The following is a 72,089-nucleotide window of genomic DNA, read 5'->3' as shown; positions in this document are numbered from 1 at the left end:
TGGTCCTTAGGCACCGTGTGCGCAAAGGACGGGAGGATTACCTCCTCCCCTTTAGGAGCTTCCAAAATGAAGGCTGGGGGCCAATCTGCCTCCGCTAGGAGGATATCATAGGTGGTGGTCAGATTATCCCAAAAAATCCCTTTTATAGTACGTTGTATGTCACCCTCAATTAATAAGACTATTTCATAAAGTCTGTCAGGGGGAGCCACTCTGGTGTCAGCTGTTTCAACAGTAACCAATATATCAGTTGCTGTCACCGCCAGAAATGGACGCAGAGCTTGACGGACTATGGTAATTTCCGCCGCGCTGTCCAGTAGCGTCAGCGCCCATGTCCGGTTCCGAAGCTGTGTCCGCACTATCTGAGGCATACCTTGCCGTCAGAGCCGCCACTTTTTTCTTCTGAAACGGGGTCTTTGTCGAGCAAATTCGTCCTGCTTGCCTTTACCCTCAGTCTGTCGGGGTTGGTCACGCTGTTGTGGAGCACCCCGACCTTTGCCACCGCCTCCGCCAACGGACTGTGTAGCCGATGTTTCCTGTGAAGAACGAGGAGAACGCTGTTCAGAAACCTGAAATCTATCAGGAGACTTAATAGTAGCACGATCTCGCAGATCATAAGTGCGTTCACTACCTGACTGTACGGGAGAGGCAGGCCGAGAGCCCTGTTTCTGCTGCTGCTTTCCCTGTTGTTTAGACCGTCAATTTTGTTTCGGAAAATTTGGCCGGTCATCCTTACCAGAAGTTTCTGTCTTACCCTGCTGCTTAAAATCGGGATTTTTGATCACAGGCTTAACTCCTAAAGAGCTACGACCTAAATCTCGGTATGCACCAGAGATTATTTTCGCAAATTCCTGCGGCTTGTCCTCTTCAGCAACTTTCTTCAGTTCATTACGAACCTGAAAGTGCAACGCATCACCCTTAAGGTTTCCCATTATCATGGTAGCCACCAGGCCAAAATCTCCGAGGAGCCGCATCCCTAACTCTATCGCAGACTCCGCTCCATGGTTCTCTTGAACACGTTTAATAACGGAGGGCAGCTGTAACATAGACGGAGTGCCAAAGCACTGCGCGTACGTTGCAGCAAAAACCTTACCCCAGGAAACACAATCATCCATATGGGGAACTAAGTCTTTAGGCAAACTAATGGTGAGGATCCTGTGTTTCTCCACAGGAGTTGTATGCGGATAAACCGCCTCTATTTGGTCAAATTTTTCAGCAAGCCAAAAGGGATAATCATCCCTCGTGAGGGGGCGCTTGCCCATAACAGAATTAACCATAACAGGGCTAATGACCACCGCGTGACGATCATTAGGTTGTCCCGCACTAACAGGCGCCCCCGCCTGTACAGTGCGCGACACATACTGCACTAACGCCCTATATACTGTTATAAGGGCAGTGTGTAGTACACGCAATTCAGCCACCGTCACCGTGAGGTAACGGGGATGAGGCGTAAATCCGGCTAGTACCGGCCAAGTGGCCCCCGCAATTGATAAAGGGCCCATTCTCGGCGGTATAACCACATGGGGGAGGGCGCCATTAAACCAAATCTGATGTTGCCAAGCAGATATTGGTATTTCCTGTGTCCTATACGGCGCATAGTTAGCAGGCACGGCAGTGGCAGTGTAAGAATGAAAGGTATCGTCGTCCCCACTGACTGCCGGAATCGTCACCCAAGAGTAGAATAACTCAAAAGGATGAGCCGCATCGGCTCCCACCACAAAGATGACGTCCATGCCCGCGTCCGGCACCCCATACTGCGTCAAATGACGTTTCAGTGCCGCACGGCTATGCGCCGCAATATCCACCGACATTAGGACAAGCTACACTTCAAGTATTCAGTAGCACAAGGGTTCAATAACCTTTTTTATGATCAAGCTTGAAGGAACCTATATCAATAGAACTAGGTAGGTTTAAATCCGTCAGACTTGTTATCCGGAAACAAGAATGAGGGTGCTGTGGACTAAATGTAAGCACTACTAAGGCGTTTCAACTCATAGACCAAACGTTAGGTGCGCCATGTTGCAGGGATTCTGCTTATACACAGAACTATGCGTAGAACCCCGGGACCTCAGTGAATTGTGGTGTACCAGAAACTCACCTCAGAACCCAGAACCCAGTATCCGGCTAGCATAAGTGTCCCATTCGTTATCCGAGATTTAGCTCGGCGATCCCAATGAAAAGACAACCCAGAACAAGCGACTCAGTATATTCTCAGGAATGGTGGGAATCGGAAATACCTGTTCGTATATTATTCTCACATCAGTCCACAACAATAATCAACAGAGACACGGTGTAAATAAAAAGAGTTTATTTTTATAGACCACGTGTCCTAAGATGCAGTACTTTGGCTAATACAAGCAGACAAATGATTAAAATCAAAACCATCAACATAGTTACAATACCATAGAATATAAAAGGGGTGATCATATTATAATGACAGTGGATACTACCACCTTCCCTTTACTAAGAAGCTAATATTAATATTATGCTAATAGAAGGTCTCTTAGGCTTGAATAGGCGACCCCATACCTCAAAGATCAGCTTAGTGAAATCACATCACAGGAGCATCAGGAGTCTTCTCGCAGGAAGGCTTGTCTTCGGTCTGAATAATAAACATGATGTCTGTGATATTAAAAGCACCAACTTTCAGGTATTTGCAGCTGCGCGTGTGTTATGGCTAAATAGTGGGTCAATCAACCTAGAGTGGAAAACATGCATTGTGTAATAATCCAGACTGTTTGTCACACCATGTACAGACCAAGGTCGCTGCGCAGAGCTTGGGATGGTAACAACAGATTGCTCTCGTGTGAAGCAAGTCTCGAGTCAGCAGTTTGTTTAAGAAATAACATGTAAACGCAGTGTCGTGTGCAAAAGCAGAAAGATGGCTTTCTAACCTCTAACGTGGTTATGCTAACTTAACAATGTATGTACGTATTCAGAGAGAACTCACTACACCTTCATCCGGAACAAAATCCTCACCAACTCCAGCAACTCAAAAGAATGCTTCAACATCATCCAGCAATTCACCAAACCCTCCAGCGAAGCCACGAATGTCACTCTCTCCCAGGACCTCTGCAACAAACTCGGCTCCTACTTCCACCTGAAAATCAAGGTCCTCTCCGACAACTTTAGCGAACAGGCTCCAGAAACCACGCTTCACTCCAGCGGCGACAGCCAGCCCACCATCACCGCCTGAACCCCAGTCACCACCGAAGATACCACTACGACCATGAATAGCACTAACTCAGGAGCCCCCATGGACCTCTGCCCGCCGCACATCTTCCACAGAGCTGCTACCCCCATAGCGCCTGAGCTACAACACACCATTAACGCCTCCTTTGAATCCGGCACTTTCCCCAACGACTGGAAACGTGCAGAAGTTAAGCCCCTCCTCAAGAAACCCTCAGCAGACCTGAGGGACCTGAAGGCCGACCCATCTCTCTCCTTCCCTACGCAGCCAAAGTCACTGAGAAGAATGTCAATGCCCAGCTGACAAACTTCATTGAGGAGAATGCCATCCTCCACCCTTCCCAATCCGGATTACGCAGCAACCACAGCAGCGAGACCGCCCTCTTCACTGCCAGACTACATCCGCACGCTCCTCGACCACGGCCAAACCGCAGCCCTCATCCTACTCGACCTCTCCGCAGCCTTCAACACTGTCTTCCATCGCACGCTCGCAGCCAGACTCCACAGCCCCGGAGTACAGGGAACCGCCCTCTACTGGCTGCGCTCCTTCCTCGCCGGCAGAACCAGAAGGATCAGACTCCCACCTTTCCTCTCCGAACCCACAGAGATCAACTGCGGAGTATCCCAAGGATCTTCGCTCAGTCCCATGCTCTTCAACATGTACATGGCCCCCCTCACCGCCATCGTCAGACAGCATGGACTCAGCATTGTATCCTACGCCCACGACACTCAGCTCATCTTCTCTCTCAAGAAGGACCCCAAAACCACCAGACTCAGCTTCCAAGACGGTATGAAAGACGTCACAGCCTGGGTGAACAGCAGCTGTCTGAAACTCAACTCGGAGAAGAAGGAAGTCCTCGCCCTCGGACCCACCCCATCAGCTTTGAACAACTCCTGGTGGCCCTCTGCAGCTCCCCCACCCCCACAGACCATGCCTGGAACCTCAGCATCATACTAGATTACTCGCTCACCATGACCAGACAGATCAACGCCGCCAGCTCCACCTGCTTCAACACCCTCTGCAAGACCTTCAAGTAGATCCCTCCCTGAAGCCTGAAAGACTGTCACCCACGCACTCATAACAGACTGGACTACGCAAACGCCCTCTACACTGGAATCAACAAATCCTTGCTACGCAGACTCAAGACCATCCAGAACTCTGCGGCCAGACTTGTCCTCGGCATCCCACGACATGAGCACATCACCCAACACCTGCGAGACCTCGACTGGCTCCCCATCAATAAGAGAGTAACCTTCAAGATACTCACCCATGCCTACAAATCTCTCCACATCACCGGACCCAAATACCTCAATGAGAGAATCTCCTTCCACAAACCCAAAAGGAACCCCCGCTCTGCTGACATCACCCTAGCAGAAACCCTGCGCATCCGCAGAACAAGAGCGGGTGAAAGAGCCTTCTCCTACATCGCAGCCAAAGCCTGGAACGAGCTCCCAGTCAACATCAGACGTTCCCCATCTCTGCATACCTTCAGGAAGAGCCTCAAGACCTGGCTTTTTGGCTGAATCGGAGCTGCACCCCCCCGCCCCCAGCCCCTTGAGACCCTCACGGGTGTGTTGCGTGCTTTAAACTTCCTGGTTGATTGATTGTGTTGGGCTTCCGGTTTTAGACCTGTGAGTCGCAACCAAGAGGGGCACCTAGCGCAGATGCCATGCGAGTACCCATGAGCCGCCAGATCTGATGCATCGGCTGCTGCACTTATGACCTGGTTCGCTGCCAGTACTCCTTCCTGTAGGATCTCCTGCCGATCTTCTTTTGGCAGTTTTTCTCTGAATCATGAGAGTAAGTCCCATAGTGATCGGTCACTTCTTTCCAGGAGTGCAGAGGCGCTAGCGACCTACATTTAGGAGGCCGAGGTGCTACACATCCTCTTCCCAAGAGAGTCCATTAACTTGCTATCTTTGTCGGGTGGGACTGTGGAGGAGGACGCCCCTGTGTGCGCTTTTCTTGCTGCCGCCACTTTGACTGATTGCCGTGGAGGCTCGGACCTCAGAAAAAGTAGATCCTGGTCTGGGGCTCTGTAGCACAAGTTACTTACTTGTGTAACGATATGTCTGTAAGAGACAATACTTAGTGATGTATTCCTCACCTTAGAATATCCCCAGGCGTCAGACTCAATCTGGAAGCCCTCGTCAGCAGTACCCCTGCGCGTCAGAAGGCGGCGTCGGAAGGCTTCACATCCGGCGCCGTTGGTGCCGAGATGACGCCACGGAGACCACCCAGGTGCCACCAATGTGCTTTGACGTCAGTTCTGTACACGACTTTACGCACCAGGAATGCAGAGCCATGCAAGAAACTGGCCACTGGTGCCATGAAACTAGTGCCCTGAAAGGGATGACCTTAACCCTAGAAATCAGTTCGTAGAATGGAGAGGATGGGTGGGGAGGTAAGGAATCTATCACTAACTAATGTCTCTTACAGATATATCGTTACAGAAGTAAGTAACTTGTGCATCTAAAAGAGACACGTTAGTGATAGCTTCCTTACCTTAGAATAGATACCCCAGCAATACCAACCCCGGTGGTGGGTCTGCGAACAAGATCACACCAGAAAGTCACGGAGAACAGAACGGCCAAAGAAGCCATCTCTTCAGACTTGACTGTCAAGGCAATAATGCTTGGTAAACGTGTGCAGCGAGGTCCACGTAGCTGCCTGACAGATGTCCTGCAAGGGAACACCGCTTCCCAAAGCAGTATTGGCTGCCGTTGGTAGAATGGGCATGCAGCCGCACAGGAGGCTCCTTCTTACCCAACGAGTAAAATGCTTTGACGCACAGAGCGACCCACCGAGAGATGGTTTGTTTGTGCACGGGCCGACCTTTTTTGGCGCCCACGTAGGCAACAAAAATTGGTCATCCACCCGGAACTGGTGTGTGCGCTCCAGGTAGAACGAGAGCGCATGTTTTGGGTTAAGACGGTGGAGCCTCTCTTTCTCTTTTGAAGGATGCGGAGGCGGAAAGAAGGTGGGCAAAGTGATGGTCTGCCCGATGTGGAAGGGCGTGCCAACCTTTGGCAAGATAGAAGGACGAGTCCTTAAAACCACTTTGTCCGGATGAACAGAGAGAAAAGGAGGTTTAGAAGAAAGAGACTGGAGCTCACTCACTCTTCTGGCAGAGGTGATAGCTACCAGGAAAGCCGTCTTTAGAGTGAGAAGACGTAAGGAACATTTATGAAGTGGCTCAAAGGGAGCACACATCAGATAGGTCAAGAGAAGATTTAAGTCCCATTGAGGCTTTATGAAAGGCATGGGAGGAAACGTGTATGTAATGCCTTTCAGGAAGCAATTAACAACCGGGGACTTAATAGGAGAAGGCTGATCTGGAAGTCGTAGAAAGGCGGGAATGGCCGAGAGATAACCCTTGATAGTGCCCAGAGCAGAGCCCTGCAAAGAGAGAAGGAACAGAAGGACCTCAAAAAAGAGGTGCAGAAAGGGGATCCACAGCCTTTATTGTGCACCAAACCACAAATTTGTTCCACCTGCAGGCATATGCCGTCTTAGTGGAGGGACGCCTGGCTGCCAGAATAATATCACAGACTTCGGAAGGAAGGTCGAAAGCTGTCAACTGCCACCGCTCAATCTCCATGCATGGAGGTGGAGGCTGGGCAGATTCGGGTAGAGGACTGTCCCCTGCTGCTGCAAAAGAAGATCCTCCCATAGAGAAAAAAAGATCGGGGGATCGATCGCCATGCTGAGTAGCTCGGAAAACCAGTATCTTCGTTCCTAATCCGGAGCCACAAGGAGGACTTAGGCCCGGTCGCGCCAAATCTTCTTCAGCACTCTGGGCAGAAGTGGTATAGGCAGAAAGGCATACAACAGACCGCAGCTCCACTCGTAACGAAAGGCATCGCCGAGAAAGTGCCGCCTTGGAAATTCCAACGCGCAGAACTGATGACATTGCGCGTTCTCTTCGGTGGCGAATAGATCTAACCAAGGCTCTCCCCACTGCAGAAAGAGACCTTGCGCCACGTCCGAGTTCAGACATCATTCGCGATCCATCATGCACCGGCTCAGAGAACCTGCCAGGTGTTGAACCACCAAGGTAATGCCTTGATGTTCCAGCCATGTCCAGAGGCGGAGAACCTCCTGACATAGGGTCCACGACTCCACCCCGCCCTGTTTGTTGCAGTACCACATGGCGGTAGTGTTGTCCGTGAACACCTGCACTACACTGCCCCGGACACAGGAGAGGAATGCTTTCAGTGCAAGTCGGATCACCCGAAACTTCAAAAGGTTCATACGGAGCCAGGACTCCGCCGGAGACCAGAGGGCTATGATCTCCGTCTCTCCCATGTGGCCGCCCAATCCCAGGAGGGACACAGATGTCACCACTGTGTGCTCAGGTTGGGGAAGGGAGAGGGATCTGCCATTGACCCAATCGTGATTCATGAGCCACCACTGTAGTTGTCGTGCAGTGCCCTCCGAGATCTGGACGTGATCAGACAGGTTGCCCTGATGCTGTGCCTACTGGAACTTCAGGTCCCATTGCAGAGCCCGCATATGCCATCTGGCATGTTTCACTAGCAGAATGCAGGAGGCCATTAGGCCCAGGAGCCGGAGGGTCATCCTGACTGAAACCTGGGATAGAGGCTGAAAGATTGGAATCATAGCCTGAATATCCCGGGCTCGCTGCTCGGGAGGATAAACCCAAAACTGCGTCAAATCCAGAACCACTCCGATGAAGGGGAGTGTCTGAGAGTGACTCAGGTGCGACTTCGACATGTTGATGGAGAACCCCAGCAAATGCAGGAGGTTGGCCATAGTCTGGAGGTGGGAGACGACTGCCTGGGGCGAGCCTGCCTTCCACAACCAGTCATCGAGATAGGGAAAGACTGGAACCCCTGATCTGCGCAGATGAGCTGCGACCACCCCCATCACTTTGGTGAACACCCGAGGGGCGCTGGTAAGGCCGAAGGGGAGCACAGCAAACTGAAAGTGCTCTAGGCCTACCGTGAACCACAGGTCACGCCGGTGGGCCGGCAGGATGGGGATGGGGATGGGTAATTGTTCTTTCTACGTCGACCGTGGTAAAGGTCTTCCTGTCAATCGTTTGGGCACAAACGGAGAGCATAGAGTTATGTTCAATGCTGATCTACTCTCTGTTGATGGCGAAGCAGACTGTTGTCTTCTTTTTTCACCTTTTTTTCTATGCTCAGACCGCACTTAAGAGAGCTGTTCAAAAGGCTGTTTGCTACCTTCCAGGCCACATGTAGATACTTTTCCTCTCTCCTACATGGCATGCAGTTTTATACTTTCCCTGTCCCAAAGAGTCCTTCTGGAAACCTGCTGGCAGTAATGACATTTGTCTGGTTTGTGTGAGGATGGCAAACCCACAATGCAGTGTGGGTCAGATTTAGCCATTTTCTTCCCACACGAAGGACACTTGTTAAACAGGACTGGCATATCTGGCTAAAAAAATATCAGGTAAGTCATAAAAACTTTAAAGTATTAATTAATGACAAAGTCAGTAACTGACAAGCTCAATCCTCCAGGATCCTCACAGAAGGACCCGGAAAAAAAGAACTGATCCAACTGTCACCTGTGAGGTATGATGGGAGCCTGGAGGTGTTGGCGGCCTTTAAGGCACGGCACCAGTTTTAATCTGTTGTGATCCTATAAGCATCCTCTGGGCTAACTGCCTGCTATTATCTTGCCCTTTTCCTTCAAAATAAAGGTTATGTTGAAACAAGTATAGAGTACATGTTTCTATGTCACTGAAATGTTGAATAGATATGTATAATTTTAAATGAAAAATACAATGCAATTTTGGAATTTTTAGTCTATTTGGTGGTTTAGGCTGCATATGTGTGTGTGCATATACATATATGTATAAATACATATATATTGATATGTTTCAGAGGACTATGTTTCAGATTCGTTAAACATATATACATATATATATATATATATACACACATACACACACATACACACATATATGTGTGTATGTATATATCTATATATATATATATATATATATTCACTGAAAAAAACATAGGTTTCAGGGCGTTATAGTTAGCTGGACATTTCCCTCGTACAAAACACTAGAAATTCCCCCGTTATTTTTAGTGCATCTAACTATAACTCGCGCCCCCGCAATGCACTGCTGATGACGTCATATATTACATCACTCATGACATGGCCAGTGACATCACTGATGACATCTCAAATGACATCACTGATGACGTCATCCAGTGACCGTGAGTTTCTGTAAAGTTTAAATATGTTTTATATATTTATAGTGAAAGGCCTGTGGAAGAATGAGTGGGTGTATAAGTGTGTGAATGGATGATTTTCTAGGTTCATAACTGACTCTATAAGTGAGTCATTAAATGTATCTTACTGCAGACTAGTGACTAAACTGTGTGAATGTCTGTATGTGTCTGTGTGTTGGTGTACAAGTAGCTGCATGGTTTTGTGAATAGCAATATGAGTGTCTATATGGGTTATTGATTGGTTGTCTGAGTATCTGTATGGGTGCCTGAGTGTTTGTGTGGGTAGGGTATGTGTGACTCTGTGCATAGTTTTGTGAGTGGGTGATGCTATGGGTGCATGGTTTTAAGAGTGCAACTGTGATGGACTGTATGGTTGGGTGACTGTATGTAAGGGTGTGTTAGTGATTGAATGTATATCTCAGTTGTACATGTGTCAGTAACTACATATGTGAAATGCAGTGTATATGTGTGTAAGAGTATATAACTATCCATATGTGAGAGTGTGTGATTGCGGGAGTGGCTGTATGGATGAGTGTGTGCTTGTATCAGTAATTGTATAAGAGCGTCAGAATTTGTTAGTATTTTTATGAGTAAGTGAACTTGAGTGTGTTTAACTGTATAGGTGAGTAAATTGGACTGTGATTAATTATTTGCATGACTGACTAGGTGTGCCAGTACCTCAATGGATGATTGGCGGTGTGTGAGTGTCTATATAGGTGTATAAATGCATTTGATAGTCCTTTACGGAGTGACTGTAAGTATGAGTGACTGTACAGGTGAGTGAGTGGAGATGTATGTAGACCTAAGAGTCAATGAGTGGGTATGTAGTTATTGGTATTGTCCAGCTAACTATAACGCCTCTGAAACCTATGGTTTTTTCAGTGAATTTCTAAGGTTTTTTAAATGCCAATTCCTAACTATAACGCCCCTGAAACCTTTGTTTTTTTCAGTGAATTTCAAAGGTTTTTTAAATGCCAATTCCTAACTATAACGTGCATGAAACCTATGTTTTTTTCAGTGAATTTCAACGGTTTTCTTAAATGCTAATTCCTCTCTTTAACTTATCTCTGAAGATATCATGTTTAATGATTTTGATTGGATTTCTATATTTTTCAAATTCAGTGTGTCAATTTCATTAATTTTTCTTTTTTTAAAATACTTTTTTATCACCATTTTTTAAACTTATTTTTTCAATTAATTCTTTTAAAAATTAAAAAATATTATTTGAATTTAATGGGTTTTTCAAACATATTTTTTTCAAAATATTTTTTGGACTATGGTGCCGATTCCGATCCGGGTAAAAAAAATTGCGTACGACTCGTATCCGTATATTTTCACGTACGAATCGTACAAGTACCGTACAAACAGCGAAGTATGATTTGTACGTGAAAAATACATACGAATTGCGTCGGGAAAATGGTCCGAGAGGGAGCTGTAAATTTTTACGTCTGAATAGCGTCGGGAATAGTGTCCGATAGGGAGCCGGACATTTTTACGCGCAAATCGTAAAACAGAAGTCTGAGCGCGCAAGTACGATCCGTACCGCCCGTCCGAATACACAACCGCATGTAAAAGGCCCTGTACGGAGCGAACGCTGTAGCCTACATGTACACGGGTAAACTTGTGCCCGGATACGAGTCGTACAGCCCCCCTCACCCCGCACATGTCAGCACCGTACCCCCCCTCCGCACCGTACCCCAACACCGTAGCACAGCCCCGCACCTGTACGGGCCGCACCCCAGGCCCATCTCCCAGCCCCGCACCTGTACGCCCCGTACCACAGGACCGTACCCCAGACCCCCACCTGTACGCGCCGCACCCCAGGCCCGTCTCCCAGCCCCGTACCTGTACGCACCATACCCCAACACCGTAGCCCAGCCCCATACCTGTACGCACCGTACCCCAACCCCGTAGCCCAGCCTCGTACCTGTACGCACCATACCACAACACCGCAGCACAGCCCCGCACCTGTACGCACCATACCCCAACACCCTAGCACATCCCCGCACCTGTACGCACCGTACCCCAACACCGTATCACAGCCCGTACCTGAACGCGCCGCACCCCAGTCCCGTCTCCCAGCCCCGCACCTGTACGCCCCGTACCCCAGGACCATACCCCAGCCCCCCACCTGTACGCGCCGCACCCCAGGCCCGTCTCCCAGCCCCGTACCTGTACGCACCGTACCCCAACAATGTAGCCCAGCCCCGTACCTGTACGCACCGTACCCCAACACCGTTGCACAGCCCCGCACCTGTACGCACCGTACCCCAACACCGTAGCCCAGCCCCGTACCTGTACGCACCGTACCCCAACACTGTAGCCCAGCCCCGTACCTGTACGTACCGTACCCCAACACCATAGCCCAGCCCTGTACCTGTATGCACCGTACCCCAACACCGTAGCCCAGCCCCGTACCTGTACGCACCGTACCCCAACACCGTAGCACAGGCCCGCACCTGTACGCACCGTACCCCAACACCGTAGCACAGCCCCCCACCTGTACGCAATGCACCCCAGGCTCGTACCACAGCCCCGTACCTGTACGCACCATACCCCAACACCGTACCCCAGCACCCTCACATGTACGGACCTTACCTACGCGAAAAAGACTCGTACAGAACCAGGACACTGTAAAACAGCACAAGGAGGGTCAATTCGACTCGCACAACACCACAAAACACGTCAAGATGACAAAATACATCTCTATGACTGACCTGGCACATCCAAACAGGCAAACAGAGGCCCTAAATCACAACCACCTCTTATAACACACCCACCACAAATTCAAACCCAGTCACACCCACAAATGGACCAATAAAAAGGGCCCACACACACAACCCATGAGCCTTTGCAACAGACCCACTGCTGACAGACACCACAGACAAACAACTGCACCTTACTTACACCTTAACTACACCTCAACTTACACACCTTCACACAACCTCCTTCACAAACACCCCCTCTTCACCTTCACACACACACCGTCACATTCACACCCACACACCCACAACCATCCACACCCACACCCCACACCATGCCCACAGACAAGAATCCAAAGTTCACAACGGCGGAGCTGGAGCTCCTTGTCAACAAAGTCATCAGAGTCGAGCCACAGCTGTTTGGAACATTGGTCAGACAGACCAGCATAGCCCAAAAAACCAGCCTGTGGCAGAGGATCGTTGATAAGGTGAATGCAGTTGCGCCCATCCGAAGGACCAGGCATGAATGCCAAGCCAGGTGGTACGATCTGCGCAGGGCAGTCAAGAGGAAAATGAACGAGGAATACGCCCAGAGTAACATCACTGGAGGTGGGCTGCCCCGCAGACCAGTATATTATCATCCCTGGGAGGAGAAGGTGATGGCCACGCTTCAGCCGGTGGGAGTACACGGAGTCGAAGGAGTCGCAGAGCCTGGTGAGTACACAAACAACTCACGTAACATGGGGGGGAATGGCAAATACACCAAATGCACGCAACTTCCCCCAAGCCCTCACCGCACACAACCACACCCAAAAACCACGCTCATGCCACTAACATCTCCATGCCCCATTCACAAATAAAGGCAATGCCATGTCCCAGGCCACACCAACCACAAACCCAAGACTGGATGTCTGGGATGCTGGGAGGGTGGGGCTCACACAACACATTGTGCAACTCAGATGCAGACACCAATGCCCACAGCCCATATGGCCTAGGTACATACCCTTGCACCATGCCCAACGTACAGGGACTGGCAAAGTACTGACAAGGTAGCTGACACTTGGCCCTGCTGTAGGCAGCACAAGGCCCTCCTGTGACCACTGTACACTCAGACAATAACTCCACAAGCTCACATACCTAGCACAGGAACTCACACACACTGTCATTCCAGCATGCACTATGAGGGGAAAGACACTTCACCTGGGAGACCCAATGACAAATCACACCACACCCAACAGCAGGCCCTGTCACACACCCCCCCCTCACACAAGCACACACCCCCGGGGCAGGCAACGGATTTACCCACTCTCACAATGACATGTGACACAACAAGACCAATCCATAGCCAAATAAGCATCCCAGCCAAAAATCTACTGGTCAAACACTCAAGAGCACATACCAATCTGTCCCCCGCAACATACCCATCCCCAAGTGTACATTGAGAGGAATGCTAGGCACATCCAACCACCTGGAAGAACTGTGACTACTTGAATATGTATGAAACATGGATGTGGCATGAAACAGCATTAACATTGTCTCTCTCTCACACACAGGGCAACGTCATCGACCTCCCCCCAACAATGGGGAGGAACAATCACAGTCCCAGGCTCAGCGTGAAGATGATCCCACCGGCAGCGGCAACTCCCACCACTCCATGGATGACCCCGACCAACCTGGCCCCTCTGGTGTCCAAGCCCCTGCAGCACCTGCGTCAGGTACATCTGTGCCAACCACCACCCCCATTCCTGCCACATCCCAGGAGACACCCAGGAGCCCTGCTTGAACTGAACAACACAGCCAGTCTGACCAGGAGGGACAAGGTTCTCCGGGCACCCAGGAGGAGGCAGACCGCCACGCTAATGCCATCCCTCAGGGGTCCTGTAGACCTGGTGTGCCCACAACGGCAGGCCAGGCTCGTGTGGGCAGGGGTGGTGGGAGGGGAGGCAGGCGGAGGCGAGAACCTGACCAGCCGGCTGAGGGAACCGGTATGGCACACATATGCCACATCCTGGACACATACCGGTGTGACACTAGGGGCATCAGCCAGGTAGTGTCGAGCCTCACAGACATCAAGGGGACCCTCGACAAGATGAAGAACCTGCAGGCCGAGCAACATGCCAGTCAACAACAACACCAAGGACGGATGGAGGCAAGACTGGTTGAGCTCCTGGCGGTGCAAACGGACATGAGCCGTTCCTTCCGTCGGATCGCCGACAACATGGGCAACCCTCCCTGTGCCACCAAGTGAAGACCACCACCAGCCACAGGGAGGGAGGAGGAGGAGGATTCGTCCGACGGAGCATCACAGACATCATCAAGGCCTGCATCTGAGGGTCCCGCGAGGAAGGTGGGTTGTCCACGGAAAAGACCGTGAGAGTCAGTGGACCATCCACATCTCCCAGGTCACCTGGCCTGGCACCTGGAACTCTGGCGCAACAGCAGCACCTCACCCAATGACATTCTCTGCCACATGGACTTGCTGGTCACAGTCTGACCAATGATGACCAACACTGTGGTCTGGACTCTGATGACTCCAACTGACATGGATGCCATCTCCCCCTGTGAACTTTGAATTCTATGCACCCGGTAGAGCACCTTAGCACATCTACCAAAAGACTCACCCCACCAAAAATAAATTCTTTTTTCTTGTCATGAGATGTTGCTGTCATTTGGCATTGATCCACAACATATGTGTGTGTAAATGTCTAACTATGCCTGAGTGTTGAACCAACTCCACCCATCCATACCCTGGGATCTGAGTCTGGTACAGGACACACATGGGTCACAAGTTATCATTCAATGCAGACATGGAGCACAATACTCACCTGTGATGGCCTCAAGCTGCTGAGGGGGTGCTAGGGAAACTGTGCGGACACACCTATTTGGAAGAGTAACATTAAGGCGTAGAGGTCATGTCTCATTTGGAGGTTCCCGGGGAGGGAGTCCCAGGTATGTGTTCCCAGGTGGGAGAACTATGTCCTGCATGCTGGAGTACGGTGGATCTGAAGAATGGTGGCCAGGTCAAGGTTGTATGCACGGAGATGGCACTACGGGTTCTCGGATGACAGTGGTACAAGGTTGGTGTTGGGTCGGGGTTGTGGCCTGCCTCCTGAGTGTGGGTGGGGAGTCTGAAGGTCATCCTGCAGCACACAATGATCCATTGCAGCTATCTCTGCTGGACAGAGATGTGGCTGGGGCGCGGGATGTTGCAGCTGAGGTGTGCAGATGCACCCTGGTTGTGGACAAGTGTCCTGGGAGTTTGGATGTGGCTGCCCCTTAGAGGGCAGGGCAGTATTTGACATGGATGTTGTCGTGGACCTGGCGGATGGTCCGTCTTTCCTTGGAGTGGATCTATCTGGAGATCATGTGCATAATGTAGAGGGTGTTGCAGTCTGAGGCACAGATGCTGGTGATCAGCATGGCAAATGTGAGCAAATAATCCATGATGCACACCGTCTTGTGTGCATGGACACTGGGTGTTTGTGCGGGGCTTCTGCGGGTGGGACACAAGCAGTTGACCCAGCTGTAAGGGGACAATCCTCAGATGTTGACCTCAGTCCTGTACAAGTCCAGCCTCAGGTGGCTGCTGTTCTGCCATTCATCAATGGATCTCATGCAATCTAGAATATTGGAACTGGCAATGTGTGCGTCCTTGGTGAGGGTGAGGAGCACCTGGCTGTCAATGGCATACGAGTTGATGATGAGGTTGTGTGCGCATGTGATGGTGGAGAGGGGGTTCCTGGACACACTGTAGATTGACACGCTGAGAGATGATAGCTGTGCCATGCGCCTCACAACGACAGCATACAACATGCAGAAGCCTTGAGTCCCACTCCCATGGCCTTGCCGGGGTACAGAGCCGGTGGGGAGTAGGAGGGACATGCCTGGTGGGTGTGACAGGGCCTGGAAGGTGTGGCAGCGCTGTGTAGGCAGTCGGAGTTGCACACTCATCATGCAAAGGTGTTGTGTGTGCGCTTAGTGTATGCCTGAGAGCTTGCGGCAGATGTGTGGATGGACATTGCTTGGAGGGTGGCTGCAACATCAGACTGTAGTGTGATGTGGGTCATGCAAGGACATGAGGCTCGTACAATGTGCACGTTGCATGTGCAGACGGTCCAGCCTTTGGCACCGCGTGGCTGCAACTGTGGTACAGACAAGCTGATGACAGCCAAATGAATGGGTTGATGGAGGAAAGGATGAGCATCTTTGATGTGTGTGTGTTGCCAAATCAGGAAACTTTGTGCGCCCTTGCTGCAGTGTCTGCAATAGCAGGCGGCATGTCCTGGGAACTATGCCACAATTTCCACACAAAGACTAGGATGTCAGAAAGGACTACTGCAACAGGTGTATGTCAAGGAAGGAGTGACCGGTTTTCAATGGCACACCCAGAGACAAAGGATGCACAATCCCCAAAGATGACTGACACCGGGTCATGAAACTGAAGGCCAAGCTGCGCACAGGAAACACACCCCAGAAGGTGATGACGGCCCGTTGTGGGGACCAACATACCAAAACACATACACAGCCATGGACTTCATGCACAATAGAGAATCAAATACATGAAGAACAGAATGCAGGTTGCTAATCAACACATAGACTCATATGCACAATCCTTGACAACCATGCCAGAGATGGCGCATGCACAGTGGCAAGAGACCTGCATTGACAGAGATGAGGCACCTTGGAGGCTGAGAAACACCTTTATTACTCAGGCTCACACCTATGGAAATGCATCAATATTAACAGACTCACAGGTCTTTTGGATTAACATGTGGGACCTACACTGGACACCCCCTTCGCACCACAGATGCTGTAAATCCATGGGAGTGGCACACAAGTGAAGGGGGTGAGCCAAACATCCCCTGCTGCACACGGAGAGGCTGCAATTCCCCATTGAGCATCTTATGGGGATATCCCGCAATATGTCCACCCGTAGCCTCCCGTATGTTTCCGAGGGAAGTTGTACACACATTGATGCCTTCATCACAAACCACAATCCCATAACATATGACTGTCACGAAGTGTGACTATCAATTCATGTGAGTCATGCCACATGTCATGTGCCCCATGGTGAGTCGACATGTATGCATAGTAACAAAACCTGCACAGGAGCAGTGCCCACACATTACAAACAACTACCGCACCCAAAAAGCCTTGCTGCAATCCTTACCCAAAGGAGAATTTTGACCATGTCCGTGCATGTAACGCTGATTCAGCACACGTTGCATTACTCATGAGGAATAGCAGGAGCACAACGATGCCACGAGCAGACAGCATGCGCAACTACCTGGGGATGAGAGACACACAAGAAGTCAGGAAAAACATAGTCATCCGCATGCATGGTCATGTACTCTACATGAATAAGGTTGACACCATGCTAGTTGTCAATTGAGTGTGTCAGCTAAAATGTGTGGAATGACATCAGCACTCGAGTGACACATCAGCACACACCTCAAAGTCACTTAGCATACAGTCAGCTGGACACACACATTGCAACACATGCCACACAAGGCTCCAAGCGTGCACACTCAGACCCAGGGACTCACCATTATGAGAAGAAGTTGCGTATGAGCTGACTCCAGATGTCCTCCTCCTCCTCCTCCTCACTTGCCTCGTGACCAAGGCCGTAATCCTCCACGGGTGGATGTTCCTGCTCATCGGGATCCAGGATGAGTGGCACAGCTTTCTCCACTGCCATGTTGTGCAGCATGCAGCACACGAGGAAGATTTTGCAGACCTTCACCTGTGCATATGGGAGGGTCCCGCCGGTCTTGTGGAGGCACCGGAATCGGCTCTTCAGGAGGCCAAACGTCCTCTCAATCACTCGCCTGGTCTGCCCATGGGCGTTGTTGTAACGGTGATCTGCAGCTGTTCCCGGGTTGTGGAGAGGCGCCACCAGCCATGGCATGTTGGGATAGCCAGAGTCCCCTAAATGGAAACATCATGTAAAGAAGTGGGTCACAAGACGCCGTCACATACTAAGATACCGCTGAATACTGGACAAACAGAGTCTACCCACCAACAAGACATGCTCGTTCGTTGTGCAGCTAAAGCATCATTTCTGGCACCCTGCTACGCCTCATAATGTAGGCATCGTGTGCTGACCCTGGTAAACGTGCACAGACATGGGTAATCAGCATGTTAGGAAGACACACCACAAGGGCATTAATGGGGTGGTAATGTTTACGGTTACGAAAGGCTACCTCCTGTGCCTGTGGTGATACCAAAGCCACATGTGTCCCATCAATGGGCCCAATTACATGGGGCATCCCTCCCAGGGCATAGAACTCACCCTTGATACCTGTCAACTGCTCACGAGTTGGAAAATGGATGAATTCATCCAGGTGGGGAAAATGGATGAATTCATCCAGGTGCTCCAACATGGCTTCTAAAACATCATGCAGGACACGGCTGAACATGGTCTGGGACATGCCACCCACAACATCAGCTATGGTCAATTGAAACGTACCGGTGGCAATGAAATGTAGGGCTGACATCACCTTCATCTTGGGGGTCAGCGCAGTCGGATAACTGTGTCGCGGTTGGAGGTGTGGTGCCAGCCTGTTTGTCAGGTCCACAATTAACTGTTGGGGGAATCTGTAGCGGCGTATGCAGTCACGTTCCCTCATGGCAGCCAAGTCTGGCATTGGTCGGGGGAGAGGCGGTGCCCTGCAGAAATTTGGAAGGAATAACGAAGATTGAGTACATTACTACACCAATGTCAATGAACTGAGCACATGTTCAACAGCTAATACACATATGCTACATACAGAGTCTGGTCTGTGCAATACATCCTGCACACGTATGCCAGCCAGGTGATACTCCTACCAAGAGCCAGCTACAAACGTGGATTGTCAAGGTCTTCATGACATGCCATGAAAGTAGCTGTGGGCCAGTGTGAGTGAACAGCCAGACACATTACAGGAGTGACATACATCCACATATGTGCATTTGAAGGATGTCATCTCATACAGACAGCTGCCGGCAAGCTAGACGCACAGGTCACATGTCGTGGAAAAAAGACAGACCACACACCTTGCCATGAAGGGGTACATGTCAAACATGATCACACAGACATTGAGACTATGCAGATATGTCCTAAGCTCGCAATTCCCTGTTCGATGCATACAGACACACGTTACGTGTTATTCCACATGTGTCCTGGTGTGCGTAATAGTGTGACATGGGCATCTACACACAGACACATGTTGGATGCAGCTACAGCAGATGCTGTTGACGGAACACCAACAGCAAGATCATGGGAACACATGACACACACATGACATAGTCACATCGTGCCCCCACCCCAGTCGATCAACCAGAGGTATCTGATATGCAGGCAAGCTAGGGGAGACGCATGGCCATGTGTCCCCCCCAGGACTTCGTGTCTGGACTGGCCTATGGCCTTTGTAAATAGTGTCCTTTTCTACTTTTTGTTTTCATGCTGAATAAAGCATTTTGTTTTTCCTTTGCACATAATTGCTTTTCAGGTATTGATGTTGGTGCTGATGCTCCATGAGTTGGGGTGGTGATCATGTGTTGGTATCTGGGAAATGTAGTAGTCTGCTGCTCATGGGGTGGACCCTGGTATCTGCGTGGCATCACAAGGTCTCTGCAATGATTCTTTGGTCGTGTATGCTCTTTGTGTTTTGAGACATTGTCCCAAGGAGTGTTCCTTCCTCTGTGGCACCTGACATCTTCCCTGCAGGGAGTTGCACCATTGTTGTGCTGACCTGTGTCTACATTCACTTGGTGGCTGATGGATCCCTTCAACTATGTCCATGCCTGCTCAGCAATGTGTCCAGATGCATCGTCTGTGACATCCTTGGTAGTCACTGTACCTGTGTATAGAGTATGTTGCCATGCATCCATGGGGAAATGGTCCCTTTTCCGCACTATGCATGTGTGTACTCCCAGCCTAGCACACATATGGTACTTGTTCTGCAGGGTATTTGGTCACCTGACTGACAATTGTGGGCATTGTATCTGTGGGAAGTCCACCCTATTCCTTCCATGGGAGACAACAACTTAGTGGCTGTGCCAGCACCTGTACATTCCTATCAGTCCTGGAATGTGCGTGACAGTGTGTGTTCCATTTGGCTCTCTTAGTTTAGTGGGTTTCACATGACTATACAGTCTTGTGACATGATCTCAGTGTGTGTATTTTGCAGCCTCCGCAAGGGGTGGGTATGTATGTGTCATTTGTCATCGCACCCAGATATGGTGTGTCATGCAGTGGGGGAATGACATCCATCCTCGTGGGAGTGGGACACTGCTGTCAGTGATGTGTTGATATGGCACTCTCAACATAGTCGCACATTGGGGATGCGTTCATGGACCCATGTAGTTGTGGTCATCTGAGGATGATGCACCCACCCCTCATATGTCTGGGCACTGCTGGGAGGCCTCTGCACCCACCCCTCATATGTCTGGGCACTGCTGGGAGGCCTCTGCACCCACCCCTCATATGTCTGGGCACTGCTGGGAGTGATATGCACCCACCCCTCATATGTCTGGGCACTGCTGGGAGTGAATTGCACCCACCCCTCATATGTCTGGGCACTGCTGAGAGGCCTCTGCACCCGCCCCTCATATGTCTGGGCACTGCTGGGAGGCCTCTGCAACCACCCCTCATATGTCTGGGCACTGCTGGGAGTGATATGCACCCACCCCTCAAATGTCTGGGCACTGCTGGGAGTGATATGCACCCACCCCTCAAATGTCTGGGCACTGCTGGGAGGCCTCTGCACCCACCCCTCATATGTCTGGGCACTGCTGGGAGTGATATGCACCCACTCCTCATATGTCTGGGCACTGCTGGGAGGCCTCTGCACTCACCCCTCATATTTCTGGGCACTGCTGGGAGTGATATACACCCACCCCTCATATGTCTGGGCACTGCTGGGAGTGCTATGCACCCACCCCTCATATGTCTGGGCACTGCTGGGAGGCCTCTGCACCCACCCTCATATGTCTGGGCACTGCTGGGAGTGATATGCACCCACCCCTCATTTGTCTGGGCTCTGCTGGGAGTGATATGCACCCACCCCTCATATGTCTGGGCACTGCTGGGAGGCCTCTGCACCCACCCCTCATATTTTTGGGCACTGCTGAGAGGCCTCTGCACCCACCCCTCATATGTATGTGCACTGCTGGGAGGCCTCTGCATCCACCCCTCATATGTCTGGTGTTAGACCTGGCACCTTGGCGTGAGTTTCCCTTCCACTTTTTGATGGTGTGCCTCGATTGTTTTGCTGGTGTTGTCCGCTCAGGGCACTGCGCCACGGCTAACCCGTGCCGCAGTGCAAGTGCTCCCTAGGTAAAGTGTACCTGTAATTGATGTTCCTGATTGGTTTATTGGATTCACTGTCAGTCCCCAGTAAAGTGCACCAGGGGTGCCAGGGCTTGTGAATGCCAATGCTGCTGGTGGGCTTGCAGCGCTGGTTGCGCCACCCACGGAAGCGGCTGTGTAAAATGTGTCTAGGGTCTGCCCCCGCAGACCCTGTGCGCGGTCCCGGACCGTCGCGCTGACTGCGCAAGTGCCCCCACTTGCCAGTCCTTAAACCTTCCCTTACCTACATATTAGCCACCCCTCTGGTAGGCCCACGGGCAGGGTGCATTGTAGGCATAAGGTAGGACATGCCCTGATGTGGGTGGCATGTCTTAGTAGTGAATTACCGCCCTTTCCGTTTTTCACTATTGAAGGCTACCTGCTCTCCATAGGCCAGAATGGGCTGCCGGGATCGCGCCAACGCGGCGACCCCGGTGGACTCAGAGAGCATGGTAGAGTGTCGAGTTTAGTATGCCTGAACTCAGGATGATAAAATACTTCTTGTAGTCAAGTTTATTTTAATATCCTGGGTTTGTAAATACTACTTTTAGAAAGTTAGTATTTACTGACCTGACCATCTCAGTCCGCCTCTGCTGTGTGTGTGTGTGTGTTCTGCCCAGCAACAGTAAGGAGCAGGGTGGGGGGATCCCCAGAGACAGGTTGGCTGCCAGGTGGTGGGTAGAGAGATTACACCAGGATGGGTGGGAGGAGTACACCTTGACTCTTGAATAGACCTGTGCTCTGCCACCACAAAGCCGGAGCCACCCCCTGTGGGGCGGCTGATGTCTCTGCCCTGCTGCTGAAAGGAAAGAGCAGAGTCACCATAACAAAGTGCTCCAGAACTGGACTAAGCCAGGCCTAGGCCCCCTGGCGCTAAAGAACAAAAGAATCATGGTATAAAAGTAGGAGCCTGGCTCCTAAGAAATCAGAATCCTGTTTACCACAAAGAACCTCTGCCCGACTAGAAGGAGAAGGAGACGCTGGAGGAGCTGGCCTGCTGCCTGCCTTGCTGAGAAAGGAGAGGAAGAGACTACTGAAGAGACTTTGCTACTTTGTGCTTGAACATTCTCCAAGGGCTTGATCTGAGCTTGCCCCCTGAACTGAACCCCAGGAACAGTGGGTTCTCTGTGCTTCTTGCTCGTCCTCCAATTCGAGCCGTGTGTGCATCCCGCTGGAAAAGAGACTGCGCCCCTTATCGCCCCTCCTAGGGCCGTGACACCCAGGAGCTCGCCTGCCGCAACCCCGTGAGAGCCCCGCTCCGTCCGGAGCCGCTCTCTGTCCCCGGGCTAGGCCGCCTGCACCCCTGTCACCGCCTGTCATTGGAGCGCGCTGAACGTGCTATCACCCTTCCCGCCGGAAGCCGTCCGACGACTGTGATCTACGCCGGGTCATCCAGCTGCACTGACTGTGCCCTGTGACCCCGCTTCGCTATCCCCGGACATCTCAGGCCGCGCCGCCCCCGCTGTGGAGACCCTCCTGCACCGCCGTGCTAACGGGTCGCGGGCCGCGCCTGCCTACTTGCCCACACCTGCTAATTGAGGACCCAAGAACACTCTCCAAGCTGAGAGTCGCACCGACCTGTGCCGACTCTCCACATCACGGAAGAAGTTCCAGTATCGGGCTCGGGGCCCGCACCGCCTTATTTCCCCGTTCGCAGGAGCCAATCTCTGTGAGTACTGGAACCACAAGTAACATTTGAAAGAGACTACAACGCATCCATTTGGAACCTACGAACCAAGAACATTTGCCTGCTGTATAACCTGGTGGCATAGCGAAAACGTTATTGGTCTTGTGATAAGTCTGCTGAGATATATATACCTATTTTTACATAAAGAAGCGTATTTTTATATATATCCAAGTCTGGTGTCCGTTTCTGGGGGGAATGATGTATTTACTGTGTGTACGATTGTAAGTGCTTAACCGACAACGCCTGAGGAATCGCCTTGGCTGCTCACGCCACGCACCTAGAGGGTGAGCAAGGGTCATTCGCGAGGGGTTATCCTGCGCCCTGACGTGGAGGAGAGGGTTCCCGCTTGACACAAGGGCAACCTTGCGCCAACCGGAGATCCCCGACTCTAACATTGTTGGCAGCGGTTGGGATTTCGGATTTGCACTTGTAATTTGCATACAGTGAATTATTAATCACCAGATAGTGAGAGCAGACCAAATAACGCAACCACAGGTTTTCATTTACTGAACTTTGTTGAGACATCTGCCGTTACTGCAACCATGCCTGGCTCACACTCCGCTGGAAGAGCACTCTCTGTGATTTCTGGAATAGATGAGGTGGATTGGGAGAGACTGGAAGGCTACACGATGGAGCAATTGAAAGGCTACAGTGTAAAATTCAGAGTCCCCCATGCTGGATTCAAGAGGAAGAACCAGTACACCAAGGCGTTGAGAGCCTGGAAGGAATCAAGAGACCCACGGAATGCGGGGGACATCGTTCCACCCGACAACCTTGAGGAGCCCAGCAGAGTCCGGTCGCCAGAGGAGCTGGCAGACAGGGCAGCAGACAGGGCGCACGCAATGGAGATGGCAAAGTTGGCAGGACAAATGGAAATGGAGAAGCAGAAGTTGGCCCTGGAGGCACAACAACGCCAAATGGATCATGATATCAGATTGAAGGAGTTGGAGCTAAAAGCGAAAAGTTTGGACACCGCTCCTTCTGGTGGCAGCACTCCACCGGTGCAGGTAGAGTCCAAGGTGTACATCCCCAAAGATGTAGTGAAGGAGTATTTTAGAAAGGATGACATAGGGCAGTGGTTTAGAGCCTACGAGGTGGCCATGTCTTCACACCGGGTCCCTGAGAAAGACTGGGGAGCGGGGTTGTGGGGAAGGTTCCTTGCTGAAGGGCGTGACACACTGTTAGATTTACCCTTAGAAGTCCAGACCTCATACCCCCATATGAAGGAAGCTTTAATGACCAGGTATGGGTTAACTCCGGAGCTATATAGACAGCGGTTCAGGGAGACGAAGAAGATCCCTGAGAGTACGTATGTGGAGTATGTGACCTTTTTCTGCAGAGCGCTGGATGGTTGGGTGAAGGGTAGCAAAGTGGATGATTATCAAGGGCTGCTTGATTTGATTGCATGGGAGCACTTGTCCAGTCAATGTTTTCCTGAGCTACGCCAGCACCTGATAGATAGCAAGCTGTCCAACCCGAGGAAGCTTGCTGAGGAGGCGGACCGCTGGCTCAGCACCAGGGTCCACAAGGGTCAAGTGGGAGACTCCGCCAAAGGTGGGCAGGGTCCCCAGCAGAAGAGTGGGGGGGACAAGGGTAAACAGAAGGGGTTCCAAAAAGGCCCCCAAAGTAATTCCCAAGGGAACCAGCAGAAGGGTTCTCAGCCTCCCCCACCCCCGCAGCAGAACGGGGCCCCGACAGGTAGACCTGTTCCAAAGGGGCCCTTCAATTGTTATAAGTGTGGTGACCCGGGTCACATTGCCTCTGATCCTAAGTGTCGCCTGTTTGGTCAGACCGCACCCACTGGTGCTCCGCCCCGGCAAGTAGCTAGTGTTAACTTTGGGGAGGAGGTAGCAGTCCAGGGGGGTGGGGGTCCCGGGCAGATGACCCTAGTCTCGCTAGGAGACAGTGAGATGGTCCCTGTAACCTACCTGCCCTCTAACACTAAGAAATATGGGCAAGTAGTGACCATCAATGGAAAGAAGGTTGAGGCTCTTCGAGATACAGGAGCCAGCGTGACCTCGGTGAGGCAACACCTGGTGTCTCAAGAGCAGATTGTACCCAATGCCTACTGTAGGGTTGTCAATGCTGACAACGTAGAGAGTCGTTGTCCAATGGCTCAAATTCCCTTTGAGTGGGGGGAGGTTCCTGGTACTCTACAAGTCGCTGTGAGAACTGACATGCCTGTAGACTGTCTGCTGGGAAACGACCTGGAGAGCTCCCCTTGGGAAAAGGTGGAGAAGACCACGCATCTGAGGATGGTGGGTCTACCCGACTGGGCGTGCGTGACCACCCGGTCCATGGCAGCCAGTAGGGGTGTTGAGAGGGTCCTGGAGCCTGAGGGAGAGGTCCAGGAACCGGCCTTAGGGAGAAGGCGCAGGAGGCGCGGGAAACCGGCCCCCGAAGTTCCCACGGCCCAGGAGGAAGCAGACCCTGAGGGGGATGCTCTGGAGCCTACCGGGGAACAGATTGCCGAACTGGGAGACCTGCCTGAGCTGACCCATTGGCAGCAAGAAGGAGGTCCCTCCAGGGAGGAATTCTGCAGGGAGCAGAAAGAATGCCCTTCTCTCGTGGGTATGCGGCAACAGGCTGCAGACCAGCCAATGGTGTTCAGGCCAAAACACACTACGTGTACTGGGAGAGTGACCTCCTGTATTCCGAGCCTAAGGCTGCTGAACCTGGGTCAGCCCGTGTGCTGGTGGTACCCCAGAAGTTCAGAACCTTCCTACTGGGGCTGGCTCACGATGTGCCTTTAGCAGGACATTTGGGGATGGACAAGACCTATGACAGGCTTGTCACCCACTTTTACTGGCCCCAAATGCACAAGAATTCAGATTCCTACTGCAGAACCTGTCAGACTTGCCAGGCAAGTGGTAAGAGCGGAGGGAAGCACAAGGCTCCTCTGCAACCTTTCCCTGTGGTCGGTACGCCATTCCAACGAGTGGGTATTGACATTGTGGGGCCTCTGGACCCCAAGACAGCCCTGGGCAACAGGTTCATCCTGGTCTTGGTGGACCATGCCACCCGGTACCCTGAAGCCATCCCTCTGAGGACAGTGACGGCCCCCGTGGTGGGACGAGCACTGATGGGAATTTTCTCCCGAGTGGGATTCCCTCTAGAGGTGGTGAGCGACAGAGGGACCAATTTCATATCCACATATATGAAATCCCTGTGGAAGGAGTGTGGGGTAACTTACAAGTTCACCACTCCTTACCACCCCCAAGGAAATGGGTTGGTTGAGAGATTCAACCGAACCCTCAAAGGCATGATCATGGGCCTGGACGGTCCAATGAGGCGTAAGTGGGACGTCCTCTTGCCATGCCTGCTCTTCGCTTACCGAGAGGTGCCACAGAAGTCTCTAGGATTCAGCCCCTTTGAGCTTCTGTATGGTCACCCGGTAAGAGGACCTCTGAGTTTGGTAAAGGAAGGCTGGGAGCAATCTCCCAGGAAACCTCCCCAGAATGTATATAGTTACATGCTGGCCTTCCGAAACCAGACTCGGCGTTTCAGGCAACTTGCTGAGGCAAATCTGGAAGCCAGCCAGGAGGAGATGAAGCGGTGGTACGACCGGAATGCCACTCTGGTAGAGCTTCAACCTGGACAAAAGGTGTGGGTCTTGGCCCCAGTGGAGCCTTGTGCACTTCAGGATAAGTGGACAGGTCCATTTGAGGTTGTGGAGCGCAAAAGTCCTATCACCTACTTGGTGGACATGCAGACTCCCAGGAACCCTTTGAGGGTCCTACATGTTAACCGCCTTAAGCCCCACTTAGAGAGGACCGAAGTGGGCATGCTGCTGGCCACTGATGATGGAATGGAAGAGGAGACCAAGCCTCTTCCTGACCTCTTAGTGGCCTCTGAGAAAGATGGGTCAGTGGATGGAGTTAACCTCTCACCCACCCTGACGCCCGAACAACAGGAAGATTGCCGCCACTTGCTGGGACAATTCTCCGACCGATTCTCCCTGGTTCCTGGTGTCACAGATTGGTGCGTCCATGATGTGGACACAGGAGACAGCTTACCTGTGAAGCACAAGGCTTACAGGGTAACTGACAGGGTCAGAGCTTGCATCAAGGAGGAGGTCTCCAAAATGCTTGCGCTAGGGGTGGTTGAGTCCTCCAGCAGTCCTTGGTCCAGCCCCGTGGTCTTGGTCCCCAAAGCTGCTGCGCCGGGAGCCACACCTGAACTCCGGTTCTGTGTGGACTACAGAGGACTCAATTCAGTCACGAAGACTGACGCGCACCCCATCCCCAGAGCTGATGAGCTCATTGATCGGCTGGGGGCTGCCCGGTTCCTCAGTACGTTTGATTTAACGTCTGGGTACTGGCAGATCGCCTTGACCGATGGGGCCAAAGAGAGGTCAGCATTCTCTACACCAGATGGGCACTTCCAGTTCCGAGTCATGCCATTTGGGATGAAGAATGCCCCTGCCACCTTTCAGAGGTTGGTCAACCAGGTACTGGTTGGGCTGGATGCGTTCAGTGCCGCCTACCTGGATGACATCGCAGTGTTCAGTGCCACCTGGCCTGAACACCTGCGCCACCTCTGGGAAGTGTTGATGGCGCTGCGCCGAGCAGGCCTCACGATCAAGGCAAGCAAGTGCCAGATCGGGCAGGGTTCCGTGGTGTACTTGGGACACCAAGTGGGGAGTGGCAAGGTGGCCCCCTTGCAACCCAAAATTGAGACCATCCTGGCTTGGGAACCCCCCAAGACGCAGACCGCAGTGAGGGCCTTCCTGGGGCTCACTGGGTACTACAGGAGGTTTGTCAAGGGCTATGGAACGATCGTTGCCCCCTTGACAGAGCTGACTTCTAAGAAGCAGCCCAGGAACGTGATTTGGACTGACACCTGTCAGAAAGCTTTCGACACCCTGAAGACTGCCATGTGCACGGCGCCCGTGCTCTTGGCCCCTGACTTCTCCAAGGAATTCCTAGTCCAGACAGACGCTTCAGAGCATGGTGTAGGGGCTGTTCTTTCACAGATGACTGAGGAGGGCTGGGACCAACCCGTAGCCTTCATCAGTAGGAGGTTACTTCCACGGGAAAGTAGGTGGAGTGCAATTGAGCGAGAAGCATTTGCTGTGGTCTGGGCGCTGAAGAAGCTAAGACCCTACTTGTTTGGGTCTCACTTCCGGGTTCAGACGGACCACAGGCCCCTCAGATGGTTGATGCAAATGAGGGGTGAAAACCCGAAGCTGTTGAGGTGGTCCATCTCCCTACAGGGTATGGACTTTACGGTGGAACACCGTCCTGGTACAGATCACGCCAACGCTGACGGTCTGTCCAGGTATTTCCGCCTTAGTGACGAGGAACCCCCTGGGCAAGGGTAGTTCTCCCCACATTTCAGCTGGAGGGGACACGTGTTAGACCTGGCACCTTGGCGTGAGTTTCCCTTCCACTTTTTGATGGTGTGCCTCGATTGTTTTGCTGGTGTTGTCCGCTCAGGGCACTGCGCCACGGCTAACCCGTGCCGCAGTGCTAGTGCTCCCTAGGTAAAGTGTACCTGTAATTGATGTTCCTGATTGGTTTATTGGATTCACTGTCAGTCCCCAGTAAAGTGCACCAGGGGTGCCAGGGCTTGTGAATGCCAATGCTGCTGGTGGGCTTGCAGCGCTGGTTGCGCCACCCACGGAAGCGGCTGTGTAAAATGTGTCTAGGGTCTGCCCCCGCAGACCCTGTGCGCGGTCCCGGACCGTCGCGCTGACTGCGCAAGTGCCCCCACTTGCCAGTCCCTAAACCTTCCCTTACCTACATATTAGCCACCCCTCTGGTAGGCCCACGGGCAGGGTGCATTGTAGGCATAAGGTAGGACATGCCCTGATGTGGGTGGCATGTCTTAGTAGTGAATTACCGCCCTTTCCGTTTTTCACTATTGAAGGCTACCTGCTCTCCATAGGCCAGAATGGGCTGCCGGGATCGCGCCAACGCGGCGACCCCGGTGGACTCAGAGAGCATGGTAGAGTGTCGAGTTTAGTATGCCTGAACTCAGGATGATAAAATACTTCTTGTAGTCAAGTTTATTTTAATATCCTGGGTTTGTAAATACTACTTTTAGAAAGTTAGTATTTACTGACCTGACCATCTCAGTCCGCCTCTGCTGTGTGTGTGTGTGTGTTCTGCCCAGCAACAGTAAGGAGCAGGGTGGGGGGATCCCCAGAGACAGGTTGGCTGCCAGGTGGTGGGTAGAGAGATTACACCAGGATGGGTGGGAGGAGTACACCTTGACTCTTGAATAGACCTGTGCTCTGCCACCACAAAGCCGGAGCCACCCCCTGTGGGGCGGCTGATGTCTCTGCCCTGCTGCTGAAAGGAAAGAGCAGAGTCACCATAACAAAGTGCTCCAGAACTGGACTAAGCCAGGCCTAGGCCCCCTGGCGCTAAAGAACAAAAGAATCATGGTATAAAAGTAGGAGCCTGGCTCCTAAGAAATCAGAATCCTGTTTACCACAAAGAACCTCTGCCCGACTAGAAGGAGAAGGAGACGCTGGAGGAGCTGGCCTGCTGCCTGCCTTGCTGAGAAAGGAGAGGAAGAGACTACTGAAGAGACTTTGCTACTTTGTGCTTGAACATTCTCCAAGGGCTTGATCTGAGCTTGCCCCCTGAACTGAACCCCAGGAACAGTAGGTTCTCTGTGCTTCTTGCTCGTCCTCCAATTCGAGCCGTGTGTGCATCCCGCTGGAAAAGAGACTGCGCCCCTCATCGCCCCTCCTAGGGCCGTGACACCCAGGAGCTCGCCTGCCGCAACCCCGTGAGAGCCCCGCTCCGTCCGGAGCCGCTCTCTGTCCCCGGGCTAGGCCGCCTGCACCCCTGTCACCGCCTGTCATTGGAGCGCGCTGAACGTGCTATCACCCTTCCCGCCGGAAGCCGTCCGACGACTGTGATCTACGCCGGGTCATCCAGCTGCACTGACTGTGCCCTGTGACCCCGCTTCGCTATCCCCGGACATCTCAGGCCGCGCCGCCCCCGCTGTGGAGACCCTCCTGCACCGCCGTGCTAACGGGTCGCGGGCCGCGCCTGCCTACTTGCCCACACCTGCTAATTGAGGACCCAAGAACACTCTCCAAGCTGAGAGTCGCACCGACCTGTGCCGACTCTCCACATCACGGAAGAAGTTCCAGTATCGGGCTCGGGGCCCGCACCGCCTTATTTCCCCGTTCGCAGGAGCCGATCTCTGTGAGTACTGGAACCACAAGTAACATTTGAAAGAGACTACAACGCATCCATTTGGAACCTACGAACCAAGAACATTTGCCTGCTGTATAACCTGGTGGCATAGCGAAAACGTTATTGGTCTTGTGATAAGTCTGCTGAGATATATATACCTATTTTTACATAAAGAAGCGTATTTTTATATATATCCAAGTCTGGTGTCCGTTTCTGGGGGGATTGATGTATTTACTGTGTGTACGATTGTAAGTGCTTAACCGACAACGCCTGAGGAATCGCCTTGGCTGCTCACGCCACGCACCTAGAGGGTGAGCAAGGGTCATTCGCGAGGGGTTATCCTGCGCCCTGACGTGGAGGAGAGGGTTCCCGCTTGACACAAGGGCAACCTTGCGCCAACCGGAGATCCCCGACTCTAACATCTGGGCACTGCTGGGAGGCCTCTGCACCCTCCCCTCATATGTCTGGGCACTGCTGGGAGTGATATGCACCCACCCCTCATATGTCTGGGCACTGCTGGGAGTGATATGCACCCTCCCCCATGTCTCTGTCCACCGCTGGGAGTCCTCTGCAGCCACCCACCCCCTTGCTGCAGTACACTGCTGTCCTGTGCATACACACACACCAATATACTGCTTATATGCTGCAACAGGCCCTATGTCAACATTCATGGCGTGTGTACGCCTTGTATCCATTCTGTACTGGTGCCATAGGGGTACAGGTGGGACGGACCCTAATCCCGCATTCATAGGGTGTATGCGCCGTACCCACGCTGTGGGGGCGTGTGTACGGGCCGTACCACCATTGTAGTGGTGATGAGGGTACGCGCCGTACCCACGCCCTCACAGCGTGGGTACAGCGCGTACACCTCCATCACCACCCCAATGGTGGTACGGCCCGTACCCACACCCCCACAGTGAGGGTATGGCGCGTACACCTCCATCACCACTACAATGGTGGTACGGGCCGTACCCACGCTCTGGGGGGCGTGGGTATGGCCCGTACCACCAGTGGAGTGGTGATGGAGGGGTACGCACCGTACCCTCGCCCCCACAGCGTGGGTACGGCGCGTACCCCTCCATCACCACTCCACTGGTGGTACGGGCCATACCCACGCTCTGGGGGGCGTGGGTACGGCCCGTACCACCAGTGGGGTGGTGATGGAGGAGTACGCGCCGTACCCACGCTGTGAGGGCGTGGGTACGGCACGTACACCTTCATCACCACTCCACTGGTGGTACAGGCCGTACCCACGCCCCCACAGCGTGGGTACGGCGCGTACCCCTCCATCACCACTACAATGGTGGTACGGCCCGTACCCACGCCCCCAGAGCATGGGTACGGCCTGTACCACCATTGTAGTGGTGACGGGTACGCGTCCACGTCCACTTTCGTTGTGGCGGTACGTGGGATTGGTGGACACGCCCCCCGAAGTGACCAGACCATGGGGGTAAGTTATGTGCAGGATATATATGTTTTAACTTGGGGGGTTAAGTTTCCTGCCCCATCGCCCCCCCCCCACCCCTTTGCCCCTGGGTGTTGTTCTGACCTTCTGCGGCATCTGCGTCGGTTTCTTTGCACCAGGTCGTAGGCTAGGAGGGCCGGGATGACACGTAGGATGGGGTCTATGGCTGTCCGTCGCGTACCGGTGCTCCTTGTTCGCGTCGTCCTCAATTTCCCAGCAGTTTTTGGCTCCCGTAAAAAATGCTACGTGCGGAGTGACGTTGGCACGAATCGTACTCGCTGGTCCGTAAAATGCTGCCTGACTCCGTCCGGACGTCACGTACGCGATGTCCCGGATCGGAATTGTGGGTATTTTTTAGCCGGCCGGTGTTTTGTACGACTCGTACGGAAATGGTATTTCTGTACGAATCGTACTTGCGGGTTTGTAAGGTGGTTTTCCCAGGTACGAGTCGGACGGAGAATTCGCTCCGCACGACCATTCGTACCCGGGTTTTACAGGATCGGAATCGGCACCTATATGTTCAAAACTTTATTTTATATATTTTTATTCCATGTTTTTGGATCCGCGCACACTAAGCGCACCGTTCCCGATCCCTACACGATAGCATCCGTGCATGGTATGCGTCGGGTACGTGATTAGTGCGCAATTGCAATGCGACCGGTACGCGACTCCCAACCTATACGCGACACGTTCGATGTACGTAACGCGATGTTTACGCGCTTCCGTGATGCGTCATCTGCGTCTATGACGCGGTAGGTGCGCGGATCCCGCGAAATATTTAACATTTAAAAAAAACATATATATATGTATTTCATGTGAATATTAATTGAAGACAAACTCTAAAGTAGTCTTAAAACGAATATATTTTTACATCTAATCCAATAATTTTTTTTAATTCAATTTCGCGGATGTGCGCTGGGTGCGTGCTGCGTAAGCGCATTGTGCGCGGATCCCATGTGACCTGCAAAAAAAGAGATTTGATTGGTTCATTACACTTCCTCTTCTAACTATTGAAAGACCCCACCCAATTCAATCGTTCTTCTTTGACCTTCTTTGGAGGAGCATCTCTTTGCAGAGAAGAAGATTTTTTCGACTAAGTTTACACTTAGCTCTAACTTTTTCAACAAAAAATGGCTTCAGGGCAGCAGGCATCACCTGCATCTCCTCATACATCTGAGGATGAATTTTTGGAGGAGGCACCACGCAAAGAACGTTTTTCTTCAGTGGTGTGGAATTTTTTTACTTTTCCCGAGGGGCAGAATAAGACCAATGCCACCTTGGTCACGTGCAAGATTTGCAAAAGAGTTCTGTTGCAAGGGGATCCTAACAAGAAATACTCGTACGGCACAGCAAGTATGATGAAACACCGAAGGACCCCTCATCCAAACAATCTTGCACGAGAAGAGTGCAAACAGATGAGAAACACTCCTGTTCTGTATCTGTAAAAAAAATCATAAATAAATGTATATTAATACCTTTCAAATGTATACTATTCCATTACTGTACAAACACATTTTATATAAAAACTGACTAAGAAACTATAGCCCTGAACCACAAGTGTGACGATCGTTAAAACACTACATGCATAGTGCATACTACTTTGAAGCAGTTCATGTCCTAAAGCCTACCTCACTAAAAGACTACATGCTAACTGACTAAATGATTACAGTACTATAAGGAGACGCGCTGGGTGAGTGACAGGGTGTTTGCTAGAAGTGTATGAATACTGACTGGGGAATTGAAGGTGTGAAAGACTACTGTGTAGGTGGTTAGAGGCCTGCATGCATAGTGAATATGCATTTGAAGCAGTCTATGTGCAAAGGCCTGGCTCACTGCATGAGTACTTGGGAACTGACGGAATGATTAGAGTACAGCAAAGAGAGTGCCTGAGTGAATTTATAAGTGGTTGGCTTTTGACACAGTGAATGGATTAGTACTTGGTACTGAATGGGTCACTAGAGGAGTGCAAAGGGAGTGACAGGATGTTTGCTGGACTGTATGGATACTGACTAGGGAATTGAAAATGTGAAAGACAAGTGTATAGTATGTTAGAAGACTGCATGCATACTGTATAGACATTTGAAGCAATCTATGTGGTAATGTATGGTTCACAACATGAGTACTTGGAAACTGACTAAATCATCAGACTACTGCTAGGTTAGTGCCTGGGTAAAACTTTTACATTTTCTGTTCTGGCACAGTGAAGAGAATAGTACATGGTACTGCACTTTAGTGTCAAACCCTGACTCATTTTATCAATGCAGAAGCAAAGAATAGCTTCTAAAGCTACTAAAACTTGACCGATTTTAAAACAGTTATCTGTCAGCAAATACACTGTTACCAAATGCTTCTCTCACAATCCTTACCCAAACGTACACAGACTCACAGTGTGATTTTAGACAAGCAACACTATCCCTAGAAGTTTACCAAAACTCATTCACTAGTCTAGAAGAGGTAATGGTACTACACACAATCTACATATTTAAGTACAGCACATTAGTGTCAAAGCATGACTCATTTAATCAACGCATAAGCAAAGACTGGCTTCTAATGCTACTAAAACTTGACAACATGACAGGTTTTAAAAGAGTTATCTGCCAAAAAATACACGATGTTACCAAATGCTTCTCTCACAGTGTTTCCCAAATGCACACAGACTCACAGTGTGATTCTAGACAACAACCACTATACCTAGGAGTTTACCAAAAATCATTCACTACTGTGGAACTGATAAGGGAACTGCACACAATCTACATATTTCAGGACTGCACTATTTTGTCAAAGCCTGACTCATTTAATCAAAGCATAAGCACAAACTGGCTTCTAATTCTACTAAAACTTGACAACATGATAGGTTTTAAAACAATTATCTGTCAGCAAATACACAATGTTACCAAATGCTTCTCTCACAGTGGTTCCCAAATGCACACAGACTCACAGTATGATTCTAGAGAAGCAACACTATTCCTAGCAGCTTACCAAAACTCATTCACTACTGTGGAAGGGGTAAGGGGACTGCAAACAATCTACATATCTCAGTACTGCACTTTAGTGTCAAAGCATGAATCATTTTATCAATGCATACCCAAAGACTGGCTTCTAATGCTACTAAAACTAGACAACATGACAGGTTTTAAAAGAGTTATCTGTCACCAAATACACAATGTTACCAAATGCTTCTCTCACAGTGGTTCCCAAATGCACACAGACTCACAGTGTGATTCTAGACAACAACCACTATACCTAGGAGTTTACCAAAAATCATTCACCCAACGCAAGAGAATCCGTGCACCCTACGCGATAGGATGCGCGCACCGTGCGCGCATTTCGGCGTTTTTTTTTTAAAAGGGGGCCCCAGGGGGTCTGGGACCCCCTAAGCACCTCTAGAGGGTCAGAGTATTTCCACTCTGCCCCCTTTATATGTTTTACACACTTATTCCCCTTGCTTCTTCAGCCCCGCTTCTACCGAGGCAGAAAATGGCCGCCAACAGTTCCTGGTTTCGAATGTAGACAGACACTCGACAGCCAATTAGCATTCAGCGCGAGATCGGGAGGGTGCGCGCTTGGTTCGGGGAGGGTGCACTCACGGTGCGGGTAGGGTCCGCGGATCCTCCCCGGCCATAGATATATATGTACCTTTAACTCTAATTTTCTCAGGAACTACTGAACGGATTTACACCATTTAAGCAAAAGGCACGAGTCTGAACTGAGGACTACCTCTTTGCCAAATTTGGTGTCATTCCGTTCAGCGGTTCGGGCTGTAGCTGCGACAACAAATCCTATAGGAAATTGCATGGGGAAAACGCGTTTTGGGACCCGCCTTTTTTCTCAGACCCCGCTTGATGAATCACCACAAAACTTTCAGGGTAGGAGCGGAGCGGAGCTGGCCAAAAGTTTAGAAAATTTCGCGAGGATTCATCAACCGGCGCCAGACTTTTTGGGAATAGAATGTTGCGGATTTCCTATGGAAAATAGGTCCTAACTATAACTATCTACTGGCGACCGCCAGTAGATATATATATATATATATATATATATATATATATATCGCCAAGCACTCTTTCACTCCGCGCTTTTCCCTTCAGCCACGGCAAAAAGAGCACGGACCACAGTTCTTCAAATACCGATTAGTTTATTGTCCTTTCGGTTTACATCGACAACACGGCAGCCATTACGCGTTTTATCCCTGCATGGGGACTTGATCACATGACGCTGAACCACCACTAGTATCATGCTTTTAAAGGGTTTGGGCACTGTTTGTTCAACAACTTTTTTTCAACTTGTTTTTTTCATCTTGTTTTTTTCGACTTGTTTTTTTCTCTTTCTTTTTATAAATCTTTATGTCACATTTAGTTTGACACAGAATACAAAGACGGATCATCTTCTAGTGGAGACAAAGTGTAACTTTTTTCTAACACTTTCCAATATTGTTGTAATGCCAAAAGAGATACAATTAAAGACTATACAATAGTCCATGTCATAATTAGTAGATAATTTAGCAGCACGCAAATTTTCTAAAATCACTGTGTCTGTACTAATACCTGGTTCTCGTTCCAACATAAACATTGACATAAACTTTTACTTAATCGATTATTGCTTCATAAATGATTATGAATATGAATAATGGGCCAAGTTTAGATAAACAGATTAAAATTCATAAATCAATATATAAATATATATATATATATAAATACATATATGGTATAATAAATACATATGATAAAACCATATATAAATATATAAAAAAAATATATAAATCTGTGTAGAAAAATTAATAATAATACTACAAAATTTCCATAAATATAACCATAAAAACAGTAATCAATACCAAAATGTTATAAAATCACCGTTTATATGTATTAATAAAATCCACTGTAGCCTACCCATCTGTCTCGCAAAGAGAATAGTAGGGTAAATCCCTGCTTGGGTATGACTCACTATTTTGTTGTTGTGGATTCATTTGATGTATATATTGAGATATCTATACTCTGTTTAAATATTTGCCCATTGGTTGTTGGATCGTTTGCTAATTAGTTAATTGTTAGAACCAGAATTCCCTCTATTATCTATTCATACTTGGCTTACTAGGATTAATTGATCCAATAAGGTTCTGTTTTATGAAGAGAACAAAAGTTTACGTGTTGGTGAAAATCCCCAAGAAAACCTCGCCCAAAACATATTTTTTAGTTTGTTTATTTATTTATTTATTTATTATCTGTACATATCTGGATGTATAGATGTGCAAATTGTGCTTACATTTAAAATAATAAATAGAAAGGTGAAAGGTGCTGGTAAAAAAGAGAGAATATATATATATATAAAAAGACATATAAATATATATATATATATAAAAGGAAGCAAGGATATTTAATTGTAGCCTTGTTGTTACTAAAGTGCCAACCATCGTATAAATAGTTTAATTCTGCTAGATGTTTAGGTTGGTACAACTGCTTAATTAATGTTGGTATGGCTAAATATCAAGGTTTAAATTGGGATTACAGTAAGGAAAGATATAGAATTGGCACCATCACATTAGATTAACCATTATAGACTGGCGTGAAGCTCCTCCGAGCTATTGAGTCCGTTAGGGTGCTTACTATCTAGATTTAAAATATAGTACATTTCCAATAACCTGAGCGCTTTTTCTCTGTCACCCCCTCTCTTGTTTTTAGGGACAGAGTCAATGAGGAAGTAACTGAGATCTTTTGGGTTACCCTCATGTTTCTCCTGGAAGTGACGCGCCACTGGATACGCCTGGTCATGGTTCTTGGTGGCACGTATGTGTTGGAGTATTCTTTTATGCCCTGGTAGGATGGTACTACCAATGTACCTTAATTTGCACGGGCACTTCAATACATATATCACATGATCCGTCTTACAGTTCAAAGATTTAGTGATTTCCTTGTTGGGGCCACCAAATGGTGTAGAATAATTAGTTGTAGAGACCCCATATTGGCAGGCCTTGCACACCTTGCATTTGAAGAATCCCTGTCTTTGTGACAGCCAAGATCCCTTGGCTGTCACCCCACAAGGGTAATTGTCTACCAACATATCCCTCATAGATACACCTCTTCTATATGTGATAGCTGGGCGTTTGGAGATCATGTTACCAATTATAGGGTCCTGTCTAATAAGGTACCAATTTTTGTTGATGATTTTCCTTACTGCTCCCTCCAAGCGGTTGTATTAAAAAATGAATCTAAAATTATTTGTTGAATCCTCGTCTGGGGTGCTGCATTTTGGGGTTTGATTAATCAGAGTCCCTCTGTCAACTTGATTGCATTTGACTAAGGCTTTTTGTAAACATTTGTTGCTATAACCTCGTACCTTAAAACGGCTAATGCATTCCTGATGGGCTATTTTTAAGGTTTCGCTGTCACTGCAGATACGCTTGATTCGCAAAAGCTCCCCATAAGGGATGCTTTGTATGAGGTATATATATATATATCATTTTTTAAAAATCTATACGCTACGGGGTCCCTGCACGAGGGCAGGACTATTCAGTGCTTATGACTATTAAGGAGTATCCCCTGGAAGAGAAAAATGCGTGACAAAGAAGTTAACCAATGGTAAGCAATGGGCAGGTTCTAAGCGCAGTATAAGCTAACAAAATGGCTTGCAAGTGATAGGGCATGTGCTGACTCAGGGGCGGCCTAAAAAGGAGGTACTTGACAAACTCAATGACTGCACTCATCTTTGTTCCAGGATTTCCAGGGACAGGAGCCACACTTACCACAAAAATTGCCTAACTGCTCTTAAATTAGACAAGCCTAAAAAAACCCGCCTGACATAGAGGCAGACACAATTCCTAGCAGAGGGATCACTCTCTCACAAACAGTTTTGGAAGTTAATTCTATTCTTTTACTTAACTAAAACTTATGGTATGAAAGCATTTAGAAAATGATTCATTTTAGACTAAGGTTAGCTTTACAGTCTTTGTCATATAATTTATGTATACTTAAGATTCTTCTGCCTTGCACAATGTTTGATAGTAATGTCAAGGTTAACTAGCTGGATGGACTTGTATGGCATGGTTTGAGAGGCCCAGTAGAGGCATTTAAATCAGAATATCCTGTTTAAATATTTTTTAAAAAAAAATAACTTATTTAAGTTTATTGCACACTTGCGCACATTGACATGAAAACAGCTAAAATAAGACAACCCCCATGCAGTGCAACGCCATATATATCTCACCCCTAACCAACAGGCCATCCACCACCCCGCATTTCTACACTTGAAAAGCTATATATATTATGGCAATTCTATCATCGTTAGGTGTTCTGATAAATATGTCGACACAGGGCCCCATATATCCTTGGGTCTATCGTAGACATTATCATTTAGCCATTGCGCCGCCGTAGGAGCCATTTGTCTTCCCCAATTTTTTGCTACCAGTCTCTTAGCTAGCGGTGTAGTGATGGCCACCAATTTGTGGTCACATGCCTTAAGCGATTTAACCAGTCAGAGTAGGCATAGTTGCGGAGTGCACCCCACCCTTTCCATTACCATTATCAACAGAGTTTGTGTCACCTGGGTCCAAAATCTATAAACATGCCCACAAGCCGAAGCCACATGTAAGAATTCTGCGGCCACGCCATCACAGTGTTCACACCAGGAATCACCCAGGAGCCCATATCTATGGAGCCGTGTAATACGTATGTTGGAGATACTTGAAGAGGATTATCCCAAGATTGGAATTGGCTGCAAGGCACCCAGTGAGATAACAGCAGTACCTTTAACATCATCTGCTCTTTCAGGAACTCGGGATATATGGATGCCACCGCTGCTCATAGCCTAGCATATACGAATCCTAGCACCGTCGTATAAAGCTGTTTAGCTGTGAGTGCCTCTAATGTCAAAAAGAGCCCACCTGTATACAAATCTCCTGGTTTTCCCACCCTGGCTGTTCTTGGTATTGCCAGTCCCTCCGACTCATGAGTGACCGATATGCTTTGGCGTGCAGCGAGGGCCATAGCCGGTGCGTAGATGTAGTCCCTACCCGCTCTATCACCCAGCCCCCTTAAAACCATTGAAGTGCTGTTTGCAGTATTAATCTCTAGTCAAGGGATCTCAGGCTGAGTCTGTAGCACCATGGCAGTGAGCGGAAGAGGGTGAGTACCATCAGCTTCTGCCACCAGGTGCGGCAAATGTTGTTTAAAAGGTTGATGTTCTAACTTATGATGGTCAACACTTAGCCACTTGCAGACTTGCGCTTTAACCCAGTAAGTCAGTTCCTTTTTTTACATGGCCGATTCCATTTTAACATTTTGCTAGCTTCTTCGGTACTCATGGAACTATCTATTCTAAGGTGAAATAATCTGTATGGCGTAATCACTGACTCTTTTGTCTTTTTTGAGGTAGTGCAACTGCAGTCCTCCTCCACGACTGATGGAATGAAAAAACACATCCAAAGACGCACACATGCACAATGAGAAGGGCAATATTGGCAGTTTTTGGATCCACGGACAACCTCACGAAAACTGGAACACCTGCTTGAAGCAAAGGCAATAGGACAATGCCACAGTTATCTCTTACTTCCTAAGTTACAGAATTTGACCCAGAGCAGAGAAAAAGTTTTAAGAGAACCAACCAGAGGTTCTAGTTTCATGTTGGGGACACAGTCTTGTTCGGGGGCTGGTAACTTAAAACTGAGAATGAATCGGGGTAACATGCTTAGTCGCTAAACAGGATGGGGTTTGCACCTGGAAGCAGCAAAAAACATCAACTGTCAGGTGTTGGTGCAAGGGGATGGATTGATGTGTGCACCAGGAGAAGCCGATTTTCAAAGCTAGAGGTTGTCCTCAAAAGCATGGGCAAATAGGAGGTAAATGGTGTAGTTATTATGAACTGTCGATTTGACCCTGCATTGTTTTGCATTATTAATGGTTGGGCGCGCTATACTGTTGTGCATGTACACTGTACTCTTGTGAACTGTGTTGCTATATATCGTGCTGCAAAACCTTTAATAAAGTTGGCTATTAAAAATAAAACAACTGAGAACCAATACTTCCAGTATACCTAGACAGCCTCCAGGCACCTCTGGACATACAACTACCTATAAATTGTTGGGTCATGACCAAAATTTATTGATGAGCTGGTCCGAAGTTAGAAAATAATTAAGAGTATTTGCTCATGGCAAGAAATAAAGCTGCACTCCACCAGTGCATTATTCATAATACCTCTTTTATTAAAATATAAAATACCACAAAATAGATACGTAAAATACAAGTTTTATTATTTCAAACAGGTTCCATTTTTCTTTTCCTTCGTTTGCAGGCGGTTTAATTTTCACCACTCAACTTTCATTCCACTCTTACAAATGTTTTCAATACCAAATTAAGGAATTAATAAAATATTACATCTCTGTATGCAAAGCAAAACATCATAAAAGGCCATATAAAAAATTGAAGCGAGCCTTAAGGTTTTAATTTATTTACAGCATTAAATATGTTTTTACACCTCAATTTACAGAAGGATATGGAAATTACATAGAGTAACAAACCGAAAAAAGGCAATGCACTCAGTACTTGAAAATGAGACCTTCATTGCTGAAAAGTAACAAGGAGTAGTACATTTTCTGAATGAAAAACCATGCAGCTCCCAATAACTCAGCTTCGTCTATTAATCTCCTCGACATACCCACTACTAACATTTCTGTCATCACGGCTCACACCTAGCACGGCCAACTGTTAAATACATATGGATTGAAAACGTGAACTGTAAAAACACAACTAAATTATTTGTTTATAATCGTATTCAAATCACCTGTTCAGACCCTTTTGTGTACAGTTTGCTGAATCCACTGGCTGAGGCACAATTACGTTAGACTCTGAAAGGCAAACCCGGTAATGCAGATAGTCTCTAGATGTGAATTAAACAGCTCTCATTTTAAACTGTTGTCTGAAAGTATTAGTTTATTAGTGGTGTGACTCAAGAAATGACGATTATTTTATGGGACCGCGAATCTGCCAGAAATCGTTTTCCGGTTTTCAGTAGTCAATGGAGTCTACAGTAGATGTTAAAATCTGATGAATGAAAAACTTCAGTATCATTTTATGCAGGTAACTGGTAAAGGTAAGATGCCCTATTAAATGTCACTTTACGCCTAGATTCGCTCATCCTCACCAACATCTAAATAGTCTTCTGCGCTAGAATGACTACAGTAACCTTTTGAAAAGGTGAAAAACTCATACCACACACTGTGAATGCTCAAACACTAGCAGTAATCACATTTTTCCACAAAACTACCTTAATAAAGTTCCACATCAGAGCAGCAAGAAGCAGTGGCAAACATGGCAGCAATATATCACTTGCAATAATCATAGGAAAAACTAGCATCATAAACACACAGTTCAATCTGGACATAACCAAATGCAGCAAACCTCAACATGCACACAGACCTACAACCAAATTGGAGACAGCAACCCTTTTATAATATATTGAAGCTGTTCATCAGGTGTCTCCCAAGACCCTGGAATGGACCGAAGAGGTCCTGCAACTAAAAAGAATTCTGATTCCCGTCTCTGCTGGTTTTTTGGAATCCGAGGTTCACCCACAAAAGGCAGGCGCGTCTCCCTTTTGAAGCTTTATACAAAGCAGATGGTTAAAGGAAAGGAGGATACCCTTCCGGCAGCATTGTCCGTGCTGGCTGCAATGAACTTAGGAGTTCAGTGAGGTGATATTAGGAGCAGAAATATTATTGAGTTTAAAGAGGAGTGCCTTTTCTTTTAAACCAAACAAAGGACAAAAGAATACCCCCGACACAGCAACAGATCATTGGCATGACTTTTCTTGCTATTGTTTCCTCGAGAGAGATTGCATTCTTTATTAGACTGCCATCCCCCCTTCAAGTAGATTATGGCCGGCAAACATTTTTGCTGGGGCTCGAACCACCCAAGTGTATGTGGGATGGGATGGTGTACATTGCTCTGGAAGTGAGAAATCACATGTCCAAGATGGAAAGTGGCTTGGTTGCAAAAGGGGGGGGGGGGCACTATACTGATATAGCTTTACATTGGAGCAGGACTCGGTGAAAATCTGCAGAGCCCCCAGGCAGAGTCACAAGGTGATTGCGAGCTCAGGATGAGGAATTGAGGAATGATATCCTCAGACTGCACTCCAACAATAACTGACTGCGACTGTGAAGCATGCCCCAACAGGATCTAGCCACATGGCCTTTAAGTTTCAAGAGACAGACGAAATATCAGCGTATGTGTGCAAAACTTCAAAAGCAAATGGTGAGGCTCAAACTCAGTTGAAAACGATAAGCTCACTGCACATGGTAAATTAAATGAGGGAGAATGCCTCAAACTATCACCAAATGAAATTAGCCAATCTCTTCAGACACTTTGAAAACAAGTTTAGCAGCTGAGTGGGTTCAGAAGGCCTAACAAACCAGGGGAAAAAAAATATATATATAATGAATGTGGCCATGTAACAAAGGATTTACAGGTTGATGTAGGGAACAGCATGAACATGCATCAAAAGGCAGCAGTTGGTAACTTTTCAAGTATGCTGCAGTACTCATTCGGTGAACATTGGGGGGGCCGGTGGGATCTGATACACTGCACAACTCACTAACCAGCTCTTTAATAATATTTATGAAAAATAAAAAAAATGATCTTCCCTTTATGGGGGTTACAACGCATTTTATTTCCACAGTTAAAGCCTTTTTTCCCCCACATCTCCAATCCTTTGCATCAAAGCAATAAAGAGTACATTGGCGATTTATATGTCCTAATGCTAGATACAGACAGAAAGCGTAAAGGGCTCACACACACATGCATACATACTAACACAAAATATTCACAGGCTGCTTAAATCCTTGCATCTAACACCACCTTTGCTTGATCATGTCAGGATACCTGAAGCCACCAAGAAATCAAAAACAATGATTAAAAAGTCGACAACTTTCCACAAATTTCCATAACGTTCTTTGTTGATAGGCGATCTTACACTGAGATAGTTCCTCTATACAGCTATACTTGTTCGCCTAGAATGCTATATTAAAAAAAATTATTATTTTTAAAATTAAAGTTGAACTTAATTGTAAAGCCAACTGTCATCACCACACCCCACACCTCACACAATCTGTTTTCAAATTGCCGAAGTTTAAGACTTAGAAGAAACAATAATTTGAAAACTGTGTCATGCAGGGTTGGATAGCAGCTGTGGCTATTAGGCAGGGTCGCTCTCTACAACCTACACAACATCACCCAAGCCGAACCACCTTTTCAGCGTTTTGGCAGGTCTAAGCAAATCTGCAAAGAGAAAGTATTACTTTGCTTCTGAAGCCACCTAGAAGTCTTGAACAGCTGAGTTGAAGATGCCCAACGTACAGAGGGGCTTCTATGCCTTAAGGAAATGGCTGCTGGGCAGACATGTTGGCCTAATTCTTCAAAGTATCCATTCTCCAGACCAGAGCTTCAGTTAGTGTAAAAGCGCTACCAGCAAGTTCCTCAACAGAGATCTTTTACATTTTGTTTTTAACAAAGGTGGTTCCCTTTAACTGAAACCATATATGATTCAGTTTAAGAGATACACTGGACGGCATTTTATTTCAAGCAAAAATGTTTTGAGGAAGACATGCTGGAGTGGTAGCACTTCTGAGCAAACTGAAGCACCAGAGCCACCACCACAATTACACATAAATGTAAGATGCTACTGAGGTCAACAAGACACTACGGGCAATGTCCTGACAATTTCTTCCTGTGTGTAAATTTCTTTTCGCCTGGACACTTACTGAAGTCTTTTTTTTTTATTAAATAGATGGAAAACTATGAAATTGTAACAACTATTTTGAGTTCAGCATTTGGGTGCATTTAGATAGAAGGGGAATAGACATACATTGCAGAAACCACGCTTTACAATACACTGCAAGAGTGACATAGTTTGATGGACCAAAAACCCTATACGGGCATATATCATTGCAGCTCCAGTTTTTTCCCCTCAAGGATCATCTGGATTTCTTTGGCATCCAAAGTCTCATAGGTTAGCAATGCTTCCGCCAAGTTTTTGTGCTCCTTGGCACGCGTTTTCAAGATTGCTTGAGCTCGTTCATATGAATCCTTTCTGATAAGAGAAAAAATATAAATGAAATGTTAGGGAGGAGGATTTTACTTAGAAATTTATGATAACATTTCAGTATATAGGGGCATCTCACCTGAGATGCAAACAAAAGTAGACACTTATATAAGTGGAAGTAAGGAAAGTCTTGATATCTTGGTGGTGCTAATAGGGGGGTTCCTGGCGAATCAATACAAAAGACAGCATTTACATTTGAAGCACCTAGAAATCATAAAGCCTCTTTAAAAAGGAGACATCACAAACCATACTAATTCTGTAAACTGTGCCCATAGTTTCCTTTTCCAACAAACTTGAGGGATTCCTTCAGTCAGATCGAAGGGCAAAAAAGTACATTTTGGTGGCATATGTAAAACTTAACATACGTAAAACTTTGCCACTACGCCGTGTGGCGTTCGTTGACCTCAATCCGAGAACCGTGCTAGTATATCGGAATGTTTCTGATGACCGCATGACAAAGAAAGCTGCAGAAGTATCTGAACAAAACAACATAGCATGACAGAACACTAGACTACTCCACTATGTACAACGTGCGCACTAAAAGAAACTGGTTCCCGCGCAGTTATTAGCCCCAGAGCTTCACCAACAAGGCAGCTGGCACACCCGACGCCTGTGAACATTCAACCCGGAAGTGGAGTCAGATTGCGTCGAACGAAGCTAGCACAGGACATGGAATGAGGAACAGGTGGTGAAAGGACATTCTGTCTTCACTCGAGAGACAGCTTAGAAAGCTGCCAAAATAAAAGATACCCTGAGGAGAGCTGGCCGAAATATAAATTGTTATAAGTCAATCAATCCATCAATCAATCAATCATGGGTTTATAAAGTGCGCTACTCACCCGTGAGGGTCTCAAGGTGCTGGAGGAGGGGGGGGGGGGGTTTGCAGCTCTAGGTAGACTAGAAGTAGACACCAAGGTTTGTTTTTGTGGCTAACCAATGCACATAACGACTTTACGTAACTGATACAATAGCCAGAAGGATCCAAATACAGCCAAAAGGGAACTAAGAAGCACTGGCAAAGCAATGTCTGGCATGCGTTTTCAGTTTTGACTAAAATAAAGAAAAATAAAGATTGCTTTCAGTGTACAATGGCATCAGTGTGATAAATAATGTATTGCATCATGAGTCACGGTATTATTCAGTTGCAAATTAGTTCCTCACGCATTCCGATGCAGGAAGGTGAAATGATAACATGCGGTATCCACCATTACATCAATGGCTTTACATTCGGAGTCATTACATCACAGGCCTTCCACTCTGAGTCATTTCCTCGCAGGTAAATTTACTATCATTAGTAACGTAGTGTTAATTGTTCAAATATTTAAATGTTGGTAATATATTCGTTTACTAGGGCCACTGGAATTATGTGGCAGAGGAGAACAAAAATATGCAGAGTAGTTGACTAAATTTGGTCATGTAGGAAGCTGGCTCTTTATGTGATATATCAAAAATCTGATATACCATGTAAAGAGTTCAGGGGTTTCTTATGAGTGGACAGGGCTTGCTATGCAATCGAAAGTGCTACGTTAGGGGGTAGTGTGGTTGAGTAGCCTTAGGCTTAACCCAAAGGACTGCAAGACATTTGCAAATACACATAATGATCAATAAATGACAACACGACTCAAGAAGGAGATCCACAGAAATTTATAAAAATAGCAAGTATCTTTATATATGTTTAAGCATCAGAGAAAAATAGTTCAGGTAAGTACGTTTATAAATATAAATTCTTTTCAGTTCAAAAAGTGGACAGTGTATGTTTTTTAGTTCAGCAATATTATCCCATGGAAGGAAGAAAATGTTCTGCAAACAGGTACAGTACATCTACTTACAGGATCAATCTCCAGGAGTTAAGGTGAGTGATAGGCATTTGGTGAAAAACAACCATTAAGCTAAAATGTTAATCTCCGTAGCACGTTTTATTGTTTTTTTCAAACAGAACTGCGCCTTGCTTACTTTGCACATTTCACGTTTGAGCCTGTTTCCCACCTCGGTTCCCGCAGCTGATTGCTGTTTGCGTGGAGGGCGTAGCTTACAGCGACAAACCACTCGCAGGGCATTTCCGGCCAAAGAGGGGGCGGAGTAGTCCTTCCGCCTGCCCCTCTACATAGACCGATGTGCCAGCGTGCGCTTTAGAGGATTGTGGTGAGTAGGCAGCTGCCTGACCTCACAAACGATTGTATTTCGTGAAAAACAACCATTAAGCTAACATTTTAATCTCTGTAACGTGTTTTATTGTTTTTTTAACACAGAACTGCACTTTGCTTACTTTACACATTTCACGTTTGAACCTGTTTCCTGCCTCGGTCCCCGCAGCTGATCGCTGATTGTGTGGAGGGCATGGCTCACAGCGACAAACCACTCGCAGGGCATTTCCTGTCAAAGAGGGGGCAGAGTAGTCCTTCCGCCTGCCCCTCTACATGGACCGATGTGCCAGCGTGCGCTTTAGAGGACTGTGGTGAGTAGGCGGCTGCCTGACCTCACGAACAGTTGTATTTTGTGAAAAACAACCATTAAGCTAAAATGTTAATCTCCGTAGCACGTTTTATTGTTTTTTTAAAACAGAACTGCGCCTTGCTTACTTTGCACATTTCACGTTTGAGCCTGTTTCCCACCTCGGTCCCCGCAGCTGATTGCTGTTTGCGTGGAGGGCGTAGCTTACAGCGACAAACCACTCGCAGGGCATTTCCGGTCAAAGAGGGGGCGGAGTAGTCATTCCGCCTGCCCCTCTACATAGACCGATGTGCCAACGTGCGCTTTAGAGGATTGTGGTGAGTAGGCAGCTGCCTGACCTCACAAACGATTGCACTTCGTGAAAAACAACCATTAAGCTAAAATTTTAATCTCTGTAACGCGTTTTATTGTTTTTTTAACACAGAACTGCACTTTGCTTACTTTGCACATTTCACGTTTGAGCCTATTTCCCGCCTCGGTCCCCGCAGCTAATCGCTGTTTGTGTGGAGGGTGTGGCTCACAGCGATAAAACACTCGCAGGGCATTTCCGGTCAAAGAGGGGGCGGAGTAGTCCTTCCGCCTGACCTTGTACATAGACCGGTGTGCCAGCGTGCGCTTTAGAGGATTGTGGTGAGTAGGCGGCTGCCTGACTTCACGAACGATTGCATTTGGTGAAAAACAACCATTAAGCTAAAATTTGAATCTCTGTAGCGTGTTTTATTGGTTTTTAACAACAGAACTGCACTTTGCTTACTTTGCACATTTCACGTTTGAGCCTGTTTCCCGCCTCGGTCCCCGCAGCTGAATGCTGTTTGTGTGGAGGGCGTGGTTTATAGCGACAAACCACTCGCAGGGCATTTCCGGTCAAAGAGGGGGCGGAGTAGTCCTTCCGCCTGCCCCTCTACATAGACCGATGTGCCAGCGTGCGCGTAGCGGAAGCGAGCAGTGGGCGCGCCTAAGGCAAGCCCATCTGCTCCTGTCCTCAACCGGCCGGGACCAGGGGCCAGGACCCCTGCTCCTTGCAGTACAGACCTCAGGAACCCACTTGCCTATTCCAGAGACACTCTCATGGCACTAAACAAATATGCCCCTCTTCCAGCGATAATCCCACGGTAATCTGGCTTTGGAAAATCTAGGAAATGTGACACCATTTCCTCTGATTACCGTTATCCGGATTTCTGCTAAAGGTCAATGGATCTTTGCCACCGTTTATGACCAGGGTGTTTCTACATAAACATGTGCATTTCATAAAATACAAATAAACATTTTAGCCAATAATGAGAGTTATGAGCAGTAGCTGGATGTCGGACCATTGTCTAAAGCTCAATACAGACAGTTCAGAAATTCTACTCCTTGGTGGAGCTACCCACATCTGGGAGGCATCCTGGTGGCCCCACTCACTTGGAGAAGCCCCAGCACCCAAGCAATCTGCAAAAAACCTGGGTGTCATAATTGTCAACAAATTATCCATGCAAGACCATGTACGAACATTATGCGGAAAACGTTTTGCCACTCTGAAGCTTCTAAACAGGCTCTTTCCCTGGATCCCCCTAGAATATAGAAGGACAGTCACACAGGCCCTGCTGGTTAGCAGACTGTACTATGGAAATGCTCTCTTTATGGGCATGCCAGATTACTACTTCAAACACCTTCAGGTGGTGCAAAATACTGCAGCCAAATTGGTGTGCAACAAGGGGAAATACAGCTCAGCAACGGAATGCCTAAAACAACTCCACTGGCTGCCCATGCGCCAAATAGCACGATTCAAGCTCTTAGGACATACCCACAAGGCACTCCACCACACGAGCCCTAAGATTCTGCAGAATAAAATACAATTCTACATCCCTTCCAGATGCCTGAGGTCACATCATCTAGCACTTGCCGAATGAAAAAGGATAAAAAAAATCCAGGGCAGGAGGTCGCACCTTTTCATATCTCGCAGCACTACACTGGAATGAGCTTCCAGTCGAACTTAGGCTGACTAAGGAATACACCACTTTCAGGAGGAAATTCAAAACACACCTATTCCCTAAAGACTGAAATCACACCCAATAACTGCACCGATCCTATGCACCACTATGCCGCTACCGCAGCGCCGTGATATCTCAATGGGATGAATTTCGCGCTATACAAGTAAATAAATAAATAAAATAAATAAATAGGCAAGGTCCAAGGCAGCACCAGCAATACAACACCACGAGGGCGGCCAGGTGCAGGGTGCAAAACAGCGTTGGAAGCCCAATGCATTACAATGCGGTTTGGTCACTGTGAAGAAGCTAGACGGGCTAAACCAGCATGTGTGCTCATGCTTTGCGATGCTCTGAGTGGGTGGCGAGAGAGGGGAGGCAGCTTTGGTCCTCTTCTGTAAGGCCCAGGGGCGACAAGTGCAGAGGTGTCTTTAGGCATTGAGGTTTGACTCAGCGCATCGGTCCCGGTAGAAGGGGACAGCTGGCGACGTCTGTGAGTCCAGGAGGTGGGAAACCACGGTTGGCTCTGGAGGGCTGGGAAACCTTGTTGGCACAGTTGGCCCACTTCAACTAGTGCCAGAGGAGACAGGTGTAGTGGTTGCTTCAGGTGTTGGGTTTTGGCGGTTCTGGAGGCCTCAGAGTCTTTTCTTTAGTGTTCCTTCTGAACAGGTTCGCTGTTTTCAGGAGATCTTGACCTTTATTGAAGGCAGGAAGTCCTCCCAGGTTTTGGAGGCACAACAACTGCAGGATGATACGTCTTTGGCACAGTTTCGACAAGGAACAGCAGACAGGCGGGCAGTCTTCTGCTTTCACGGTTCTTCAGTGTCCTTCTTCATAGGGCGTCAGGATCTGGATCTCTGGTGCCAGGGATTCCCTTAAATACTGACTGTTGGGGCATTAGGGGAGTATAGAGTAGTAGCCAATGGATTACTGACCCTTGGGGTCACTACGCCCCCTATATGACCACTTCCTATGGGAAGTGGGCATAACCCTGTCCCAGAATTCCTAAGTATGCCATCACAAAGACAGCTTCTTCCGAAAAATCGTGTCCACCTCACAGTAGCCCACCTTAGGGGTGGTACTAGCCTGTAGGTGGTACGCCTACCTGACCAGCTAATTTTCTCAACAGTGCCGGTGCCAAGAGGTCTCAGGATGAGGGGGCTTGAGGCTAATCAGCAGGTCATCCAGGGGAAAGGGGCATTACACCCTCGTCCTGCACAGGCTTTTGTTCTAGGTCTCCTAAGAGGAAAGGCTCGCACCCTAGGAGGTCAGAAGAGCGTCTTGGGCTGTAGGCTGGCAGAAACCAGTCAGCAAGCACACCAGAGGCTGGAAGGTTTTCAGGGGTCACCTCTGAGGTGCCCTCTGGGTGCAAGTATTGGTAAACCCAACACTGGCATCAGTGTGGGTTTACCAATACTAGATGTTTGAAACCAAACATCCATATTTTCAGTGAAATCATCATGTAGCTGGGGAACTTGTTGGCTTCCCTGGTCACTTGCACTGGCAGTATTGGAAATTACTAGCACAGGGTCATATCTGCTCCTGCAGGTATGCCCTCAGGTGTACTAAAAACCCTACCTTAGCGCTGTCAGGTCTGCTTTAGGGGTGACTTACAGGTATCACATGCAGTGGTAGGGGACATAGCACACAGACTTTTGTCTGCACTATGACACGCAGCCTGCAATAGCAGCCTTGCATGTGTTTGGTGAGGGGCCCCTTAGGGTGGCGCAGTTTGTGCTGCTGCCCTTAGAGGTCCTATTTAGTATCACAGGCCATAGGTACCAGGGGTTCCATTTAGTATGGGCCTACAGAGGGTGCTAAAGGTTTTGCCAACTGGGTAATCAAATGTACATTTTTAGTGAAAGAACACTGGCAGTCAAAATTGCACCAAAAGCCAGACAAAAAGTTTGTATTTGTTTGTGTGTGTGTGTTGGGGGGGATGAGGGTGTAATAGCAACAAAAAGCTAGTTTCCTTTAAGCAGCAAGTACAGGCAAAAAATGTGGCATAATGAAGCACAGCATTACTTCAATGTACTGTCATTTTAACACATGCTACGATTGTGTTGTCAAAGATTTCACCTTAGTAGTATCGGTTTAACACCGAATTACATAATCAGCAACTGAAAGGTGGATTGCCAGTGTGAGACAAAAGGTCAGTCACTGCATGGCGACATATCTATTAACGTTTTTGGTAATTGATTTATGCTAAAAGCATGTTTTTGTTCTAATTTCCAAATTATGAAGATGCAGCATTATTTAACTAGTGCAGTACAACCATAATTATGAGGACAACATAGCAACCACAAAATTGCAACCAGTATCCCTGATAGACACAAAAATCTACAAAAAAGTAACATTTTAAAAAAGCAAAAAATTCTAACGTTAAGCTAATTTATAATTATATGATATATACTGAGAATTAAGAATAAGCTAGAAATAATTAATTGTAAATTAATGAATAAAGTACTTCAATCAAAAGTTACTTATCTGGGGTAACTTTCTTTCTGGTGGATACTCTCCCTGCAGATTAACTCAAGGTGTCTGACTGGATCCGGAAATGTCAAAGCTTGCACGTCGCCAGTAAGGGGTGCTGGCTTTGAATCATCGGATAGCTCGTCAAATGATGTGAGAAGTTGGCCTGATATATGATGTCCACTAGTTATAGTGGGCAGCTTGTATCAGTCCAAACAACCCCTTATGGTGATAGGTTAAAGACAACCTTTATTGAAAGCTATCCTAGTGGTAGCTATGGAGAGCAGCCTTCAGGCTAAGTCTTGAAGGAAAGTAAAGCAGCTTGTTTTACCAGTCTATAATCTCTTGAATGACCAAATGAAAGGACAACCACACGGGTATATATTTAAAATATAAGTATTTAAGATAAGACACACCCCTCTAGTCTCTTTATGAGGCTGGTGTTCGAAGTACTTAAGTTACAAGTCAGTATTCAACAGTAAAAGCACAAATACACGTTTGGGCCCTAGGGGCGTACCACACCATATACCAATAAAGTGGTATAAGAACCACGACTGAACTAGACTCAAGGCCTAGAGCCTGTAGAAGTGCTTGGACCACAAGGAACCACCCAAGGTAGTGACACAGGGGACCCTCGGGGGACGCCTGCAGTGTGAGAACACAGCCGCAAATCACCGATAACTTCTATGGGGAAAGTCGCGGTTGGAAATCAAGAGTTTAAGGACACTTAGAGGATGACTACGAGTGAACCTTTTTGGACTTAGAGGTGTCTAGGGCCAAAACCCAAGGGAGCACCGGAGTACTCGAGTTATCTCACCCAGTGAAGCCGGGTGCATAGGTGTCTTTTGGTGTTGGGTCACGTCGCTGTTTTCAATGGAAGCTGGCAAAGAACTGCTGCTGCTGTGAAGAGGAGATGTGTCTGGAGAGATCCAAGCCTGGATTGAGGATGGAAGGAACCTGAAAGCAGAGGGGGCAGAGTCTGGGTCACTTACCAGTGACCAGAGGCACGATAGACCAATGCCCACAGATGTCGGGTGCTTCAGGGGAGTTGACGGGTGTCTTGACTCTTCAGCTACGAGGTCCAGGAGGCGTCGACGACAACCAGGAGCTGGATTCGAGCTGTCTCACAAAGTCTGTCGAGTGCTGCGGTGTTGACGACCAGGATGGACCCAGCAAGCCTTGGCAACAGCAAGTCACATGGAAATAAAAAAAGGACGTCGGTGCAGACCAGCAAGGTTTGGGGGACTCACCCAGTGAGGGTAAGTTGAGGCACGTCTGGAGCAACCAGGAAAGCCCAATCAGAAGAGGAGTTGCTTTCGTGGGGTCCCACTAGCCAACGCGCTAGCGATCCTAAGGAGCATCGAGCGGTCGCTCTTGAAACTGGCCCATGGGTCACTTGTGGAGTGGAGGCCAGAGATGTTCAGTGCAGGAGGTGCTCAAGGCTGGGGCTACTCGGAGCCCAAAGCACAACTTCAAGGAGGACCAGAAAGATGATGGATCAGCAAAAGATCACGGTGTCCAGGGGTTATAGTTCCATGTCACCCACAATAGCCACGGGCCTCAGCTTTGCTGTGGACTCAGTGTAGCCTCGGAGAAGTCTGGAAATCGACCTCTGGTGATGCAGAGACTTCGGCGTCCGGCGGGAGCTTCAGAATTGCAGACCAGACAGTTGCTTCTTTGGTGCCTGCCAAGCAGGGGAGTCACTCCTTGACCCCAAGGGAGATTTCTTCAGTCTTCTAGCGGAAATAGAAAGTCGAAGGTCCAGGATATATGTTGCAGAGTTTCGTCCAGGCTAATCTAAAATCTCAAGGACTGGGTTCCCATACTTATACTAAGTTTGGGGGTTGGACATACTCTAGGGACCCACCTATGGGAGGGTTTGGAAAGAGGGGTGGTTACACCCATTTCCTTTGTCCAGTTTCGCGCCAGAGCGGTTTGAACTGCACTATGCACAGGGACACCAAGTGTGCCCCCAGTGCAGGACTTCAAAGCACTAGAGAGTGCTCCTGCCCAGCCCCAATACACATCTGCCTGTCTGGGGAGGTGGTTACACCTCCCTGGGACAGGAAACCTATTGTCCAGGCCTCCCCTGCTGGAGTTTCAGTCAGCAGCAGGAGGCCAGACCCGTGTCTGTGGCATCCATTTTGTGATGCCAAGGCTGTAGAAAGTCTTTACGGGGTAGACCAGTGTGAACATGTCTCTCCCTCTAGAAGGGTGGAATGCTACCCCCGCCGCCAGAACTGGTGGGGGGGTAGTATTCCAAAGCATTTGACACCATTCACGACATGTTTCCGTGCAGCCAGTCCAAAGTTAGCATTTACCGCGAGGTTATAATGCACTTAAGAGCATATGGTCAGGCTGCACCACAAACATCGTCAGAGGAGTTACTCCGAACGCTGCAGAGGGTATCTGCTCATGCAGGGGCACCCTCTCACATAAAAACCAAGCACTCTGCCTTCAGGATTGTTAAGTCCTGCCATAGGAGTGACGTATAGGTTTTATATGTGTGTGTAATGTTAGCCTATACCACAGTAAGGGGTGCGTGCACCACCTTACCCAGGCTGCAGTAGCAGACCTGTGGTGTCATTTTGGAGTGCTTCCCAGGGGTGGCATAATACATGCTTCAGCCCCTGGTAGGTCTCTGAGGTACCTATGCCCTAGGTACATAGTATACCATATACTAGGGGCTTATGAGGCACTCCAGAATCCAATTAGGAATGTACCTACTGTACATGGAAACCATTTTAGAGATGACGCAGCTAGGCTGGGGTCCTGATTAGCGGGGCCACAGCCAGACTAAGGTCGAAAAAGAGTGAAACACCAGCAAAAAGTGGGGGTACCCATGTGAAGCAGATCCTACTCTCCTACACAACCCCCCCCCCCCCCAAACGCAGGGACATTAAACTAACCTTGACCAGTTGAGTCTTCATGTTGTAAGTGGAAATACCTAGAGAGTCCATCTGCATTGGCATGGTTACTCCCAGGTCTATGTTCCACTGTAAAGTCCATCCCCTGTAGAGAAATGGACCACCTAAGCATTTTGGGGTTTTCACCCTTCATTTGTTTTAGCCATAAGAGGGGCTTATGGTCTGTCTGAACAAGGAAGTGAGTACCAAACAAGTATGGCCTCAACTTCTTCAGAGTCCAAACCACAGCAAAGGCCTCCCTCTCAATGGCTGACCAACATTTCTCTTTAGGGGTCAGCCTTCTGCTTATGAAAGCTACTGGTTGATCCTGACCTTCATCATTCAATTGTGACAGTACAGCCCCTACCCCCAATTCAGATGCATCTGTTTGGACAATTAACTTCTTGGAGTAATCAAGACTCTGTAGAATGGGAGCAGTGCACATGGCCTGCTTCAGGTCATCAAATGCCTTTTGACAGCTTGCTGTCCACTGAACCTTTTGGGGCATTTTCTTAGAAGTTAAGTCATTCGGGGGTGTTACTATTGATCTATACCCCTTGACAAATCTCCTATAGTACCCAGTCAGGCCTAAGAAGGCTCTCACCTGAGTCTGGGTAGTTGGAGCAACCCAGTCCATGATGATCTGGATTTTGCTCTGTAGTGGTTGAACCTGGCCTCAACCTACAAGGTGGCCGAGGTACACAACCTGACTCTGCCCTATCTGGCACTTGGTAGCCTTGATAGTAAGGCCTGCCTTTTGCAGGGCCTCCAAAACATTCCTTAGGTGGACCAGGTGATCCTCCCAGGTAGAGCTAAAGACAGCAATATCATCTAGATAAGCTGCACTGTAGGCTTCAAGACCTGTGAGAACTGTATTCACCAACCTTTGGAAAGTGGCAGGTGCATTCTTCAACCCAAAGGGCATCACCACAAATTGGTAGTGCCCACTTGGGGTCGAAATGCTGTTTTTGGCTTTGCATCATCAGCTAGTCTGATCTGCCAGTAGCCAGCTGTCAAGTCAAATGTGCTAAGGTACTTGGCTGAGGCCAAAGTATCTATAAGCTTATCTGCCCTTGGAATTTGATGGGCATCAGTCCTAGTGACTGCATTCAGAACCCTGTAGTCTACACAAAACCTCATCTCTCTTTTCCCACCACTGGTGTGAGGTTTTGGTACAAGGACCACTGGACTAGCCCAAGGGCTATCTGAGGGTTCCCTAAAACACATCCACCAAAAAAGGGGAGAAGGACGGTTCAGTGCGGAATTTGCGGGCAGATAGTATACACTGTAACTTTCTCTTAATGGACACTTCTACCTGCAGCTTCCTTACCTGTAGACTAAATTCTAAAGCAGTACCATTCCTTGGAGAGGGTTGGTGGTGGTGCTGGAGCAGAGTTTTCTGTTAAGAAAATTCTGGGGCTTTTGAAGCTCTGGCATGTCTATGCGTTTTATTAATTATTAATAATTAACAACTAATTATTTGTCTTGTGTAAGTGTGTTCTATTAATCAACCTGTTTGTCTTAACATAAGAGAAGGTTACACGAGGGTTGGCCTGTGTGTGCTGTTTTTGTATTGACAAATAACGTGCAAGTTTTTTATGTTTAAATGTTGCTGTGTGCCATTTATTTTAAGCACAAAACGCTGTCTGAATTAATGCTCTATATGTCGCAAAGCTAGATAAATGCATACACATAAAGGTGTTAGTGGGGTTAACACTGTCTAATTATTATGATGTAGTAATCTTTATTTTGTCTCTTTAATTAAAGATGGTTTATTGTGGCCTATGGAGGCCTTTATGAAAATAACTGAGAATAATTTGAAGCCTGGCTGAGCTGTGGTGCAGGCGAAACAAAATCTTTGGTGTATCAAGGGAGACCCCTGCTGGAGTTCAGTTAACAGAAAACTGACGGTAGTCCTTATATGGAAGTTTCCGGGAGGACATCAGCAAGCTTGGAGGATCTCCAAAAGAAATGTTCGTCCTTGATGAACAATGGAGCCTAAGAAAGAACTCTGTGCAAAAGCCGGTTTGCCGAGGGAAGTGAACATTAACAGTTGCAAAACTTGATTCCTTTTCCGAGGTTTACGTATTATGACTTTTCCTGAGCGGAGATTTCAAGATGTTGCAGAGTTACATCCCTTCCTTCTCGTTCTGCTCAGTGATACAATTTTGCTTGATTAATTCATGTGGGTTTTCATTGTATTTTGCATTATAAAATGTTAGCTTAGGGAGGGCTCTCCCCACACTTTCTTTTGTCGCCTTGCTGCGTGAACTTACGTTGCTGAGGACTGATGCTGAGGACCTTATCCTGAAAAGACTTTTGAGAGACTGGTCCTGACCCGTTCTGACACTAGTTAGAATAGGTAACTATGAGAAATGATTTATTCTGATTTACTCTGACTAATTTAGATAAAGCAATATAACTTTTAAACATGGTGTTGGTTGTTTCTTTCCTGGTTGTTTATTGAATATTTTTTGATATTGTTTATAGATTGTTTATATTATGTTAGGCAACCACTAAACTGGTCCTATCGCCTAGATATAGATGCAGGGTGCTTTAGGAGTTTTCTTCCCACAGGTATGCTGCTGGTAGAGTATTGGAGTGTATGTTAGTGAAATGGGCCCTAGCGTATGATGAATGTATGTGCGTGTAACTGTGAAATTACTCTATCTGTGGTAGTGGGCATATTTCTGATACCCTGATCTGTATCAATTTCTCTGGTAGCAGAGGATGGTTTAGATGGTTGTCTTGATCTGATAAGATAAGATTGCTTGTAAATTAGCTTATTGATTATTGATTTATTTTGATGTTGTTGGTATATGTACTAACACTAAATGTTGGAGTTGTAATGTTGAGTTATATGTAGTGCTTCTGGAACTTGGAAGCTGTGGAAACAGTTCCGTAGTAGGGCAGAGGAAGGTATGCTGCTCTCGGGAAAGACGGGATTGTAAGGAATTACGTGTGACAATTGAAGTTGCGCGTTCACATTGTCTGGGTTCGGAATCAGTGACATTGTATGTTACTATTAGAAAATTTCTGGTATATAAGGAGTGTGTATCGTAGTGAAGGTTATCTGTGAAACTCTGGTCTTAAGTCCCAGGGATCCGTAAGGATTGCCGTTAAAGCTTATTGCGGGAGGAGTAATAGGTATTCTCTGAGCTTGTTTGCAGAACTGAGCAGAGGTAAGCTGCTTAGTTGTTGAGAGATATAATTCTGTACAGAGGCAGATTGTGCGCTGTTCTCAAGAAACAGGATTCTGTGTGCATGTACTATATTTTTCTCGTATGAATGTGCGTGAATGCATATACATTTATTGATTGTAAGACTCTTTGGATAAGTCCTAGAGGAAACAGTTATGAGATGTATTAAAGTTGTTGACTCTTGAGAAATAGACACTTTTTTACTATTCTGTGGTTAGCGAAGCAGACAATGGAGATGTTTTTTATGTTGTAACTAATAGATTTTGTAGAAATTTTGACACACGAAGTCTACTGAGAGTTTTTGTAAAGGAGGGGTAGACGAGTGACAGAGACAGGAGACAGAGACTGCAGCGGTTACTGACGTCAGAAGGTTCGCGCACTGATTGGATAGTGACTCAGAATAGGGTTCGCGCTAGGATTGGTGCGTTAGTGTGAGTCGCGCAGGGATTGGAAGAGCTGCTTAGTGACGTAGACGCTCCAGGACTGGTGCGTTGCGAGAATTGAGTTTTTCAACCTAAAAAGTAGAGAGTTTAATAAGTATTAGCTAAGATGTATTATCAAGAAGAGAAAAAGAAAAAGACGTTCTTTGGAAAGGTTAAGAAATGGTTTAGTAAGGATAAAGAGGTTAAGACAAGAGAGGGTGAGTTGCTACCTCCAGCGAAAACACCTGCATCCTTCATGGTTGCGAAATATGGATTACATACCTGTATATGGTTGCAGAATTGGGTTGGCTATACTAAAGAAGATGGTGTTTTAGCATTCCCAGAACATGGTTCATTTAATCTGGCCGTGTTGAGAAATTTACGGGAAAAGATGGCACATCTGGACCCGAAGCCGAGACCTACACAGTTCGAGGCTTTAGTGGAATGGGAAGAAGAAGTATTAAATCGAGAAAGACAGAGAACTGGAGGTCAGTACAGGTACATGTTTGGGAGGAGACATGATCGTGAGACACATCAAGATAGAATGAAAAGATGGCGAGATGCTACCATGTCAGATGGATTATATCCTATGAGAACAGTTGAAGCTTCGGCTCCTTCAGAAGAAGGGGTATCTGAGACAGATAGGAGAAGATATGGAGAGTTTGAAGATGAGGTCTTGAATGATATGATGTACAAGAGACCACCTCCATATAGATCAGAATCGGAAGAGAGTACACCAGTTGTTTCTCCGATAAGAGATACAGTTGAGAAAGAAAAAATGACATCTGAATCAAGGAATAATAGTTCTTTCAGAGAGGAAAATGCCAGGAATGCCAGACAATTAGCAAAGACGACAACAGAACTGACTGAGAAAATTAGAGAGTTAACGATGAATATGGAAGCTGTTACAGTGCCTGTTACTATAGGTCCGGTAATTCCTATGTTTGATGGACAGAGAGTAAGTGAAAATGGGCTGGTAGTTCCATATATTGCAAATAATTCAGCTGGTCCTTTAGGAGATTCAGGTAAAGGAACAGGGAGAAATGACCTGAGACAAACAAGACATGACACAGGTAATGAATTCATGAATGTTAGTGATTCTAGTAGTTTAGGGATGCCAATTTTAGAACCGCAGAGGAAAATAGTTTCAGCGAGAAAAACTGCGGAAATAACAGTTGACGACCTAAATGACTGGATGAAGGTTCTTCAGAAAAAGGATAAAGATTCACAAGTTGTTGATGTGGTTAAATTACGTATAGAATTAGAAGAGCTTGTGACAGGAACAGTTCCGACAGAAATCCTGAAAAGTCATCATGATGGTGAATTATTGTTCATGTGCAAGAGCATAACATGGAGGGCAAGAAATACACATGATAGACTGAGAGCGATAGCAAATGAGCAAGGAGTTGACATTGATAAAGTAAAGGCTTTACAGAAAACGTACAGGATGGATTTCACAGAGAAGGACATAGAGAATTTGAATAATTCTGGTAGAACAGGAGAGATTAAAGAAATGGTGGCATTATTGCGTAGATGGGGTGATGTAGAAAAGTGGAAGGATAGGTGGTATAAGAAAAGGGATGAATCTGAAGATAGAACAACTTACTCAGCATTTCCAGTGAGAGAAAAAGAGAAACCAGTGGAGCAGTTTCCCATGAGAGAAATACCTGGAGGAGGATATGTACATGTTCCATGGACCAGACAGGATATTTTATCATTTACAAATGATTTCCCTCGATTGAGAGAAAAGCCCGTCGAGTGGTATAGACAGGTAGACAGGTTTGTGAAATTGTCAAAAGTGCTGTGGGTTGACCTGAATAGTCTGTTTGATATAATTGTTCCAGCAGACTTGTGGACTGAGTGTAAAATAGTTGTGAGTTGGCCTAGTGAGGAATATCCGAGAACAGGGGCACCAGATCCAGAAGTGATGAGGAAGTACGATCAGGTGATGGTATACCTGAAGAGTAAAGTTCCTCCAAAAGAGACAGACTGGGTTAAAATAGATCGAACACAACAGGAAGCAAAAGAATCAGTTCATGCTTTTTACGAAAGGCTGATACTGGCTTTTAAACAATTCAGTGGAGATGAACACCTGGGTGACAAGGATTTGAGTCATTTTGTATACCGATTTGTATATGGTCTTAGACCTGAGATTAGTGAGAGAATTCGTGAACACACAGTGGATTGGCAGAGTAAGAAAGTAGATGAGATTCTGAGACATGCAAAATATTTCAGTGATGAAATTGAAGCAAAACAAAGAAAGCTAAAAGAAAAAGCAATGTGGGCACAGGTGAAAGTTGCAGAAAGACAGGAAGCACAGTTAGTGGAACAGGCAAATAATCCAGGAAATAATACAGGAAATAGACCAAGGTTTGCAGGAAAAGGAAGGGGAAGTCTTGAGGAAGCAAAGAAAAAGTTCCCGTGTCACAACTGTGGCCAACTGGGACATTGGAGGTCGGAATGTCCTAATCCACCATTAAATGAGGGTAAATCCTTAAATCAACAGGTGCAGAATGAAGGGAATAACCAGCAGCAACAACAACAACAGCAGAAAGTTGTGAGACAGCAGCAAAGTCAAGAGCCAAAACCACCTTTACCGCAGAATAGAGGGGTACAAAAGTACAGTCAGGATTCGGGATTCTTCAATGATGAGCAGGTAAACAAACCAAGACGTACTAACAAAGTACAACAGTACTTGTTAAAGAGTGAAGGGAGTGAGTCTGAAGGTGATTATTGACGGTGCCGAGGAGAGGAAGAAGAGTGCATACTTGGTGCAACTCTAGAAATAGACCAGGCAGGACCATTTGTGGATTGGAAAATAAATGAAGAGAGTGTTACTTTTTTAGTAGACACAGGTGCGACAAGATCAACTGTCAGGTCAACAGATGTTAGAAATCTTCCTCTCTCGGATGAAGCAATCCAAGTAGTTGGTGTAGCGAATACACAAATCAGAACACGTCTTACTGAACCAGTGAAAGTACAGATAGGGAAATTTTCAGACATGCACAGATTTATTGTCTGTGACACAAGCCCAGTGAACCTGTTAGGTAGGGATTTATTATGCAAGATGAACTGCACAATTTTCTGTACACCAGATGGAATAGCTTTTGAGACACCAGATGATGATGTTTTCTACCGCATGACTCTAGAAAATAGAGAAAATGAATTAATTGGTGCATTTCCAGTGTTCAATCCGGAGGATCTGCCTCAAGTGTTGAGAGACACAGTGAAAAAAGCAGTTTGGGATTTTACAGGAGAGGATGTGGGATTGATGAATAATGTAGATCCAGTGAAAATTGCAGTGAAAGAGGGAATTGCATATCCTAACATTCCTCAGTACAAAATGACGCCAGAGATAATTGAAGGGATAACTCCTATAATTGAGAAAATGATTCAGCAAGGAGTCCTAAGGGAACTACTGAGTAGTCCGTGTAATTCACCGATAATGGGACTGAAAAAGCCTAATGGCAAGTTCAGGATCGTGCAGGACCTGAGAAAGGTTAATCAGATTGTGGTGGCATGTTGTCCCATCGTGCCGAATCCATCAGTGATTCTGTATCAAATTCCACATGATGCTGAGTGGTATACCGTGATTGATTTGTGTCATGCATTCTTTTCAATTCCATTGCATCATGACAGCCAGCCAATTTTTGCATTTAGGTTTGGCCAGCGTATTTTAGCATGGTGTCGTATCCCACAGGGGTATACGGAGAGTCCTTCGATATTCAATCAATTATTGAAAAGATCGTTGGAAAGTCTGATCATGCCTGAAAGCTCAGTGCTAGTACAATACATTGATGACCTATTGGTGGCATCAAAAACACGTGAAGCTTGTGAAGTGGATACCATAGCTTTACTGAATCATCTGGCAGATGGAGGGTTAAAGGTATCCCCAGCCAAATTGCAGTTTTGTAAGAAAGAGGTGCATTATCTTGGACATAATATTGAGAAGGGTCTGAGAAAAGTGACTACTGACAGGATTAAAATAATCAGAGAAATGAAAGCTCCAAAAACCCAGAGAGAAGTGAGAATGTTCTTGGGTATGGTGGGATATTGTCGTCAGTGGATAATTAATTTTTCCCTGATAGCAAAACCATTGATTAAATTGACAAAAAGTGACATGACAGATCCATTGGATCTAGATGCAGAACAATTGGCAGCATTTGAAGAGCTCAAAACAAAAATGTGTGAAGCTCCAGCTCTGGGTATGCCAGACTATGAAAAAGAATTTGAACTGTACTGCAGTGAGAGAAATGGATGTGCACTTTCAGTGTTAATCCAGAAACATGGGCAATTGAGAAGGCCTATTGCGTACTTCTCATCGACGCTTGATCCTGTAGCTGTGGGTTTACCAGGTTGTCTAAAATCTGTGGCTGCAACATGCAGAAGCCTGGAACAGAGTGAGGGGATCATAATGGGGTATCCTGTAAGGGTATTCGTACCTCACAATGTGGCGATTCTTTTGACAAGAAGCAGAACTCAGCATATGTCAAATAGTCGGTTGACTAAGTATGAGAAAGTGATTTTGGGAGCATCAAATGTGACTCTTGAGAGATGTACGAATGTGAATCCAGCGACACTTTTGCCGGATATTGAGAATGTGGGTATAAAGATTGAAGATGATCATGATTGTTTGGATGTGCTTGAGTACTGTACGAAACCAAGACCAGATATCAAGGATGTTCCCTTGCCTGAGAATGATCATGTGCTGTTTGTGGATGGATCATGCCTGAGAAATGATAATGGTGTGCTTTGTGCAGCATATGCAGTGTGCAAAGTTTCAGAGGTTATGGAAGCATCACCATTGAAAGGAGTAAAATCTGCGCAAGTTGCTGAATTAGTGGCATTGACAAGAGCTTGTGAGATTGGGAAAGATTTGAGAACAACTGTGTTGACTGATAGTCAGTATGGGTTTGGAGTGGTGCATGATTTTGGCCAACTGTGGCTACAAAGAGGTTTCTTGACATCGGGTGGAACTCCGATAAAGAATGCTGAGCTGATTGGAAAATTGCTTGAGGCGATACAGCTGCCTAAGGAGTTAGCAGTTGTGAAATGTGCAGCACATGTTTCAGGAGAGGATTTTATCACTGTTGGCAACAGATATGCTAACGATGTGGCACAGTATTGTGCGAAGCTAAATCAGTCAATTAACAGGGAAAGAGAAAAAAAGGAAATGTCTTTCCCTTCTGTGATGTTTACTAATGTCTTAGAAACGTGGGATGAAGTGAAACAGTTACAGGATGAGGCAGGAGAAGAAGAGAAACGAGATTGGGTTAAGGCAGGATGTGCTCCAAGGGAAACAGACCATGTTTGGGTCTACAGAGATGGCAGACCAGTAATGCCAAACTCAATTTTGTCGTCAATGGCAAGGATGTATCATGGCCAGGGACATCTGGGGAGGGACGCGATGATTAGGTCCTTTAAACAGACCTGGTACAATGCAAAGTTTACGACAATTGCGGAAAGCATCTGTCAAAGGTGTTTAATTTGTCAGCAGTTTAACACTGGGAAAAAGACAGTGGTGAGTTTAGGGACAATTGGCAGAGAAGGAGGTCCTTTCACAAGGATGCAAATTGATTTCATTGAAATGCCCCAAGTGAACAGACTGAGGTATGTCCTAGTGGTAGTCTGTTTGTTTTCAAGGTGGGTGGAAGCTTACCCGACAAGGAGGAATGATGGATTAACAGTGGCAAAATTACTGTTGAGGGAGTTGATTCCTAGGTTTGGGTTTCCAGTCACAGTTGAATCTGACAGAGGTAGACACTTTCAAAATGAACTCATTGGTTTGATTTGTGAAGCATTAAAAATACAGCAGAAGCTACATTGTGCATACCGACCAGAGGCTTCTGGTGTGGTTGAGCAGATTAATGGCACAATCAAAAACAGAATTGGAAAAATGTGCTTAGCCACTGGCATGAAATGGCCAGATGTTCTGCCTCTAGTCTTGATGACTATGAGATCTACTCCAGACAGAACTACAGGATTGAGTCCACATGAAATCATTATGGGACTTGCAATGCGCCATGCATTTGTGCCTGTGAATAAGTTGATGACAATAACTGATGACATGATTTTGGATTACTGTAAAGGCCTGGCTGACGCAGTTCATTCTGTGTTTCACCAGGTTGGAGAAGAAGCTACCACACTTGAGAAGAAGCAAGCCCATGATCTGAGTCCAGGTGACTGGGTAAGGATTAAGGTGCACAGAAGAAGAAATTGCTTGATTCCAAGGTGGGGAAGGCCAAGACAAGTTATTCTGACTACAACGACTGCAGTAAAGTGTGCTGGAGTAAGACACTGGGTACATGCAAGTCATACTCTGAGAATTCCAAGTCCGAGAGAGGGAACTGGTGAAGAGTATTATGAAGAGTCAGATTCCAGTGATGGTGAAGATCCTGAAGATACAGAATCAGTGAGAAAAGAAGCAGAGAGAGCTTCAAGAGATTCACTGCGAGTATCAGAAGGAAGATCAGATTCTGATTCTGTGAAAGAGCCTGAAGTTTCGAATAGCAGTGGAGGAAAAAGAAAAGAAAAGAGAAAACACATTGAGACTACTCCTGAATCAGAAGAGGAGGAGATTGAAGAGCCACTTGAGATTATTCTTGAAGAAACAGGGTCAGAAGAAGATAGAGAGGGACAGATTGCGGAAGACCCCCGAGGAGGTGTAGGGAGCATTGATGAGGAGCTAGGTAAAGGGACAAATAGACAGCAAGAAGATTGCGTGTCGGAGACCCGAGGAGGGACAGAAATAGGGAAGTCTCAAATAGTGGTGAAAGAATATGTGAAAGAAAAGAAAACTGCTAAGAAACGAAAGCAAGAGGCAATTGAAACAGAATCAGATGATGAGAATGAACAAACAGAAGGTCGAGTTCTGAGAAAGAGAACTTCGATTGGAGAAAGGAGTGTTAAAGAAAAGCCGGAAAAGGTTGTGAAAGGAGATCGTTGGCCTAACAACAGAGTGAAAAGACTGAGATACAGGATAATAAAAGCAAATACATCGGAAGCTGAACAAGTGAATGAGGTATCCAGTCAAACTTCAAAGGCTGAAGAAGAAGAATCAAAGAGAACAAAAGAACCAGTAGAAATAAAAAGAGTTAAAAGACCCAACCAAAAGTACAGATCACCGGAATGGTCTTATGTGACACTGTCTGAAGAAGGAAAAGAAGAAACAGTGACTCAAGATAATCCGGAAGTGGTCTTGAGAAAAGTGGTTGAGGAAGATACTGGTGAAATTCTGAAAGTACTCTTGACTGACATTGGAGAAGAGTCAAGTACTGAGGATTCCGACGTTGGAGATCTGATACAATTTGATGTTGAAGAAATTGGAGTGAAAAATGATGAGTATCCAAACTGAGTAAAAGAAGGATTCACTTGGACTAAGTGAACAGAAGGATCTTTGAAGAAGCTGAAGAGTTTGGAACAAACGTTGGAGATTTGAAAAGCTCTAATTACAGTAGTGGAGTAGTAAAAGTTAAAGCAGAATGGCTAACATAGAGAATAATCAAAATAGATGTGCCTTCTTTAAAAGATGGTGCAAGATGTGCTGCTGTTGTACTGGAATATTAATGCTTCTATGGGGTGTTTTAGTTTTATTAGTTACATTTAAGGTTGAATTTGGGATGGATACAGAAAACATGACTAATATAGAGAAGAATTCACAAAAAGTAGTTCCAATTAGAAATAGTTACATACACAAGGATAGGTCAATTAATAATTTTTCTAGTAATGTTTTTTCTAAACTGTTATATGAATATGTGAAGACAATGGAAGTGAGGGATTGCTATGTCTGCATGCAGTTACCTGCATCCGTTTCAGAAGGTGTAACTTATCACCATTTACCAGCTACATATGGTATTTCTTGTAGTATTTTAAGTAGTGTTTTCTATTTGTTAGGGAAAATAGATTATAACATGTCTAACAGAGATAGTATTTTTGGGCACTTGCCAATGAACAAAGAGCTGAATCCAGCTAAAGAAGCTAACACTTTTGGTGAAATTTTTATTGAAGAAAAAGGACTAACATTAGATTACATTTTTAAGAATAATTTAACTTGCAGTTTGAAAGAAGAAGAGAAAGCTTTCCTAGATATGGTAGAGGAAAGGAGAGTGAACATGCATGAGAAAGCAGGGAAATATGAAGTGAGTGAGACAATTTGGGACATTGAAATGGGAAAAGAGTTGAGAAATGGGGCTAGTCCAACTTTGGCTCTAGATGCACCGCAGAAGGGTAAACTATGCATTACCAGAAGGAAATCCCAATATGATACATATTTTGTGGGGACTAGTGAGTGCCATGATACATACTTCGTTGCGACTGGTTGGGGTTTCAGAGGTGGAGAAGATACTATTTTTCCAGGAGTGTACTATGTGTGTGGGAACAAGGCTTATTACAAGTTGCCTGACCATTGGTATGGCACATGTAATGTGGGTTTGGTTTTTCCTAAGATTTTTCATACAGATAAAATAAGTGATGTAGAAGATATTAACATATTAAAACGTTTTAAGAGAGAAACTTGGTCTGAAATTGTGGGTGATATTTTTGGGGTTTTGATTCCAGCAGTGGGAATTTCTTTAAATGCTTATGGAATTAGGAAATTGTCCACAGTGGTTGATCGTTTATCGACAAATACCGCAGGAGGATTTCTTTTGGTAAATACGGAGTTAAGTGCCGTACGTGCCATGTCTATGCAAAATCGACTTGCCCTTGATATTCTTTTGGCCAAGGAGGGTGGAGTCTGTGGAATTTTGAAAGTTCAACATTGTTGCACTTACATTCCTGATGAAAGTAAAGACCTGAAGGTCTATATCAAAAATATTACTGATTTGCATGAAGATTTAGTACCACTTGAAACTGGGAGTTTATGGACTAAACTAGCTAATAAGATGATAGCTGTTAAGGATTTTATTGCAAAAATAGGTAGTACTATTATAGGTAGAATATTGTTTCCCTTGTCTTGTATAATTGTTGCTTTGCTGATACTGAGATTAGTGTGTGTGTGTTGTAAAAACAGGAGAGGGAAAGAGAAATTGAAAAATGAAAAGAAAAATAAGAATTCGAAAAATTCGAAAAGAGAACCAGAAGAGATTGAATTAGAAGAATTGAGGGAGAGTGTTTATTTGGAGACTAAGAGAGATGATGAAAGAGTGACTGGTGTTTAATGTTGTGTAAGGGGAAAAGACATTTCTGATTTCTCCTAAAATGGGACTAAATTTTCACTAATTTTGTTTTTTTTTGGGTTTATTTGGTGATAAAATCACCAAAGGGGGGATTGCTGGAGCAGAGTTTTCTGTTAAGAAAATTCTGGGGCTTTTGAAGCTCTGGCATGTCTATGCGTTTTATTAATTATTAATAATTAACAACTAATTATTTGTCTTGTGTAAGTGTGTTCTATTAATCAACCTGTTTGTCTTAACATAAGAGAAGGTTACACGAGGGTTGGCCTGTGTGTGCTGTTTTTGTATTGACAAATAACGTGCAAGTTTTTTATGTTTAAATGTTGCTGTGTGCCATTTATTTTAAGCACAAAACGCTGTCTGAATTAATGCTCTATATGTCGCAAAGCTAGATAAATGCATACACATAAAGGTGTTAGTGGGGTTAACACTGTCTAATTATTATGATGTAGTAATCTTTATTTTGTCTCTTTAATTAAAGATGGTCTATTGTGGCCTATGGAGGCCTTTATGAAAATAACTGAGAATAATTTGAAGCCTGGCTGAGCTGTGGTGCAGGCGAAACAAAATCTTTGGTGTATCAAGGGAGACCCCTGCTGGAGTTCAGTTAACAGAAAACTGACGGTAGTCCTTATATGGAAGTTTCCGGGAGGACATCAGCAAGCTTGGAGGATCTCCAAAAGAAATGTTCGTCCTTGATGAACAATGGAGCCTAAGAAAGAACTCTGTGCAAAAGCCGGTTTGCCGAGGGAAGTGAACATTAACAGTTGCAAAACTTGATTCCTTTTCCGAGGTTTACGTATTATGACTTTTCCTGAGCGGAGATTTCAAGATGTTGCAGAGTTACATCCCTTCCTTCTCGTTCTGCTCAGTGATACAATTTTGCTTGATTAATTCATGTGGGTTTTCATTGTATTTTGCATTATAAAATGTTAGCTTAGGGAGGGCTCTCCCCACACTTTCTTTTGTCGCCTTGCTGCGTGAACTTACGTTGCTGAGGACTGATGCTGAGGACCTTATCCTGAAAAGACTTTTGAGAGACTGGTCCTGACCCGTTCTGACACTAGTTAGAATAGGTAACTATGAGAAATGATTTATTCTGATTTACTCTGACTAATTTAGATAAAGCAATATAACTTTTAAACATGGTGTTGGTTGTTTCTTTCCTGGTTGTTTATTGAATATTTTTTGATATTGTTTATAGATTGTTTATATTATGTTAGGCAACCACTAAACTGGTCCTATCGCCTAGATATAGATGCAGGGTGCTTTAGGAGTTTTCTTCCCACAGGTATGCTGCTGGTAGAGTATTGGAGTGTATGTTAGTGAAATGGGCCCTAGCGTATGATGAATGTATGTGCGTGTAACTGTGAAATTACTCTATCTGTGGTAGTGGGCATATTTCTGATACCCTGATCTGTATCAGTGGTTAGAGGAGGAAATCCTGCAATACGGATCTGGCGATTTGGCAGTTTCTAAACACTTTGGAATCCTTAGCTAAAGTGTGCAGAGATGCCCACGTAACTGCCTTACATATCTATGTCAGTCAGTCAGTCAGTCAAAGAAGCTTTATTTCAACAGGTCCCAGACTGGTGCACATGGGAAGGGCTGCCAACGGGGACTGTAGACGTCAATGTGGTTGGGAGGGTACCTTTATTCACATTCTGTGGGAATGTGATTACATACAGGGTTACTGGACTGCCATACACCTCGCACTGAGTGACATTCTCACCCCACCAGCACCTTTAACTGTGGATGACCAGCTCACGCCCACCTAAACATCTTGAATCTGTCACTGTGTACTCGATTTGCCTATCCATGTATAATGTTTGATTTGTGTATTGACTCCCGCATAAGAAGTGGTTTGTATGGATGTCGGTTTTGTTTAATAATATAGAATTAAAAAAAAAAAGCTATATTTTGGCCGTATGGCCATAAAAGCACATAGAAAGAAATAATACAATACATTTTGTATAAAAAGAAAAAAACAAGGAAAAAAAGAAATATTAAAGTAAAATAAATCATCATAAAAAGTTATTTTCATTGGGGCTGTATTAAAAAGGAATACAAGTCCAGATTGTGCAGGGTTTTCTGGCTCGTCATTAACTGCACTCCCTCGCAGCGATTCTCGGTACTAAAATAAATACAAGCAATGTTCGACAGTAGATATATATTCTATCTCGAGAACAAGAGGAGTTACAGTATCACATGTTTTAAATGATGGCCAATACATTAATCTCTATAAAACGCCTATCACTTGATTAATAAAAAAGCATCTGATATTTACTAATAGCTCTAAGACAATATGAAATAGCACATTAAAACAATTTAGAATAAAAACGTTAAAACAAAAAGAACAACCTGGAGGAAGAAAATTTACAAGAGCAGTATTGATAGACTAAATATATACAAACATTGCATAGTATCATATTTATTAAATGGTGGGAGCTAGGGGTTTTCTGTGATCTTTTTCTTTAAAATTGCCCTGCGAATGCACCACATCGAATAAAGAAATCTAGAAATAGCAAACACAAATAATGTGTCTGTTTCATGTTTGAGGAGCCTATAGACCTCAGTGTAATGTCTAATCTCCAGATTTCTGCAACGTTGGAGCACTCATTTAGACCTTGGCTTGCTATAAGCAGGGCAGAAGAAGAGAACATGTAGTTCTGTTTCTTCAGCTGTGACACACCCTGGGCAATCCAGTTTGAGCGCTCCCTTGAGCGCTCCCTGACAATTATTGGTAAGCACCCCGTGTCTGAATTGAAGAAACAGTTTCTTTGCCAAATCTATGCAAACGGGACTCCCTAGTAAGTGCAGAATTGGTTGATTTGGCTCTGGTGGAATGCGCACTGATCTCTTCCAGGCACTCTTTGTTGGCCATAGCAGTTCTTAATGCAGAGGATGATCCATCAGGACAGAATCCACTTTGGCAAAGTTTTGCCTTTCTTGGCTCCATGGTACCTCAAGAAGAGCTGGTCATCCACTCGTATGTCTTTGGTGTGGTCTAGGCTGCAGTTGACCGTCCAGGATCCAACCTATGTAACCCTCCTCCTCCTTTGTGGGATGAGGCGGAGGAATAACAGGTCAGAAGGATGGTGGACTGTCAACATTCTTAACTGGCAACTATGTTGGGACTCAAATAGAGTGCCCATTAGAAAAGTTAAAACAAGGTTAAGGTCCCACTCTGGCACAACAAAGATCCAGATTAGTCAATTCCTTCAAAAAGCTCATCACAATTGGGGATTTGAATAGGGAAGGCTGGTCTGGGAGACAAAGGAACACTGACAACACAGCTAAATATTCCTTAACAATCCTGACAGCACACTCCATCTGTACCAGGGAAAGTATGTACTGCAAGATCTGGGACAATTTAGCCCACAAGGAATCTATGTTGTTTTCCACGCACCTTGTAAAAAACCTTGTTCCATCTTTCATAATACGCCAGTTTGGTGGAGGAGTGGCGAGCCGATAGAGGACATTTATCAGCTCCTGTGGCAGCCGGAAGGAATTCAGATGTCCTCACTCGATCTCCATGCATGAAGGTGGAGGCCTTCAAGACTGAGATGCAGTACCATTCCCTCCGACTGTGAGAGAAGGTCCAGTCTGAATAGCAGCTTGAGCAGTCGGACAGAGGGAGTGTCGGAGATCTCCGTACTACACACTCTTTGGCCACTCCAGGGAGATGGAATAACTTGGGCCCAGTCTTGGCGAATCTTCCTTAGAACTTGAGAAATCAAGAGGATTGGGGAAAATGCATAGTGCAGCTGAGAGTTCCACTTCAACTTACATGCATCCCCCAATGCTCCCCTCAATGGACACTGGAGGGTTGCATTGGAACAAGTCCACCTAAGGCGTGCCCCACCCAGATGTCCCAGACTACCTCCAGTAGAAGTTGCCACTTGTGACTTGCACAATAACACCAGATCAGGTTATCAGCTCCGATATTCAGAGACCCCCTTGGCAGTGTGCCCAAGACCACAGTTTCCTCATTTCCAGGCAAAGGAGGAGGGACCCTACTCCCCCTTGCTTGTTCACGTACCACATCGCTGTTGTGTTGTCCATCAAGATCTGGATAGACAGACCTTGAGCTGAGGGGAAGAAGGGGAAGAAGGCCTTGAGCACCAGCTGAAACTTCTACAATTACAGCAGGTTAATGTAAAGTACCTCCTCTTGTGGAGCTACTGTCTGAAGGCACCACTGCAGGGCCCTCATGTGCCAAAGTGTATACATGACTAGGAGAATGCAGGAAGCCATCAGTCCTAGCAGTCAGAGTATCTTGAGGACAAGTACTCTGACACCCCGCTTGAAGAAAGGGACCATTTCCTGGATGATGGCAATCCTCGGCAGTGGAGGAAAGGTGCATAAAAAAGATAGTAATCAGAATTGACCCTGTGAACTGGAATCATTTTGAGGGCCTTAGGTAAGATTTTGGCTCACTGACTGAAAAGCCCAGGTCGAACAGTAGTAAGCCCATCAACGGCAGATGGTGAAGAACCACCTCTGGTGACCAGGCTTTGATAGGCCAGTAATCCAGGTACTGGAAGATTGGGATGCCCAACATTTTAAGATGGGCCACAACCACTGTCATTACCATTGTGAACATTTGAGGTGCTGGTTTTAAAACAAGGGGAGCACTGCAGACTGGTGGGGCAT

General features: G+C 46.7%; 1 protein-coding gene and 1 long non-coding RNA gene across 5 annotated transcripts; one reads left to right on the top strand and one right to left on the bottom strand.

Moving 5' to 3' along the window:
• Window positions 1–41,168: 41,168 nt before the first annotated feature.
• Window positions 41,169–47,108, bottom strand: LOC146789556 (uncharacterized). Its single transcript, XR_014970120.1, has 2 exons — window positions 46,796–47,108; window positions 41,169–44,830 (listed from the first exon to the last, which is right to left on the bottom strand). It is a non-coding gene; the product is annotated as an uncharacterized LOC146789556 (long non-coding RNA).
• LOC146789555 (uncharacterized) lies at window positions 46,913–60,997 on the top strand. Of its 4 annotated transcripts, XM_085631757.1 has the most exons (3): window positions 46,925–46,984; window positions 47,092–47,297; window positions 56,406–60,997. In XM_085631757.1, exon 3 carries the CDS (start codon window positions 58,388–58,390, stop codon window positions 60,995–60,997), a length of 2,610 nt encoding a protein of 869 aa, XP_085487883.1. In that variant the 5' UTR covers window positions 46,925–46,984; window positions 47,092–47,297; window positions 56,406–58,387. The 4 variants fall into 4 exon arrangements, with proteins under 4 accessions (XP_085487885.1, XP_085487883.1, XP_085487886.1 ...); XM_085631759.1 differs by lacking the exon at window positions 47,092–47,297 and having other exon boundaries at window positions 46,913–46,984; XM_085631760.1 differs by lacking the exons at window positions 46,925–46,984; window positions 47,092–47,297 and adding an exon at window positions 47,305–47,610.
• Window positions 60,998–72,089: the final 11,092 nt, after the last annotated feature.

This window comes from Triturus cristatus, chromosome 10 (assembly GCF_964204655.1).
Source record: "Triturus cristatus chromosome 10, aTriCri1.1, whole genome shotgun sequence".
Classification (NCBI taxonomy): Eukaryota; Metazoa; Chordata; class Amphibia; order Caudata; family Salamandridae; genus Triturus; species Triturus cristatus.
The sequence above is the reverse complement of the archived record's forward strand: the minus strand, read 5'-3'. Positions and strand labels throughout refer to the sequence as shown.

What these genes read in the sequence shown, in the direction of transcription:
- LOC146789555 (XM_085631759.1), top strand. Translation starts at nt 58,388, where the DNA reads ATGTATTATCAAGAAGAGAAAAAGAAAAAGACGTTCTTTGGAAAGGTT.